Source organism: Nicotiana tabacum, chromosome 9 (genome assembly GCF_000715075.1).
Source record: "Nicotiana tabacum cultivar K326 chromosome 9, ASM71507v2, whole genome shotgun sequence".
Classification (NCBI taxonomy): domain Eukaryota; kingdom Viridiplantae; phylum Streptophyta; class Magnoliopsida; order Solanales; family Solanaceae; genus Nicotiana; species Nicotiana tabacum.
The window spans coordinates 5,512,646-5,584,734 of record NC_134088.1 but is presented as its reverse complement, the minus strand read 5'-3'; the positions used below and the strand labels follow the sequence as shown (position 1 = coordinate 5,584,734).

Here is a 72,089-nt window from a genome sequence, read left to right as displayed (position 1 = left end):
CGTTATGATTGTAAATATTATATGTAGATCGGATTGCACGCCGCAATAATATTATATGTGGATCGGATTGCACGCCGCAACAATATTATATGTGGATCGGATTGCACGCCGCAACAATATTATATGTGGATCGGTTTGCACGCCGCAACAATATTATATGTGGATCGGGTTGCACACCGCAACAATATTATATGTGGATCGGGTTGCACGCCGCAACAATGATATGATCGGGTTGCACGCCGCAACAATAATATATGTGGATCGGGTTGCACGCCGCAACAATGATAAATGATATGGATCGGGTTGCACGCCGCAACAGTGTTGTTATATATTGGAATCGGGTTGCGTGCCGCAACAATTATTGATACAAATGTGTTTAGCTTGGATATTAGTTTCCTTTGTTTTGCTGTGAATTCTAAGCTGCCCTTAGACTGTTACTCTTGATTTACTGTTAATACTGGTATACCCCCGTAGCATGTATCCTCTCCCATCCTTACTTGTTTATTTCTGTTTTATTTTCCGTTGTACATTATATACTGCACAGGTTTATTTGATAGTCTGGTCCTAGCCTCGTCACTACTTCGCCGAGGTTAGGCTAGACACTTACCAGCACATGGGGACGGTTGTGCTGATACTACACTTTGCACTCTTTTGTGCAAACCCCAGTGTTGTAGACTTCGGACCGCGGTGGGATTGCTGATTCTTGTTCATGAGGCGACCCGAGGTAGTCCTGCAGATGTCCGCAGGCCTTGGCGTCTCATTCCATCTACTATTCCTGTTTCTTTCATGCATTTCCAGAGACAGTGTTGTATTTATTTCTTTCAGACCTTTATTTGTAGTGTTCTTAGACCGTCTGTGAAACTGTGACACCAGTTCTGGGTAGTCGAGATTCAAACAGTTGTATTGGATTCATGTTCAGATAGCTTATTGCTTTAGCTTCCGCTTATGTTAAATTCTACTGTTTAAATGTTATTACTTCGCAATTGTTAATGAATATTTTAAAAAAATGGGTAAAAAGGTAAATTGTGCAAATAATTGGCTTGCCTAGCTCGTATTAGTAGGCGTTATCACGACCCCGAGGGTGGGAAATCCGGATCGTGACACTTTTACTTTCTAAAATAACAATACAATAACCAATTAACTATAACAATCAAAAAGGACAGGAAGGAGTACTATTTAAAACTAGAAAATAAGGCTATGATTCCCAATATTTTGTTTGTTAGATATACTCGAAAGTGTTTCATTAAAATCAATAATTTAACCACAAATGCTACTATTATGACACCAATAAAGTAACGATTACAATCATATATTTGAATGCTTCAATTTGCATTTTTTCTTTGAGGTTACAACTTGCAATTGATAAATAAAGGCACCAAATTCGTACCAAAGTTGAAGGCCAAAATAATTGCCCCTATGTTGTTATATTGATGCAACAAGCTAACTACCTAGGCTTCTTACTCCATCCTCCCTATGATTTAAGGTATTATTTTATTTTTGGTGTTCGAGCCAGCTTACACACATTTTAATTAATTTCACGGAATATTTAAAACCATTTTAACCTTTCTTTACTTGAGTATTCTCTTTCTTATCGTTCTTGAGTATTCCAACTGGTCATAAATCATATTTTGTATTTGTAAATGTTGAAGCAATTAGTTAAATATTGGTCATTAATATTTACAAAATATAAAAGAGAGAGATTTCTCGATTAAATTCTCTTGGAACCTCAAAAAAGAGAAATTCAATAAAACTAGAATCTTTATTCAAACAAAGACTTACAAAGATAATGAAATTCTACTTCTTTTAAAGATTTTTTTAATGACTATTACATTCACATTATTAGATTATTTTTAGTTTTTCATACCGTATCCGATACATATTAGAGCACGATTAAATTCACTGAAAAGTCTCACATAAATAATAAAGCGTTTTCTAATGAATGCAATTTCATACTCAAACTTTAACCTGAGAAATTTGATTAAGGATGAATACATATTCAGCGCTTCACCATAATTCTTACTGGTACATTGAATAATTTTCCAATTCTAAATGTGAAATAAATAGAATATACCCATAAAAAATTACTAATTTTATTGGCTAAGAGGTAAAGTAACCTAAATGCTATAGGCCACAACAAAAGTTAAAAGTTTGGGGGGGACTAAATTTTGATACAAATCTTGAGCTCCCCGTGATATGGACTCATCATGATCAATTATATCAATTTCATGGACGTAAATTAAAGCAAGTGGTCCTTTATTGATTTATTTATCAAGTTAAAATGATGTAAAATCATCAACATGACTAATCATATTTTATCTTCCACGTACCTCGTTCCCTTTCCCCACCAAATTAAAAATGTAAAACCGAAAAAAGAATGAAAAGCATTGAAATTAAGCCAAGCCAGAAACACGCCTCAATATATACATATATGGCGAAACCAGATATACAATAAGGGTATTTAAATTTTAAACACCCTTTTCTGGTGGGAATATTTTACTCTATATATAATATAATTTTTCGATAATGAATATTCATTAGACCATCCTTGATCATACATAACTTCGCCCTCCTGTATATAAAGCTATCGACCTTGATTAAAAAGATATCTATCTCTTCCAACAACAACGAAAATGGGGAAGGGGGGGGGGTGAATATATATTATTCTTGATGAAAAATTAGTTGACGCATGGTTAAGTGATAATAGGCTATAATTACGTATTTTAATAGCTTATTACACTCTAATTTACTGCACTTTAATTAAGTTTGAGCTTTAATTGCTAGTATTTTGCACTAATTCTGTATTTTATGCCTTGTAGGAGTGATTCCGATCTATGTAGATGTTATAGAATGAATCAAGTTATTATGGAGCTTTGAAGTCTGAGTAAATGCCCAAAGATTAAGTTTCGTGTTCGGGGATCAACGGATGATAGGGCAAAGAAACGAAGAATCAAGCAGGCATATTGTGTATTGTCTAGTAAAATATACATAACTTTTCGCTCAGAACTCTGTTTAGGCATCACAATATATTTTTGAAAAGTTAATTCAAAGTGTTACAACTTTCATGTTTTATGTTTTTTCAAATTCCCAACATAACGGGGTGAAAAATGCGCGGCAAGTGCACAGCTGCGCACTAACCGCACATATGAGGCAGAAAGTGTGAAAAGTGCGCGACCAAGTGCGCGAGCACACTTCCAGGTGCACGGCGCACACGTTCTGCCCGGGAAAAGTGCCCTTTTTTGCGTATGAGAATGTATAATTGTTTGGGCCCGACCCTACTTGGTATATATACATAGAAAAATGGTATTTTGAGGACCTTTTGACACATTTTATGTAACGACCCGACTGGTCGTTTTGCTTTTTAGAACCTCGTTCCCTTAAATAAAACTTCATGCGCTTGCTTTAATTAAACTATGACCTGCAAGGATGGTTGGTTCGGGATTTAGAAGAGTTTGGGTTGAAATATGCTCATTTGATTCCTTAAGATTTTCTTAAAAGGCTAAGTTTGACTTTGCTCGACATTTTTAGCAAACGGACCCGGATTCGTATTTTGACGGTTCCGAAGGGTCCGAAAGAAAATATGGGATCTGGGCGTATATCCAGAATTGAATTCCGAGGTCCCTAGCCCGAGTAATGAATTTTTATTAAAAATTATTAAACTGAAATTCTAAGGATTTAAAACTAATTAATGATTTATCACATTGGTATTGGGCTCGTATGTTGTTTCCGAAGCCCAGTACAAGTCCAATATAACATTTAAGACTCGCCCGCCAAATTTGGTATCAATCCGAGTAGTATAAGTACGTTTCGGCACGTTATAAGTGAATTTAAGAACTTGAAGTTCATAAGTTTGATTCAATTGGTTTTAGGGGTGATTCGTAGATTTAGCGTTGTTTCGGATGTTCCGAAGGTTCGAGTGGGTCCGTTTCATGATTTCAGACTTGTCGGTATGTTTGAGCAGGGAGCCCCGAGCTTCAATCGAACGAGGCTCGAGTGAAGTTGGAAAAGTTAAAAAGGGCTGAAGCATCTGGTATATGTCATGCGGTTGGTCAGCCGCAGGTGCGAGACCGCAGAAGCGATCGCCCTCTCGCAGATGCGGCCAAGGCAGTATTGGCTAGAAACCACAGAAGCGGCTCCGTAGCAGCGGTCCTAGCCCACTTGGCCAAGTACACAGATGCGGTCTCTTTCTCGCGAAGCGGGACCGCAGATGCGGAAATCGCTGAAGTAGTGGGCTTCATTTAATACGGGTTCTAAGTCATTTTTGCCACTTTTCACTCCTCCATTGGTGATTTTGGGAGCTTTTGAGAGAAGACTTCCACCTAGCATCTTGAGGTAAGCTTATCTTACCTATTCCTAGTTTAATACTTATATCTTAGGTAGATTAAATACTAGGATTAGGGTAAAATCATGGGGTTAGAGCAAAACCTAGGGTTTTGACAAAAGTTAGAGTTAACCACAAAATTTGTTATGAAATGAATTAGAAATCATATATTATTGATCCTTAGGTTATAGAGAACAACTTCCTTCGAAAAATTTCGGAATCCGGGCATGTGGGCCCGGGGTCGGATTTTAGGAAACTTGTGGTAAGGGTTAAGAAATTGTTTAAATAGCTAGAATACGATCTTGTGAGCTTATATTGACTAGTTCCTACCTCATTTAACTAGTTTTGGATCGTTCGACTCCGAATTGAGGGTTTGGGCTCGTTCTTGGTATTGGAAGTACACTTTGGAGCGAGGTAAGTATTCTTTCTAATCTTGTAAGAGGGAATTGTCCCCATAGGTGTAATAATTGAATAATTTGCTACTAAATGCGGGGGCTACGTACGCACTAGGTGATGAGAGTCCGTGTGTAGCTACTATTATGTTAATTGTTTGAGTAGTCTAGGAACCGTATCATGCTATATTTGTGAATTGTCTATACTATCTTGCTAATGTGATCACGGAGGATATGCTAGGAACTTGGAAAGGAATATAAGCGAATATATATACTTGTTGGACACTTGTATGAATTTGTTTGAAAATAAATGCGCCTTCATGTGTTTTCTTGATATTAATTGATATTTATGGATCGGGCGATCGCCTCGGTAGAAATAGATGCATCTATGGTTCGCGCCATTCGACCCTCTGGTAGTGCATAGTTTATTTTCTGTTGGATCGGGCTGCCGATCTCGGCATAATGTGCGCATGATATCTATGTGAAATCTTATCCATGACTTGTTCTGCTAAATACTTGAAATGTAAATGGTTAACTATAAAATTGTTAAGAACATGACTTATTACCTCTTGCTACAAACTATTGATTATTTGTGACTCCCATACTTAGCATAACACATTATTATATTATTTGACCCTAGTAAGTATCAAGTCGACCTCTCGTCTACTTCTTCGAGATTAGACGAGATACTTACTGGGTACATATTGTTTATGTACCCATACTACACTTCTGTACTTTATTGTACAGGATCTGAGGCAGGTACATCTGGCTATCAATCTGGTGCGCGATCCTGATTCATAGTCCAAGACTTCCACGGTGAGCTGCTCCCTTCCTGTGCCGTTCAGCAGCTTGATGGAGTCTTTCTTTACTTTTGTTGTCTATTCTATCTCAGACAGTATGATAGTTTTATTCTTTTGTACCCTCTACTAGTTGTCCACTACTTGTGACACCAAGTCTTGGAACACACATTAGTAGACTATTATTTTGGGGTTGTATAACTATTTTTGGCACATTACTGATCATTTCTAGTTTTAACTTTAACTTAAGAAAATGCTGCACTTATTTTTGGTGAAATTAAAATGAGAACTTAACTATATTTTCGAGTTGGATTGCCTGACAATGGTGTTGGGCGCCGTCCCTATCTATTATGGAAATGGGTCTTGACACTTTAGACCTAAGGAGAGCATGGGGCCGCCGTGGAGACCGGGGATTCGACCTAAGGAGGCAAGAACACACGAGGAGCAAGGCGGAGAATTCTTCTACGAGTTTTTCACTTCCTTCTTCCTATTTTCATTATTGGTTATGAATTATAGTATTGTAGTTATGCATACTATTATGAGTTTGTTATTTAGGGTTTTGATGGAAACTATTGGAGGATGATTTTCCTGTTACGTTAATATAGCTTTTCTGTAGATTTTTCTCTAATTGTTCAACTATACGTTTATATTGTGGTTAGTTGAAGAGCTCTCAATCGACTGTGCCTATTTAGTGTGTATTACTCGGGAGAGAGTGCATAGTTAGGTAGTTGTTGAACAACACCCCTAACGTATATAAGGGATCAATATGTAGGGTTTAAAGGTGGGTTTAGGGATAACAAAACCTTGGTGTGATCTGAGTGAGTCGTACTTAATGCCAGCTAGCGTAATTCGAGAAAATATGTCTAGTAAATTGTGATAGTAACTTGGAAAAGAATTACGACACTCAGAGCTCTCATGATTGATACAGAAAACTTAGGCAAATTTATAGAAAACGTAGCGGAAAGGATTCCGACAATAGGGGAAATCATAACTCTAGACCTCCTTAATCTTGTCTATAATCCTTATCCTTGTTAATTGATATTTTTACTGCTTTCTAGTATTTGTTAGTAATTAGATAAAAATAAGCATTATAATCTTCATAATTAGATAATTGTTTGGACTTGTGTTTCTTAGCGATATTGAACAATTGTAGCTAAGTCTTAGTTCTCTGTGGGATTCGACTCCGGACTTGTATATCGAATTATATTTGCAACGACCGCTTGGTCTTTTTTAGAAGGCATAATTGGGCATGATCAAATTTTCATGTCATTGTTGGGGAAATAACGGTGCAGCTGTAGGTGTACATATTTCTAGGTTGCAAGTTTGAATTGTTATTTTTATTTTCTTGTATTTGATTTTTTTTTTAAAAAAATTGATTTGAGAGGCATCTTGGAATTATGAGAGTTTTGATATTGTGATGACCCACTTGTGTTGCAAGTGCATTCAACATTTCGAGGCCTAAAAACCTCCCTTTTTACCCCACCTTGATTTACGTGCATGATCCGGACTTATATTCGGAAAGCCTTCTATGTGAAAATATGAGAAATAGAAATTTTAGAATTAAAACTTTGATTATGGTTGACCTTTGTCAACATTTTTAGCAAACGGACCCGGATCCGTATTCCGACAATCCCCAGAGGTCCGTAGTAAAATATGGGACTTGGGCATTTTCCCGGAAATGAATTCTGAGGTCCCAAGCCTTAGAAATCAATTTTTGAAAGAAATTATTTTATTGAATTATCTAAGGAATAAAGAAAAGAATTAATGTTTGAAACCATTGTTATCGGGACCGTATTTTGGTTCCGGAGCCCGGTACAAACTTGTTATAGTATTTGAAAGATAACTCTGAAATTTGGTGAAAAACGGAGTTTATTTGACGTGAGTTGGACTTCCGGTTGAAGAGTTATTAACTTTGAGAGTTCTTGAGTAAAATATTGAGTTTTGAGGTTTAATTCATAATTTTACATATTATTTTGATGATGTAATCGTACGAGTAGGTCCATATGATATTTTTGAGTTAGTATGCACACTTGGTTTGGAGTTCCGAGGGCTCGGGTGAGTTTTGGGTAGGTTCCGGGATGTCTTAGGCTTAAAAACATAGGTGTTGCAGGTTCAGAGAGGTGGAAGGCCTCTGAACCGACCAGTGGCGTCCACACAAAAAGGAATGCTGCCGCAGAGGGGCTTGTGAAGCTGCACTGAATTTTGTGTGGACCGCGGTAAGGGCCTGTGCGGCCCCACTAGATTCTGTGCGGTCCGCGGTGAAGAACGTTTCACTGTTCCGACTTCGGAATCACATATCTTTTGATTTACAAGGAGTTGTGAGATGATTCAAAAACGAAAGTTGTAGTTCTTTGTCTCTAGCTTCCAGAAATGTAAAGAAATCATAATTTGGACATCTGTAGAGAAAGTTATGGCCAAAATACTAAAATATGTCCCTGCAGTCAACCAGGTGAGTTGTGCGGCCGCACTCCATTTTGTGCGGTCCGCACAGGGGGTCTGAGAGGAGTATATTTAGACGATATTTTCAATTATTTTCATTTTTCAAAACCCAAAAAACATAAGAGACAATTTTTCAAACAACATTTCTTCTCTAAAACGTTGGTAAGTGATTTCTAACTCATTTTCTTCACTCCTTAACATCTTTTAACATGATTTCAACTCAAAATCAATGATTTTCACGGGGGAAATTGGGTGTTTTGGGTAGAACCTAGGTTTTTTTCAAAAATTGGGGATTTGGACCTCGATTTGAGGTCCGATTTCAAAATAAATTATATATTTGAATTCGTGGGGGAATGAGTAATCGGGTTTTGGTTCAAACCTCGGGTTTTGACCATGTGGGCCTGGGGACGATTTTTGACTTTTTGGATAAAACTTTGAAAACTCATTTTCATGCATTGGGGTTAATTCATTTAGCGTTTATTGATGTAATTAAGTAATTTGTGACTAGATACGAGCGAACTGGCGGTGGAATCAAGGGGTAAAGCTATAATTGAACCTTGAGTTGTGTTCGTGGCATCGAGGTAAGTGTTTGGTCTAACCTTAGCTTAAGGGATTAAGAGTTGAGTCATATTTGCTAATGTGGTAATTGTTGAGTACGACATATAGACATGGTGACGAGTATCTATATGTTGGTGTCTAACATAACCGTGAGTCTTTAAATTGTGAATATCTTGATTTCGTTGTATCTTTCATGCCTTGGTGATGATTTCTATTTGTTGTGAAAAGCTTGTGGAAGGAAATTGTGACCTTTGAACATCGAGGAGCATTGGCTCAGGTTATATTACAAATTGTGAAAGTATATGAGATGATTGAACCCTTTGGAGCATTGGCTCAAGTGGTAAAGTGAGTTATAAAATAAAAGTAAAAGAAAGAGAAAGCCGGGATTTAATTGTTTAATTGTGTTCCCTTGCCGGATTTTCTATTATTATTTTGTTTATTCCCTTGCCCCTTTGTTTGTGATTGTTGTTTGGGTGAGGAAGAGTGTTAAAGCACGAAGGGTGATGTCGTGCATTGTTTGTTATTGTGAGGAAAGAGTGTAAAGCACGAAGGGTGATGTCGTGCCGCACGACGTACCATTCTGTGCCGATTCTATTGATTATATGGTGAGGAAAGAGAGTAAAAGCACGAAGGGTGATGCCGTGCACATTTTGATTATATGATTGTTTTGGTGAGGAGGAGAGTAAAAGCACGAAGGGTGATACCGTGCACATTTTGATTATATAACTGCTTTGGTGAGGTTGAGAGTAAAAGCACGGAGGGTGATGCCGTGCAATTGTTGATTTCTGCTTCCTTGTTGATATTCTAGTTATGCCATTTCTTTCTTTACTTGATGCCTTTCTATTCAGAACTATTATCTCTCCCACAGCATGGTTCCCCCTCCCACATTGATTGGTTATTTCTATATTTCTTTTTCGCTGTATATATATATGAACTGCACATGTTTATTTGGTAGTTTGGTCCTAGCCTTGTCACTACTTCGCCGAGGTTAGGCTAGACACTTACCAGCACATGAGGTCAGTTGTGCTGATACTACACTCTGCACTGTGTGCAGATCCAGGAGCAGCTTTCGGACAGTAGTTGGAGGGCTTCCTTCAGTCCACTCGGAGACCCAAGGTAGACCTGCAGGCGTCCGCAGGCCCTGTCGTCTCCCTCTATCTCTATTTCCTATTTCATTTTCCTTCTATTCAGAAATAGTGTATTATTATTTCTTCAGACTTTGTATCTAGTAAATCTTAGACCGTCTGTGACACCAAGTTTTGGGTGGTTGAGACTTAAGTAATCATAATAGACGTAGATTTAAGATATTTAATTGTTATCTTCCGCTTAATTATTTAAAGTTCCGCTGCTTTCCTGTTATCGCCTTACATTTGTTAAAAAGGAGTAGTTGATTAATGAAGTAAGAGGTTAAGGGTTTGGCTTGCCTAGCTCACACTAGTAGGCGCCATCACGACTCCCGAGGTGGAAAATCCAGGTCGTGACAGATGTTGGTAATTCTAATTTTGATCCTCCTTATGCATATTGTGGAGGAAACCACCCATTACAAAGTTGTCAAAATATTCTTGAGAATGAGTTATGTGCACCAACTCAATCTTTTGTGTGGAATGTGTGTGATATCTGTGGTGGTCAAGATGGTCACTTTAATGATTGTGCTTATGTTTCTTATCTTCCCCCAACCCCTTACTATGATGATTCTACTTTTTCTGGTGAAGTTAATCGGAACAAAGAACCCTGGGAAGCTTACATGAAGGAGATCAAAGATATGTTAAAGTGTTTCTTGGAACTATATGATAAGAAACCACTGTAGATACAAATTCAAGAGGCAACTATTCACCACTTGGAGGCTCAAGCAAATAACCTAATTGAACTTTGTAAAGCGCAACAAGCTTACATTGTGGATAATAACCAAGAAGAGCATGAATTGGCTGCAGAAATTGCCATTATACTGGAGGATTTAAAAAAATATGAGGAGGTGCTCCTAGAAAGCAAAGTCATTGGAAGAAAGCAAAAACAAGTGAGATGGTTAGAATTAAGTGTAGGATGCCCGCACAAAGAACCTGGGAGAATTTTCTTTATCCCATGAGCTGCTAATGCTTCGGCCTATGGCCTACCAGGGAGTTTCTTTTATCCTCTTGTATTTATGAGTGTGCATTGTGAACAATATACGTTTAAGTGTGGGGTGAAGAGACTATTTGGGTAATTTTCTATGCTATTTTAGTTGTGTTATTTTATGCGTGTTGGAAAGAAGTATGGAGTTAATATATATCGATGTGAAGGTAGAGTTATGGTTTGACATAAGTGTGGGATTTTAAATGTTAAAATGTATGTATTAAAGTGCTTAGGGAGGTGTAATCACTCTTATATCTACATGTATCTTACCTGACCTGCAACCTACATTACAACCAATTAAAGTCATACTTGATCCTATATTTAATGAGATCGATTACTAGAGTAGTACATTACGGGCAAGCCTATGGTGCATCTTTTGTGCCATATGATGTTATTTCTAAGAGTGAGTGAATTCTTTCTATCTTGAGTGCCTAAGTGTTCTTAAATTTTATTGTGTGGAACTACTCTCTTTTTTTGTGTGAGGGCGCTTGATTCATGAAGGAAAGGTGATACTTGACCTCTATGTCAGAGTAAGTGGGTGAGTTTTGAATAATGCGTGGTACTTGTGAGTCAAATCTTGAGGTGAAGATGTTACGCTTTTGTGCTTAGTCTATTTTAAATATTCTTGGTATGATAAGTTAGGAGAATTGTTTAAAAAGATCGTGTCTATATAAAGTGTAGTTTGATTGCTCGAGGACGAGCAATGTTTTATTCAGCTCCTGATTCGGAGACGAAGTCAGGATTTAAAGTTTATAGGTTATGAATTTACTATTAAGTTCAGAGTTTGTCTTAGTTGTTGGGTTCATAATTGATATTTGTACATATTTTATGAATTTTTCAATACAAATACAGAATCTAAACAACTGTTATTGAGTTCGTCTGAACTCATAGTACTCTAGTTCCTCCCGTCTCGTATACGTACATTCACGGTATATGAAATAGGGTTATCACTAACTCGAGATTATATATATTTGACTTGAAAAGTTGGCTCATTAAGGAAAAAACTAAGTAGGAGTTTGGACATAAAAGTTATAATTTTTAAAGAAAAAAATAGTATTTGGAGTTAAGTTGAAAAATAGTATTTGGACGTGCATTTCACTTGAAAAAATATTTGTGGTTTTATGAGTGGGAAAAAAAATTGAAAATTTTGAAAAAGTGGTCAAAATCACTTTTTGGTTTTTGAAAAACTCTTTTTTGAAATTTTTATTTGCAATTTTTAGCATCATCATATATTCTAGTCAATAATGTGCGAATTGTTATAAAACAAAGACTATAAAGTAAAGACAAGTATAGAGAGAAACTGATATATTATTCGAATTCAAACTGATGTACATAATGAACTGAAATCTCTTCTATTTATAGAAGAAAGGAAGCTGCTACTACAAGCTGCTGTGTAAGCTGCTACTACAAGTTGCAGTGTAAGCTACTATAAGCTGCTGTGTAAGCTGCTACTACAAGCTGCTGTGTAAGCTGCTACAAGCTGCTGTGTAAGCTGCTGCTGTACCATATATGGATAATCTTCTACTGAGAGCAATATTTATCCATAACGGAGTACTGAATGGATAAGCTGCTGCTGTACCAGATATGGATAATCTTCTACTGAGAGCAATATTTATCCATAACGGAGTACTGAATGGATAAGCTTATTATACCCGGTATGGATAATCTTCTACCGGGGGTAATGTTTATCCATAACTGGGTACTGAAAAGATAAGCTTATTATACCCGATATGGATAAACTTCTACTGGGGGTAATGTTTATCCATAACCGGGTACCGAAGTGATAAGCTTCTTCAGGAAGCTTATTTCCAATATAGTACTAAATAGATAAACATATTTACGGTGGAGTCTCATATGGATAAGCTTCTTCAGGAATCTTATTTACAACGGAGTACTAAATGAACATCCATAATATAATATATTTATAATACTCCCCCTTGGATGTTCATTAAAAGATAATGTGCCTCATTAAAACCTTACTAGGAAAAACCACGTTGGAAAAAAAATCCCAGTGAAGGAAAAAGAGTACACATATTTAGTAAGACGCATTGCTAGGCGCCTCATTAAAAACCTTATAAGGAAAACCCCATGGGAAAAACCTTAGTAAGGGAAAAAGAGTGCATCGCGTATTTTACTCCCCCTGATGAAAACCTTATTTCAAATATTTGAGTCTCCGCATTCCAATCTTGTATACCATCTTCTCAAAAGTTGAAGTTGGCAAAGATTTAGTGAATAAATCTGCTGGATTATTACTTGAACGGATTTGTTGCACATCAATGTCACCACTTTTCTGAAGATCGTGTGTGTAGAACAATTTTGGTGAAATGTGCTTCGTTCTATCTCCTTTTATAAATCCTCCCTTTAATAGTGCTATGCATGAAACATTGTCTCTGTATAATATTGTGGGTCTTTTATCACATTCCAACCCACATGTTTTTCGAATGAATCACTGATCTCAATCATATGCATTCCCTACTTGCCGGTTTGAAATCTAACTTTATGAGTATCAGATAAATAACCTGCATTACCAATATGATCTGCACCACTTTTGTTAGCATTAGCAAGATAAATAAGTGCACCATCTACACCGAGATAGAGTATTTCAGGACCAAGGAGTTCCTCGTCCTCTTCTGGAGGTCGGAACAAATCCTTATTTACTTCAAGTGATCGAACAACCATTGGTGTACTCAATGGGTGCGCTTTGTCCATGTAAAAGCATTTTAAGACCCTTTCTGTATAGGCAGATTGATGGATAAAGATCCTATCTGCTAAATATTCAATTTGCAGACCAAGACAAAGTTTTGTCTTTCCAAGATCTTTCATCTCAAATTCTTTCTTAAGATATTCAATTGCCTTTTGAAGCTCTTCTGGAGTTCCAACAAGATTTATGTCATCAACATAAACAACAAGTATAACAAATTCTGATGCCATTTTCTTTATAAAAATACATGGACAAATAACATCATTTATGTAACCTTCTTTCAGCAAATATTCACTAAGGCGATTATACCACATGCGCCCAGATTGCTTTAAACCGTACAAAGATCTTTATAATTTGATTGAGTATATTTCTCAAGACTTTGAATTATATGCTTCGGGCATTTTCAATCCTTCAAGGATCTTCATATAGATTTAGCCAAATAAGTCATATAGGTTAAGACTTGTATCTAAATGGTACGACATCTTCAAATGTCTAGACTGCTAGTCCGATCCTCACAATCGTTTACAATATTGTGCACTATATTGTGTTAAATGTATCGTCGACGATCATTTTGTGTCAGTTCCGAAGCGACATAACTTGTGGAGATCTCATCACTTTCTTTATTTTCAGGTACCTGAACTTTTCCGGGAGTTTCATGAAATGTTATGTCGTGGGCTCTTCTAGAGCATATTTCCTCCTCATTATGATCATTTTGATCATTAGCTCCTACTATTTTTCAAGGATTGTTACCTTTGGAACCGATTGGTCTACCACGCTTCATGCGTACAGTAAACTCTATCCTTCAGGGACTTTAATTTTAATAGGAGCATTTGCAGCTGAAATATGATATTTAATTTTAGATCAGCAAATGCTTCTGACATTCGACTTGAATTATCTTCTAAGTGAGGATCATGATAATTCGATTCATATAGCATATTTTTCAACTGCTTATTCCATCCCCCAAATGTTAGAAAAACTAACATATATCCCCAATCATCTTTGGGAAACATATCTTTGTGTATTATGGTAGAGAAATTAATCATATACCACGCAACAAAAGATGGTAAAAATATTTGGTTTCTGATCCTAAACCAATTGTGAAGGGAGGACTTATCATATATTGTTGATCTGATGCATACAAGTGCTGTTATATGCAATTTAGAAAATCTTAGACCAACACATGAAGTTTTGTTCTCATAAGCAATGGTTTAGACATTAATAGGAGGTATTCAATGCTAAACCAGCTTGGATATAAACCAACATTATCAAGATGAACTGTCTTGATTTCATAATCTGAAAATTATGCTCTTAATCGAGAAAAGCAATTCCAAATGCCAAACTGCAGGTTGACAATAATTACACATGTAACCATCTCATATATGCACCTATAAGCGGTTCACATGATAGGTGAACGGGCCCATATTCACCTTTTATATATTTCAGAATCAGGGGTCTTAGTCCCAACTTTAGCTGGTATAATCAATTCATTATGAGAACAAGCAACACATGAGAATTCCTGAAGAATCTTCTAGTTCTTTAGTATATGCTTATCTGAATTCTCAAATAGCTCATTTAAAAATGGCAAATGAAAACTTCAAGTTTATCATGTCATGTGTTATCTCTTAGTAAACTTCTGGTTTACTATGGCATAAACTTTTGCTTTAGTAAACTTCTGGTTTACTGTGATACATGATATAGTACAAATTAAAGAATAAGGCAGGTAACTTCTCACGGCAAATGAAAACTTCAAGTTTATCATGTCATGTGCTATCTCTTAGTAAACTTCTGGTTTACTATGGCATAAACTTTTGCTTTAGTAAACTTCTGGTTTACTGTGATACATGATATAGTACAAATTAAAGAATAAGGCAGGTAACTTCTCACATACATATTATTTTACCCCCTATGATTGTGGAAACATGAAGATTATCAATCTTCCAATCATTTGTAGTCTCAATATGATAGCCATTTGTATTAGTAAACTTCAGGTTTACTACAACATATGTTTTGACCATAATCATATAATATGAATGACATATTTGTATATAAGCTCTTCGAGAGCCTTAATTTATTATCCACAATCTAATATTTATCTGGCACTACCGGTGTCATGTATTCTTTAGGCAAACATTTAGCTCTTCAGGAGTTATTGATACATTTTGTACTATTAAATATTGCTCAGACACTGCTAGTGTCATGAGAGAAAATCACAATCAAATAAACAATGTAAAACAATTGTTTAAGCACACGAAAACTCTTCTTCAAAATATTTTTCCACTTCAGGAGGCAATTTCAACTGTGTTACTTCTTCAGGAGCAAATTTAAAATACGAAATATTGAGTATATATTCTCTCAATTATATTAACTCTTCTGGAGGTGAATTGTAATGTATTCACATCAAGAGCGCGTTCATATTTACCCGACTCATTAGTATTGTCACATTCACTTCAGGGAATGGATTAATATTATCAAAAGTTCTCATCCTTCAGGAAATCGAACATAATTATCTGAATGCGCATTAATCACATCAAATTATGATGCCTCAACCTCTTTTAAAATATTTACTACTTCAGGAGCAAATCGAGGCGTGCATTTAATATAGAGAATATTTATGTAGCTTATCTTCAATTGTAACTATAGAAAGCCTAAATTATCACTTCCGGTGATCATAGACATATACCACTTCTCGTGGTTAACAAAATATAATTACAAAGAGATATATGAAATATAACTACTTCTGGTGGTTGTATATTTCTTGCAAACTCTGCTAGAGTTTAAGTTGATCTAATAATATTATTCATATTCTTTAAAATGACATAAATAAGATATATTATAGTAAACATCATTATCAAATCATAATTTTTCTTTATGTACAACAATTACATAACCATGAGCTGTAGGATGCCCGCACAAAGAACCTGGGAGAATTTTCTTTATCCCATGAGCTGCTAATGCTTCGGCCTATGGCCTACCAGGGAGTTTCTTTTATCCTCTTGTATTTATGAGTGTGCATTGTGAACAATATACGTTTAAGTGTGGGGTGAAGAGACTATTTGGGTAATTTTCTATGCTATTTTAGTTGTGTTATTTTATGCGTGTTGGAAAGAAGTATGGAGTTAATATATATCGATGTGAAGGTAGAGTTATGGTTTGACATAAGTGTGGGATTTTAAATGTTAAAATGTATGTATTAAAGTGCTTAGGGAGGTGTAATCACTCTTATATCTACATGTATCTTACCTGACCTGCAACCTACATTACAACCAATTAAAGTCATACTTGATCCTATATTTAATGAGATCGATTACTAGAGTAGTACATTACGGGCAAGCCTATGGTGCATCTTTTGTGCCATATGATGTTATTTCTAAGAGTGAGTGAATTCTTTCTATCTTGAGTGCCTAAGTGTTCTTAAATTTTATTGTGTGGAACTACTCTCTTTTTTTGTGTGAGGGCGCTTGATTCATGAAGGAAAGGTGATACTTGACCTCTATGTCAGAGTAAGTGGGTGAGTTTTGAATAATGCGTGGTACTTGTGAGTCAAATCTTGAGGTGAAGATGTTACGCTTTTGTGCTTAGTCTATTTTAAATATTCTTGGTATGATAAGTTAGGAGAATTGTTTAAAAAGATCGTGTCTATATAAAGTGTAGTTTGATTGCTCGAGGACGAGCAATGTTTTATTCAGCTCCTGATTCGGAGACGAAGTCAGGATTTAAAGTTTATAGGTTATGAATTTACTATTAAGTTCAGAGTTTGTCTTAGTTGTTGGGTTCATAATTGATATTTGTACATATTTTATGAATTTTTCAATACAAATACAGAATCTAAACAACTGTTATTGAGTTCGTCTGAACTCATAGTACTCTAGTTCCTCCCGTCTCGTATACGTACATTCACGGTATATGAAATAGGGTTATCACTAACTCGAGATTATATATATTTGACTTGAAAAGTTGGCTCATTAAGGAAAAAACTAAGTAGGAGTTTGGACATAAAAGTTATAATTTTTAAAGAAAAAAATAGTATTTGGAGTTAAGTTGAAAAATAGTATTTGGACGTGCATTTCACTTGAAAAAATATTTGTGGTTTTATGAGTGGGAAAAAAAATTGAAAATTTTGAAAAAGTGGTCAAAATCACTTTTTGGTTTTTGAAAAACTCTTTTTTGAAATTTTTATTTGCAATTTTTAGCATCATCATATATTCTAGTCAATAATGTGCGAATTGTTATAAAACAAAGACTATAAAGTAAAGACAAGTATAGAGAGAAACTGATATATTATTCGAATTCAAACTGATGTACATAATGAACTGAAATCTCTTCTATTTATAGAAGAAAGGAAGCTGCTACTACAAGCTGCTGTGTAAGCTGCTACTACAAGTTGCAGTGTAAGCTACTATAAGCTGCTGTGTAAGCTGCTACTACAAGCTGCTGTGTAAGCTGCTACAAGCTGCTGTGTAAGCTGCTGCTGTACCATATATGGATAATCTTCTACTGAGAGCAATATTTATCCATAACGGAGTACTGAATGGATAAGCTGCTGCTGTACCAGATATGGATAATCTTCTACTGAGAGCAATATTTATCCATAACGGAGTACTGAATGGATAAGCTTATTATACCCGGTATGGATAATCTTCTACCGGGGGTAATGTTTATCCATAACTGGGTACTGAAAAGATAAGCTTATTATACCCGATATGGATAAACTTCTACTGGGGGTAATGTTTATCCATAACCGGGTACCGAAGTGATAAGCTTCTTCAGGAAGCTTATTTCCAATATAGTACTAAATAGATAAACATATTTACGGTGGAGTCTCATATGGATAAGCTTCTTCAGGAATCTTATTTACAACGGAGTACTAAATGAACATCCATAATATAATATATTTATAATACTCCCCCTTGGATGTTCATTAAAAGATAATGTGCCTCATTAAAACCTTACTAGGAAAAACCACGTTGGAAAAAAAATCCCAGTGAAGGAAAAAGAGTACACATATTTAGTAAGACGCATTGCTAGGCGCCTCATTAAAAACCTTATAAGGAAAACCCCATGGGAAAAACCTTAGTAAGGGAAAAAGAGTGCATCGCGTATTTTACTCCCCCTGATGAAAACCTTATTTCAAATATTTGAGTCTCCGCATTCCAATCTTGTATACCATCTTCTCAAAAGTTGAAGTTGGCAAAGATTTAGTGAATAAATCTGCTGGATTATTACTTGAACGGATTTGTTGCACATCAATGTCACCACTTTTCTGAAGATCGTGTGTGTAGAACAATTTTGGTGAAATGTGCTTCGTTCTATCTCCTTTTATAAATCCTCCCTTTAATAGTGCTATGCATGAAACATTGTCTCTGTATAATATTGTGGGTCTTTTATCACATTCCAACCCACATGTTTTTCGAATGAATCACTGATCTCAATCATATGCATTCCCTACTTGCCGGTTTGAAATCTAACTTTATGAGTATCAGATAAATAACCTGCATTACCAATATGATCTGCACCACTTTTGTTAGCATTAGCAAGATAAATAAGTGCACCATCTACACCGAGATAGAGTATTTCAGGACCAAGGAGTTCCTCGTCCTCTTCTGGAGGTCGGAACAAATCCTTATTTACTTCAAGTGATCGAACAACCATTGGTGTACTCAATGGGTGCGCTTTGTCCATGTAAAAGCATTTTAAGACCCTTTCTGTATAGGCAGATTGATGGATAAAGATCCTATCTGCTAAATATTCAATTTGCAGACCAAGACAAAGTTTTGTCTTTCCAAGATCTTTCATCTCAAATTCTTTCTTAAGATATTCAATTGCCTTTTGAAGCTCTTCTGGAGTTCCAACAAGATTTATGTCATCAACATAAACAACAAGTATAACAAATTCTGATGCCATTTTCTTTATAAAAATACATGGACAAATAACATCATTTATGTAACCTTCTTTCAGCAAATATTCACTAAGGCGATTATACCACATGCGCCCAGATTGCTTTAAACCGTACAAAGATCTTTATAATTTGATTGAGTATATTTCTCAAGACTTTGAATTATATGCTTCGGGCATTTTCAATCCTTCAAGGATCTTCATATAGATTTAGTCAAATAAGTCATATAGGTTAAGACTTGTATCTAAATGGTACGACATCTTCAAATGTCTAGACTGCTAGTCCGATCCTCACAATCGTTTACAATATTGTGCACTATATTGTGTTAAATGTATCGTCGACGATCATTTTGTGTCAGTTCCGAAGCGACATAACTTGTGGAGATCTCATCACTTTCTTTATTTTCAGGTACCTGAACTTTTCCGGGAGTTTCATGAAATGTTATGTCGTGGGCTCTTCTAGAGCATATTTCCTCCTCATTATGATCATTTTGATCATTAGCTCCTACTATTTTTCAAGGATTGTTACCTTTGGAACCGATTGGTCTACCACGCTTCATGCGTACAGTAAACTCTATCCTTCAGGGACTTTAATTTTAATAGGAGCATTTGCAGCTGAAATATGATATTTAATTTTAGATCAGCAAATGCTTCTGACATTCGACTTGAATTATCTTCTAAGTGAGGATCATGATAATTCGATTCATATAGCATATTTTTCAACTGCTTATTCCATCCCCCAAATGTTAGAAAAACTAACATATATCCCCAATCATCTTTGGGAAACATATCTTTGTGTATTATGGTAGAGAAATTAATCATATACCACGCAACAAAAGATGGTAAAAATATTTGGTTTCTGATCCTAAACCAATTGTGAAGGGAGGACTTATCATATATTGTTGATCTGATGCATACAAGTGCTGTTATATGCAATTTAGAAAATCTTAGACCAACACATGAAGTTTTGTTCTCATAAGCAATGGTTTAGACATTAATAGGAGGTATTCAATGCTAAACCAGCTTGGATATAAACCAACATTATCAAGATGAACTGTCTTGATTTCATAATCTGAAAATTATGCTCTTAATCGAGAAAAGCAATTCCAAATGCCAAACTGCAGGTTGACAATAATTACACATGTAACCATCTCATATATGCACCTATAAGCGGTTCACATGATAGGTGAACGGGCCCATATTCACCTTTTATATATTTCAGAATCAGGGGTCTTAGTCCCAACTTTAGCTGGTATAATCAATTCATTATGAGAACAAGCAACACATGAGAATTCCTGAAGAATCTTCTAGTTCTTTAGTATATGCTTATCTGAATTCTCAAATAGCTCATTTAAAAATGGCAAATGAAAACTTCAAGTTTATCATGTCATGTGTTATCTCTTAGTAAACTTCTGGTTTACTATGGCATAAACTTTTGCTTTAGTAAACTTCTGGTTTACTGTGATACATGATATAGTACAAATTAAAGAATAAGGCAGGTAACTTCTCACGGCAAATGAAAACTTCAAGTTTATCATGTCATGTGCTATCTCTTAGTAAACTTCTGGTTTACTATGGCATAAACTTTTGCTTTAGTAAACTTCTGGTTTACTGTGATACATGATATAGTACAAATTAAAGAATAAGGCAGGTAACTTCTCACATACATATTATTTTACCCCCTATGATTGTGGAAACATGAAGATTATCAATCTTCCAATCATTTGTAGTCTCAATATGATAGCCATTTGTATTAGTAAACTTCAGGTTTACTACAACATATGTTTTGACCATAATCATATAATATGAATGACATATTTGTATATAAGCTCTTCGAGAGCCTTAATTTATTATCCACAATCTAATATTTATCTGGCACTACCGGTGTCATGTATTCTTTAGGCAAACATTTAGCTCTTCAGGAGTTATTGATACATTTTGTACTATTAAATATTGCTCAGACACTGCTAGTGTCATGAGAGAAAATCACAATCAAATAAACAATGTAAAACAATTGTTTAAGCACACGAAAACTCTTCTTCATAATATTTTTCCACTTCAGGAGGCAATTTCAACTGTGTTACTTCTTCAGGAGCAAATTTAAAATACGAAATATTGAGTATATATTCTCTCAATTATATTAACTCTTCTGGAGGTGAATTGTAATGTATTCACATCAAGAGCGCGTTCATATTTACCCGACTTATTAGTATTGTCACATTCACTTCAGGGAATGGATTAATATTATCAAAAGTTCTCATCCTTCAGGAAATCGAACATAATTATCTGAATGCGCATTAATCACATCAAATTATGATGCCTCAACCTCTTTTAAAATATTTACTACTTCAGGAGCAAATCGAGGCGTGCATTTAATATAGAGAATATTTATGTAGCTTATCTTCAATTGTAACTATAGAAAGCCAAAATTATCACTTCCGGTGATCATAGACATATACCACTTCTCGTGGTTAACAAAATATAATTACAAAGAGATATATGAAATATAACTACTTCTGGTGGTTGTATATTTCTTGCAAACTCTGCTAGAGTTTAAGTTGATCTAATAATATTATCCATATTCTTTAAAATGACATAAATAAGATATATTATAGTAAACATCATTATCAAATCATAATTTTTCTTTATGTACAACAATTACATAACCATACTATCTATTACAAATAACAAAAATTAAAATATTTACATTTCTACAGATTCACCACCGATTACATGACTTGTTTCTCCTTCTGGGAGTGCAAAGTAATCAGCTACATCCAAATGCATGAAGTCTAAATTATCTTCAGAAATAAAATTTGCTTCAGCATTTTTCTCTGTCTTCTTCAGGGAGGCTTGATAAAGCTCAACCAGGTGCTTTGGCGTACGACAAGTACGTGACCAGTGCCCTTTTTCCTCCACATCTATAGCATGCATTTTCTACATTTGGCGCTTGCACCGCTTCATGCTTTTGTTCCTTCCTTTTCCACTGCTGGTGGTGAAGAGGCTTCTTTGGTGCATTATTATTACTATGATTGGGGTTCCTTCCCCGACCACGGCCATGACCACGACTGGGGCCACGACCTCTTCCACTTTTAGCTTGGTGGAAGTTCGTCTTATTAACTTCAGGGAATGGACAAGAACCAGTAGGTCGGCTTTCATGATTTTTCATTAATAGCCCATTATGTTGCTCTGCTATAAAAAGATGTGAGATAAGTTCAGAATACTTTTTAAATCCCATCTCTCGATATTGCTGCTGCAGGAGCATATTCGAGGCATGAAAAGTGGTGAAAGTTTTCTCCAACATATCATGATGAGCAATATTATCACCACATAACTTCAATTGGGAAATAATTCTGAACATAGCAGAATTATACTCACTGATAGATTTAAAATCTTGTAGCCTTAGATGAGTCCAATCATATCGTGCTTGTGGAAAAACGACCATCTTCAGATGGTCATATCTATATTTCAAATTATTCCACAGTATGACTGGATCTTTAACAGTAAGATATTTCATTTTCAGGCTCTCATCAAGGTGATGGCGTAGGAATATCATTGCTTTGGCACGGTCTTGGTTTGATGCCTGATTTTTGTCTTTGATTGTGTCTGCCAGACCCATCGCATCAAGATGAATTTCAGCATCAAGCACCCAAGACATGTAGCTTTTGCCCGATATATCCAGGGCTACAAATTCAAGTTTAGAAAGATTTGACATTATTTAGGAAAAGAAAGTTATTACCTCAGATACTTTCAAAATATTTGCTCGAGATGGTAGAGCTTCGTGCTGATAACGTGTTATAAAATAAAGACTATAAAGTAAAGACAAGTATAGAGAGAAACTGATATATTATTCGAATTCAAACTGATGTACATAATGAACTGAAATCTCTTCTATTTATAGAAGAAAGGAAGCTGCTCTGTAAGCTGCTACTACAAGCTGCTGTGTAAGCTGCTACTACAAGCTGCAGTGTAAGCTACTATAAGCTGCTGTGTAAGCTGCTACTACAAGCTGCTACAAGCTGCTGTGTAAGTTGCTGCTGTACCAGATATGGATAATCTTCTACTGAGAGCAATATTTATCCATAACGGAGTACTGAATGGATAAGCTTATTATACCCGGTATGAATAATCTTCTACCGGGGGTAATGTTTATCCATAACTGGTTACTGAAAAGATAAGCTTATTATACCCGATATGGATAAACTTCTACTGGGGGTAATGTTTATCCATAACTGGGTACTGAAAAGATAAGCTTATTATATCCGATATGGATAAACTTTTATTGGGGGTAATGTTTATCCATAACCGGGTACCGAAGTGATAAGCTTCTTCAGGAAGCTTATTTCCAATATAGTATTAAATAGATAAACATATTTACGGTGGAGTCCCATATGGATAAGCTTCTTCAGGAAGCTTATTTACAACGGAGTACTAAATGAACATCCATAATATAATATATTTATAACACGAATCATGCTTTCCAAGTTGAAAGACCCTTTCATTTCATAAGTTAATGTTCTTCTCCCTGTTTGACAAACACCACTTAAATAATAAATTATAGTTGGTATTGTCAAACTCATCTCAATTACTTTAGGTTTTAAAAAGTATTAACTCCACATTATGCACCGCTAATGAAACTTTGATAAATCACTACAATAATAATAATATATTTAGTGTATTTTTACAGTGTAACGTTTGAAAAAGTTAAAATATACACAAATTTTACTTATATCTTATCAAAGGAGATAAGTTATTTTCGATAGACAAATCGATTAAACTTTGATGAACTAATAAGGAAAAGGAATTGGTCACTTCCTTTGAGCCAACCTACTATGATTTGACAAAAATAAAATCCTTAGTTCAAGTAATAGGAATACTAGCTATTTGAGTTGTACCCTTTAATGATGTGATGTGATGATAACGACTTTTTCTTATATAAATAAAAGATTCAAGTTCGAATGTTAAATATAAAAACTTCAAAAGAAAATACTTTACTTTTCTTAATGACCTTTATGGCAAAAATCCAAATTAATTAAACACGTAGTGTTTGGATTCAAATACTTGAACCAAAAAAAAAAAAAAACCTTAATTTGTTAATGGTAACTAAATTACAATAATTACGATGACGTTTGTTTGACTCAAAAGATATTGAAATTTTTATAAACAAATCAATCAAAAAGAATGAAGGGGTAAATCTTAGTTAAACATAATAAACTCCAAATCGATAAACTAATTGAAAAAATAATGCATAAGTGAGATTGAGGTAACCAATATTATTAAAACTTTCCCATTGTCGCCCTCATTAATCAATGGAGGAGACCATTTTACATATTTTCTTGGATATTGCTTCGTTCTTCTTTTCACTATGAAGGTTATAGAGAAGAGAACAAGGGAGAGAGAAAGAAGTGAAAAAGCCGTGCCCCCTTTACCGAAGGTTTTACCCCACTATATATAGTCATGGAACCTTTGCTATGTATTTGGTCTGACGCTCTTTCACACTGTGACTGCCTTGGTCGTCCCTTAAACGCTGTTTCTTCTGGTTCGACGGGTATCATTAGTGCGGGATATGGAATAGACCATGTCATCTTTCGCCGCCTCGCTGCTTGGACGGGGTGTTGGTCAGCTTGATCGAATCGATCAGATTTTGACCAATACAACGTTAATTATTTTATTTTTCATTTTGAATCCTTCTTTTAAAATTGTGTCCACCCTCGAGAAACACAACTCATGCATATCAATTCAAACTTTTTAATATTCTTATTACCGATAGAAGTTTCAATTGAACTGATAGAAGCAGAGGCGGAATTTGAAGTTTTTATGTTTTGAATTTGCCAAATCCATAGCTCATCTTAGTTACAAGGTTCGCAGTTAAATATTTATACATATATAATGAATTTTCTAGTACAAATACTATATTTAAACAAAAGTGATTAGGTATACGACCGAACCTGCACCTAATAGGTTAGTTCCGCCTCTGAATTGACATATATACATATGCTTAATATATTTTCGGCCGATTTTTATGTAAAAGCTAAGAATTAGTTCATCTTCCTCCTATAAAGAAAGCGATTTGTATAAAATTTATATATTTTTTGTATATATATATATATATATATATATATATATATATATATACAAAAATATTTTCTATACAAAAATTATATAACTTTTACATACTTTTTCGGCTATCAAATATAAATAATTTCTGGTACGAGCTAGAAGTGATAATACTATTTGATATGTAATATTATTTTTGTTATTAAAAAGAAAATTTTTGTTTTAAAGTCGAAAACAAAGAAAAAGAAAAGTAGAAGACGTCAAATCGCGGAATTCCCGAAGATGATATTATTATTATTATTATATTATTATTATTATTAATAAAGAGAAAAATACACAAAATAGTTTTGAGTTTGTTGGCCTATTTTACTAATCAAAATTGGGTGGCGCCAAAAAAAAAAAACCGACTGCTTCTTCTTCTTTTTCTTCTCCTCCTCTCTCCCCAACCATATTATACGGTTAATTAACGTATCTTCGCCGGAAAATTAACGGCGGCTATCGTCCGGCGGCGACTCTGATGATCACTGCTAACGTGTCAGTTTGATTATTTAATTATTACTGGTTAGTTTTGATTTTTCGCATTTGAATTTTTTCTGCGAATATTATATACACGTGATATATATGTATTTGAAATTCGTACGCGATTACGTGTTTTCGCCGGCAAATTAACAGCGGCTTTCGTCCGGTGACTTCGATTAACAGTGCTTACGTGTCGGTTTGATTAATTAATTACTTGTTAAGGTTTGAATTTGCTCTGCGAATAATACATTTTTGCGTCTATTTGTTCATCGTTGATTATGTAAACCAGTATTTTTTGAACTTATTTTTCTTTTGTTTTAGAAATTAGAATATATTTTTTTACAAAAAAAATGAAAATTTTAAATTAAATTTCGGATTTTTTCTGGATTTTAGATATTTTTTCTGTCTTATATTGCTAGGGTTATGATCATGTATTAAAAAACGAAACTTTCAGTTGGATTAGAACATTTTTATCTTTGTTTGCCGTGTTTTTCGAATTTCATGCTGTGTGACTTCATATTCTAAAAAGGAATCTTCTTTGTCATATTTTGACAATTTTATTAAGATTTTTAATTTTATAGGGAAAATTAGACATTTTTGTTTAAATTTGGGATTTTTTTTCCTGTTTAGCTTCCTTTTTGTCTCTATTTTGCTAGGGTTCTGATCAAGATTTCTGTTTAGCTTCCTTTTGTTCAATATTTTTGAACTTTCAAATCATATTTTATGTTTTCCTCGAATCTAATGTAGTGGTACTTCATATATCTAAAGAAATAAAAAGAATCTTATTTTATCATTATATGTTTGAAATATTTACTGAGTTTTGTGTTAAATTCTATTTCATCACTCTGTTTCTATTTGTAGGCAAAAATACTACTACTACTTTGGACTAATTTGTTTCTAGTTTCTGAACAATCTTTATGATGACTGTACATGAATAATGCAAATGTTCACAGAATCAGGAACAAAATCTGCCATAGCACATTATTAGATCTATTTTCCTTATGATTTCAATATATTCTCAATATTTCATTGGTTTTTGTTCCTGAAATCCACTAAACAAGGGAAATAGTCAACATAAGAAATATATATATTTTTGGATTTCTTCTTTTATCGATGTAGGCTTGTTAGTGTAAAGAAATGTATATAGATTTTTTACATAGATATGAATAATTTTTTAAGTGCATTTATGATACTGAGAGTTCATGGGGATGGACAATGATCTTACTTGCACGTGGTCCTCCATTTCCGCCCCCATAACCCTATATATTTATCTATCATTTGCTTGCTTAATTATTTCCTTATTCCTTTTAGCAGGATTGTGATTGGGAAACAAACAAAAGTTTTATTATAATTTTAAATCATTGACCTAATTATTATTTAGTTAAAGCACCGAAATGGAGTTAATCTTGAAAAAGATGATTGAAGGCTTATTTGCTTGTTGATTCAAGTATGACCTCGTAATTAAAGTGGAGTTCAAATCCCAGGTAGTCAAAAAATAATATTAGAAGTTGATTTCTTCGCATATGCTCCAATGAGTTATTTGATACTTGTACTTGTGAGAGATAATAGGTACGGTGAAATTAATTAGGTACCTACAAGTAACTTGAACGCTACCGTTACTATATATAAAAAATAAATCCAATTTATTTATTTTTGAGAAACTACCTTAGGTGTAAGTTTAAGTGTAACTGAATTCCCTTTCATGAAAAGGAGTTGGGTGTGGGAGAGAAGGAACAGGACAGAAGGGCTGTGACTATCTGTGTAACGTATCCAGCTTGGCTGACCATGGCACTCCCGTGAGAGGGATAAAAGGTTGTTGTTGGGGCCACAGGGAAAGAGGAGGGTCAAAAAGAAGGAAAAAGCAAAATTAGGAATGGGAAGGAAAGAGATACAAAAAGAAAAAAAGAAAAACTAAAAGTTATGGTCCACATAAATATATTTTCATTCTTAACTAGAAATCTCGTATTTTTATTTTTAACTAGAAATCTCGAGTTTAAGCCAATGGAGTCGTCCGTGATAAGATCAACTATACCTCCAAAATGGAATTTTTTGGTATGAATTTGAATTGATCCGGTCTCCAGTATTGGACATCGGGTGAAAAAGTAAAAAAAAAAAATTAAGAGAAAGGGGGAAAAAATGTAAATGAGAGAAGCTTTTCTTGTCCTGTGCATCATTTTCTAGTCCTATTTCTTATCCTACACCCACCCCATCTCCCACTATACTTCCCCATTTCGAGGGAAGAGGTTAATATAACCTCTTTCTCTTTCTTTAACAAGCATACAATTGTTAAATTTTTTTCTCTGCCTGCCAATGTACATTCTTGTCTTGATAATAATACTGATTTGGCAAATATTAGCATAGGGGTTCCTCTTTTAATTGAGTTCTTGACATTTGCTTGATCTACCTGGTTTTGAGTATTGATCATTGTGATTATAAAACAAGAATTTGCAATTTATTGGCTGGGACTCTAATATTGATTCTTCTTCAGATCTGGGTGCCTGTAAAGATGTATTCTTTTGATCATCCTTTTTCTTTTCAAATGGTATATTAATTATTCCTTCTTTAATTTCATCTTTAGTATATCTTACTTTTAGCCTCGAATTTTTGTGGCAGATTTACAGCTGAGAAAAGGATCTTACTTTATTGGCATTGGTGTGTAATTCATTAGATTAATGTTGGGTTCTTGAGAGCTGGGCTTTTCAAGAATGGCTTAAGTTGTTATTAATATAAGAAAGGGGATATCATTATATCAATGCTGTCTAATCTTGGACAGTTTGGATGGATGTGTATGAATCAAAGGTAGCATTACAGAAGCAGAATTCAACATTGGAAAAGAACAATGGAAACATCCGTAGGCCAAGAACCAGAGAAGTTAGTTCTAGGTACAGGTCACCTACTCCATCAGCAGCATCCTCTGGCGTTAGACGTTGCTCTTCTCCAAATGTCACAAGAACTGGAACTACTACATCAACAATGTTCTTGCCTAAACGAGCCATATCGGCTGAAAGGAAACGCCCCACCACGCCTTCATCACCTACCAGTACTACATCACGACCGTCAACACCTGTACAGGATACATCTGCGGAAGAATTGTTGTCCAGAAAGTTGGGAGGTAATCGATTGCCAGAATCGTTGTGGCCCTCAACAATGAGGAGTCTCAGTGTTTCGTTTCAGTCGGATACCTTTTCTTTACCTGTAAGTAAGAGAGAAAAACCTGTTTCTCATGCTCTATGTGATCGTACTTTGAGGCCCTCATCAAATGTAGTGCAGAAACAGGGCGAAACACCTCCTGCTTCTCGAAAGGCGACACCTGAGAGGAGGAGGAGTCCATTGAAGGGAAAGAATTCTGCTGATCAAGCAGAGAATTCTAGACCAGTTGATAGTTTAAATGCTCGATTAGTTGATCAGCATCGATGGCCAAGTAGAATGGGTGGGAAGGTATCATCTGGTACTATGAACAGAAGTGTTGATCTGAGTGATAAGAATAGTAAAATTGAGCCAATTAGTCACTGAGAGTCACGCCTTCCTTGAGGAGATTATCTTTGGATGGTTATACCACACCATTGCAAAAATCTTCCAGCGACTTGCTGTCACTAGTATCATCTGATGATAGAGTAAAAGGTAGAGTTCTGTCAGTAGATGATAGTTCACTTTCAATGCAGAAGTCCACATCTTCGAGTTCATTGGAAAGAACAGTACAAGGGAATCCAGTAGCTAGATCTCAGACTGTTTCAGCTCCTGGATCACGACTTCCGTCACCGAATAAGGCATCTGTTATATCATCCGCTGCATCTCGAGGAGTCAGTCCATCTCGAACAAGATCAGTCCCAAGTACACCATCTAGAGGGCCAAGTCCTTCTCGGATAAGACCATCTAGTCCATCTAGACAACCCAAAACCTCTACTTCTGTCCTCAGCTTTATTGCAGATATTAAAAAGGGGAAGAAGGCAGCTAACCACATAGAAGATGTTCATCAGCTGAGGCTATTGTATAATAGACATCTCCAATGGCGGTATGCTAATGCCAGGTCAGATGCAGCATTGCACGCGCAGAAACTTCAAGCAGAGGTTTGGTTATTTACCTTGCAAAGCTTCATTGTGTGCCTTTAGACTTATTTCTTTAGTTACCTTATAATCATTCAAAAAAATTCCATGTACCTCTCGGAGTTCTCTTCTTCTAAATTGGTTAATGGTGATCTTATGCATGGAAATGTTCATTTGGTTCCTGAGAAGTACTGCATGACAGAAAAATCCAATAAAAACAACTGCGGTATGGACATTATTTGGAATTGTAATACAGAAGGGAAAGATTATAATTAATGAATTTTTTATCACAAGCAGAAGATTAAAACCCTTTTTTTATAATAGTATAGAAAAACTGGCATTCGTTTATCTTACTAATATTGGCTTCTTACTTTCTAATTTATTATTTAATTATGTCTTGTGGGGTTGGAATCATGGACTGATATCTTTGTGGCTTGATGTTCTCTGGGAGCTTTCTGATATTTCCCCATCATATAAGCGACTTGGTTGCGTTTTTGATGATTTAACTGACAGTTTTAATTTCCGCCTGTGCAGAAAACATTGTACAATGTCTGGAGGAATACGTCGGATTTATGGGCTTCTGTTATTAAAAAGAGAACTGCACTCCAACAGCTGAAGCTGAAGTTGAAGCTTTTTGCAGTCTTAAATGAACAGGTAATGTATCTTTATAACATATGATTCGAATATCATCCCTGATGTTTTAATCTTTATGTTTTTAGTGTTTTCCAGAAAAATCTGTGGATTGTAGATTTCTAGAACTTCCTTATCATAGGATGATCCCGTTCAAAATGAAGATTTGAGTTTAGACCACATCTTTTGTCTTTTCTCATTTGTGTAAGGGATTTGATATAGGCAATCATTGGCTTGTGGTTGAAGTTTGTAGCGACGGAAAGCAGGAATTTCATGTGGAATTCCATGAATTTTCCTCTGGCTTAGTTCAAATCATTGAACACCATATGAATGTAGTCTCCTTTTTCTGATGAGTTTCTTCTCATAATTGAACTATTAGGTATGAGTAGGACGCATTCACTTGTTAGCCAGAAGAATGCACCATTTTTAGGTACTATATGATATCGTCCTGTTATCTGGAACCTGACACCCATAAAATGCTTGAGGTTTGATATGAATATGTGAATTTAGATATCTTCTGTTCATAATAGTGAAAGCTTTTAAACCTAGAATTTTGAGCTTGATTTTTTCTTACAGAAACAGTCTGTAGTCAGGTCTTACCTTTAACTGTTCCAGATTTCTTCGTAGTTCCTTTCCTTATGCTGATTTGACTTCTCTGTATCTGGATATAGTTTGAAAATCAGGGTTCAGAAGAATGGTATGTTACTATATCATTTTTTCTTTTAAGGAGGGGGGTTGAAGGAGAGGGGAGTATGAGGTTTTTGTAGCATAACTGATGTTAAAACTCAAATTCATTTGTTCAGTAGACAATATGATTTCTATTTAGATCCTTACTGTAGATGTGGCGTTATTGTTTAAACTGATTTTTTTTCTGGAAATGATTGCTTCAGCTCACCTACCTTGATGAGTGGGCTTCAATTGAAAGGGATCATACCAGTTCAGTATCCCATGCTATACAAGATCTACAGGCATGCACTCTCCGTCTTCCAATAATTGGACAAGCAAAGGTATGCAACTTGATACTTAGTGTTTTGAGATCAATGATTCCTAAGACATAGAGTCTTATTCGAGTTGGCTCTTTTACAGGGTGATATTGAAAGTGTTAAGGAAGCTGTTTGCTCAGCTGTTGATGTAATGCAGGCAATGGGATCCTCCATGCGTTTTATATTGCCTAGGGTAAGTTCTTATATTATTTTAAGTTCTATTTTTTCTTGTTCTTTCTTACCATTAATTTACTTTCCGTTTCTTTAGTGTTTAAGTAACATAAAATGCAATAGCAAATTGGACCAAATGGTGTTGTCTTTTACTATCAGGCTTTGTACAATCCTCAATTGTTGTTTGAGATAAGGAAGTGAGAGAGCTGATATTAGAGAGATAGAAAAGTCATTAGCACATAGTTTTCTGTAACAGAGCCGGTAGCTACGTTCTGCTAGAATCATTTTAGTTTGTTGATCAGCAGAAGTTGCAACTTTGACTGTTTGACAAATGTAGAGATTCTCTTTGCACATTTTCTGCTAGTGTTATACTGAGCGTCGATTTTTGAAAATAATATTGATTTGACAGAATGAATGATATGCATCTTGGAAAAATTTAAAGATTCTCTCGCTATTTTTTTTCTTTTTAACTTTCTTGCTATTCAAGATATGTTGCAGATGGAAAAGTAAACTATAGATGAGCACTACAATGCTCTAGAATTAGGCTTAAAATTCTTTCGCTTAGGCTTCTAGATTGCCTTTGGCCTTTACTGACAGTTAGAAACTCTTAATTGCCAAAATCCACCTAAAAAGTAGATTTTATTTCTTGTGTAAGATAGCCTCAATTGAAGTACTAAAAGGAGAATGTCAAACAATCTATAGGCTCAACTTGGTATCTTGATTGCTTAGAACTTCATAATTTTGTCTGCACTGTGTGTTTTTTTTCCTTTTGTGGTAAAATTGTTTCAGACAATTTAACAATTTTCCTAATTTTTGCACTCCGCACTTTTGCAGGTGGAAGGGATGAACTGCCTGGTTTCTGAACTTGCTGACGTGGCAGCTCAAGAGCGAGCCATGCTGGACGAATGTGAAGCCTTGTTGGCCTCAACAGCAGCTATGCAGGTGAGGCTGAAAATTTGTGGCCCCATAAAGTTATTGCCTTCATTACAGAATCTCAACTACTCCTTAGTCTTCTCTCTTCTCCCTGTCCTATTCCCTTCTCCATTTAACGCCTTTATCATAGTTCAACTCAGTTGATGTATCACTTTTATCATCTCCCATATCCATATAGTGATCTTCTTCTTTTGTCATTTGGACTGAGATTGCTTTTTTACTTTAGTTCAGATTCATTCTTCATTCCTTGCATGTTAAGATGACAACTTATGGTCATTATGGATCTGCATTGATCAGCATTAGTTTTTACCCAACAATGAAAATTCATGGTTCTAGTAACCAACAAAATGTGCAGTATCTATTATAGAAACTCAAAAAGTAAAGTCCCACCATGTCTAGCTTAAACATCTTAGGAGGTTAGCTCAGTTTTTAGGGCAGCCAGGTGCACTAAGTTCCCGCTATGCGCAGGGTCCGGGGAAGGACCGGACCACAAGGGTCTATTGTACGCAGTCTTACCCTGGATTTTTGCAAGAGGCTGTTTCCACGATTTGAACTTGTGACCTCCTGGTCACATGACAACAACTTTACCGGTTACGCCAAGGTTATCTAAGTGTTTGATAGTACATATAGTTCATGTAAGGAGTGTTTGTCATCTTAATTCTAAGCGTGCGCTAATTCATTTTCCATCTCTGTTCCAAATACATTACACGATGGACGGAATAGCGTGTAGATTTTGCTGTTCCATGTCCGATGAACTTGATTATCTAATGCGATTACTTGACAATAATGCAGGTAGAAGAATATAGCATTAGGTCTCATCTTATACAATTGAAACAAGCTTGGAGAAGTGATGAGCAGCTGATACTTGGGAATTAGATAGCTTTTACCAAATGCTTCTCAAAATTCAATTCTAACCAACTCTTCCTCGTCAAATGAAGAATATGCCACATCTCCAGCCTTAGCTAGTGTGTATAGTAATAGGTTTTTTCTTCTCATTCTTTTTTTTTTCCTTCTAATTTATCATGGGAAATCTTGAATTATTCCATTCTTTTTTCTTTTTCTCTCTTTTTTTCTTCTCCACATATCTTGCAAAAAGCCGTCGTCCTTATCCTAATGTAACTTTTTGTATCATCAACAAAAAAAGAAATGCAAAGGAAGAACAAGATTCAAATTTAGTTATAGAAAAGAAGCAAACTTACCAAAGATCATCTTACGTTCTTAAAGTTTTCCTTAAACTCAAAGTTTTCTATTTATTCATTTACATACAAACAAATTTGACAATCATTTTTTCTATTGATCACTTAAGATTGGGATTGGAAATCATAAATAGAGAGCAAGTGACCATTGCTAAAGAAGATGACTCACTTTGACATAATATGATTTGAGTCCATTTCTGTTCATTTATTGAAGCATTGCCAGCTCTATGCATATTTTGCTTTAAAATTTTTGGAAAAGCATTCAAATTTGTCCTTGTGTTATTCGAAATTGCTCAAATTTGCCGTTTATTGGTCTTTAAGTTCATTGATACCGTTGCTTTTAGTAAATGTTTAGTATTTACGCCATTCAGAGACTTTTACTCCCTCCGTCTCATATTATTTGTCATGATTCTCTGGTACACGCTCCTCAAAAAATAGTTAATTAAAATAAGATTTTGATTACTTTACCCTTATTCATGTCTTAATATTTAATCTTTCTTCATTAGTATTTGGATAAAATTATCCATAATTGAGGTACTTGTAGTCTTCAAGGATAATTATTACTAAGGGAAAAAAGGAAAAAGTTGTCAATTTTGTCTTGAACTTCTGAAGGACAAATAATTTGAGACAACTATTTTTAGTAATCACGATTGATAATATGAGACAGAGGGAGTATGTTTGTGTTTACCAAACATATATACTAAATTGGGAAAATTTAAGTAGATTGTTCAAATGTGTGCAATTAGGAGCATCAAATAACAATAACATAACAAAGGGCATTTTAATTTGTTTAAAGAATTAGAAAATCTCCAATTCATAGGTCAGTAAAACAAATCCTTCGGGGATCAATGCGCGCGCAGACCCTGATGCTCAAGACAAAATTGTTGCCAACGGACTTGTTTCTACCTTGTAGAAGACTAAGTCCTTTTCATTGTAAATATAGATTAGTGTTACTTCATTTATGTTCAGTGTGCTCCTACAACTTTTATAGGTCAAGTTATGTAACTTTGGTTTATTTTTTTTAAGCATTATTAGGGGGGATCGAGCAAGCAAACAATTCTCTGTACTGGTGTCTCTCCCCCTCGACCCGCGTTGCCTTTCTGTAATAGCTTTCATCAATGCAATCAAGCTTTCTTTCAATTCTCATTTTTGTTCTCTCAATTGTTCTTGACATTAGTTTTCCGTACGACACTGACAATCTCGTCTAGCGTACGGAGGGGACCTCAGTTGGCGGACAACAATTGCTGACATAAGTTGCTTAGTCTTACGTCGCCCTTCCAAGAAATCTCCGAAAGACGCCGCGTAACAGTACTCATGATACCATTATTATACAAGTATTATTACATATACTTGCTAATAAATTACATAATATACCATATCTGAAGCATCAGGATACAATTATTATACCAATATTATACATATATAAGACCTCCAAATAATATACACAAAAGTACATGAAATATCAAAACACTACCATTTTAGACAAGTAATACCTTTTTCTGTATTCAAATTATTGAATACAAGTATCTTGAATATAACGGATTGAGACCTGGGGAGTATTTCTATTTCAGTTACAGAATTTAATATTTTAGAACAAAAGTATAGGAAGTTAATCATTTGCGGTTGTACTTGTGTAATTCTCGGCTGGATTACTTTTATTTAGTAGAAGCTTTTATGATATGTTAATATTTAGTTGCCAAAAATGTTAATTAATGAATCCTGCTAAGATTTTGTAAAAAATTCGTAAATATTGCACTGTTATGTTTTTTTGACATTCCGGCCGTCCTATCCAATTTTTACGGTACGATGGTTGGTTGTTCACGGCCTAGCTGTACCTATCGTCTTTTTTCTTTGGGAGCAATATCAGCAATGTAGTTCATCCAACGATAAATTTAATCCGAATTATAGAGCTACGACACAATCAAACCCGAACGAACAAAATGTTGAATTAAATTGTACCAGTCTCTACTGGGGGTTATTACTCATTTTTGTACTTGCTGTTTTATTTTCCAATTATTTCTTCAATTAAGAAAACGAAAGAGAAAAAATAAGATTCTCTTAGCTCATTCGGAAGGATCTCATAATTTAATTGATTGGATAGTTTGAATTTTTGGTTTTCGGATTAAACAAAATGACAATCCAAATACATTCCAAATAAGTATGGATTTTTTAAATTCGGTTTCGGATTAATCGGTTTGGATATTTTCGATTTTGAGCTTATAAGTTGATGAATATCCAAATGTATATAAGGTTTGAATAGATTATATCGCTTACTATCGTTTTATGATGTCATGCACTAACAATACGAAGAATAAACTTGCAACATTACTAAGAAAATATAAGATACGAAGTAGAATTATTATATAAACAAATAGAATAAAGGATAAAATATGATTATTTAATAATAAAGAAGGGCAAAATGAGAAAAAAAAAACAAGAAAACAACACCACCGTACTAAATCCATTGTTCCATAAATTAACACTTTTTACTGTCATGTAAAATGAGATTAACTATACGATACAATAAATTTTAATTAAATATAAAAACAAATATTATATTTAAACAATCAGAAAATTGGCATTCCCGCCAAACCTATATATACTGCCCGCACCATTCCACGCTGAAGCAAATTCTCAAATGATTTACAGAACCATAGCATCCATAGCTCAAAGAGACAGAAGCTTCTTCGTGAGCCTAATAAACCAAGCCACCACACTCTCACAACTCAATCAAACTCACGCCCATTTAATCCGCCATAGCCTAAGCACTGATCTCATTACAATCACAAAACTCACTCACAAACTTTTTGACTTTAAAGCCATTTCTAAAGCCAAGAATTTATTCACCACCTTTAATAAAACTAACCCACCTGATCTTTTTCTTTATAATGTCCTCATTAGAGGCTACTCAAAAAACAATTTGCCTTTTGAATCTTTGTCCCTTTATTTACAACTTATCAAGAATACAACACTTAAACCTGATAATTTTACCTTTGCTTTCATCGTTTCGGCTTTTTGTTCAAATGAGTATGAAAAAGTTGGGATTTTGATTCATGGGCATGTGTTAGTTAGTGGATTTAGTAAAGATGTGTTTGTTGGGTCGGCATTGGTGGGTATGTACATGAATTTTTCAAGAATTAGTTATGCGTATAAGATGTTCGATGAAATTACTGAACGAGATGGTGTTTTGTGGAATACAATGGTTTCTGGGTTGGTGAAGAATTGCTGTTTTGAGGAGAGTATTCGGGTTTTTGGCGATATGGTTGCAAGGGGGATGAGGTTTGATTCTACTATGCTGGCTGTGGTACTTACGGCTGTTGCTGAGTTGCAGGAGTTGAGGAATGGAATGTCGATACATTGTTTGGTTGTTAAAATGGGTTATCATAGTCATGAGTATGTTCTTACTGGTTTAATTTCTTTGTATTCGAAATGTGGTGATGTTTCCGCGGCTAAATTGTTGTTTAGGATGATAAGAGAGCCGGATTTGATCTCGTGTAATGCGATGATTGCTGGTTTCTGTTTTAATAATGAGAATGAATCTTCGGTGAGGTTATTTAGAGAATTGCTTGTTCAGGGGGAGAAAGTTAATTCAAGTACCATTGTTGGTTTGATTCCTGTTTCTTGTCCTTTTGGACATCTGAACCTCATAAGTTCTATCCATGGGTTTTGTGTGAAATCTGGGATGGTCTCAAATCCTTCAGTTTCTACTGCTTTGACTACAGTTTACAGCCGGCTCAATGAAATGGAATTGGCTCGGAGGCTCTTTGATGAATCCCCACAAAAAAGCTTAGCTTCATGGAATGCCATGATATCTGGTTATGCCCAAAATGGGTTGACAGAAATGGCTATATCTCTCTTTCGCGAAATGCAGAAGTTGGACATACATCCAAATCCTGTCACAATCACGAGTATACTTTCTGCATGTGCTCAACTTGGAACATTAAGTATGGGAAAATGGGTCCATGACTTAATAAAGAAAGAGAAATTTGAGTCAAACATTTATGTATTAACGGCTTTAGTTGACATGTATGCAAAGTGTGGGAACATTGAGGAGGCGCGGCAAGTATTTGACAGCATCGGGGAGAAAAATGTGGTTACTTGGAATGCCATGATTTCAGCTTATGGTCTCCATGGACGTGGTCGAGAAGCACTGGTGTTGTTTGATGAAATGCTTGATTCTGGAGTTTCCCCAACCGGCGTCACTTTCCTTTGTGTATTGTATGCTTGTAGCCATGCCGGCTTAGTAGAAGAAGGTGAGAAATTATTCCACTCTATGATTCATGATCATGGCATTGAGCCTTTATCTGAACATTATGCCTGCATGGTGGACCTTTTGGGCCGAGCTGGAAAACTAGAAAATGCGTTGGAATTTATTTATAGGATGCCTCTTGAGCCAGGTGCAGCCGAGTGGGGTGCATTACTCGGTGCATGCATGGTCCACAAAAATATGGATTTGGCTCGCTTGTCTTCGGATAAGTTATTTGCGTTGGACATGGGAAGTGTTGGATACTATGTTTTACTTTCAAACATCTACTCAGCAGACCGTAATTATTTTCAAGCTGCTTCAGTTAGGAAAGTTCTTAAGAATAAGAATCTAGCAAAGACCCCTGGGTGCACTTTAATTGAGGTTAATGGACACCAGCATGTCTTTACATCCAGCGACCAGTCACATCCTCAAGCAGCGCCTATTTATGCAAAGCTGGAGGAGCTGATGGAAAAGATGAGGGAAGCTGGATTTCACGCCGAGACCAGCACAGCGTTGCATGATGTTGAAGAAGAAGAGAAGGAGTTGATGGTCAAAGTTCATAGTGAGAAGTTAGCTATTGCTTTTGGGCTTTTAACATCTGAACCTGGAACTGAAATCAGAATCATCAAGAACCTAAGGGTTTGTGTGGATTGCCATAATTTCACCAAGTTTGTCTCCAAGGTTACGGACAGAGTTATTGTTGTAAGGGATGCCAACAGGTTTCATCATTTCAAAGATGGAGAGTGTTCCTGTGGGGATTATTGGTAAATTGACTTTTTACTGCCAAGGATGTTTAGTCAGCGTTTTAGGAGCAATATGGAGGTTAATGGAGCCAGTTTGTGTTTACCTTGTGCATAGATCCACTTCTTATAGGAACAAGGGCAAGAGGATAGCTCAATCCATTTATCGCACGTGCAATTTCAAAGGTTTAAATTTTTCTGTGTCATTATTTGCTGTTTATTTCAAGTAGGCAACACGGTTTGGCTCATAAGGAAGGTTGAACCGAGAGGAATCTTTTGCTTGTAAAATACTGTTTTGAGTACAATGCAGTTTACAGAAGAGTGTAATCTCTTCTTTGGTCATGAAAACTGGTTGTATTCAGTGGTTTACATGATTTTAGTTTGTCTGGGCAAAATCAATAAATATCATCATACGTCGCAGATTTTATCCTTACATTAAGACAGCACTTGATATTGCAGGAACAGCAGTCTTTCATTTCTTTTTCCTTCCACCCCTTTGTTAGCTTTCGTGTTATGTTGACGAAATATAATCCATACAAATGTATAGAAGAGCAGGATATCAACTGAAAGTTACTTTGGATCAAATAGGCATAACTAGGTTGAGCTCTTACACACATTTTTCCTTACTCATATGATATCTCATTTCTCTTAATCTTATTTTTCCAAGTTGTCCTAAACCTGTGGTGCACAGGAAGTTGCTGAGGAGTCTATCTGCTTGAATTCGCAGAGGATTTGGCGAGAAAGGTTGCTTAAATTTGTCAGAGAACAGGCTCTTTAGGTACTAAATCCTCTCAAAACCTAAAGAAGTATCACTCATCTACTGTTATTTCATTCGCTGATATGCATCTTCAAGTGCCAAGTGTTATCTTCTTGGAAATTATGTTCTCTTAACTCTTTTAAGATAGGACGAGGGTATTTGGCACACTCAAATTCTTCATTCATTTTGACTTCCCTAAGATATTGCACCTGCAGATTTGTTCATTAAGCTCAAAACTTTTATAGCTAAAAGTTCTATCAAAACTCATAGCTGGTCACCAAAGTGGGAAAAAACTTAGCAGATTGTTCAAATACTTTCATTTAGCCATATGCAAAATCGAGTACAATTTCTACACTAAACAAAACTTCTCACACTAGGTTTATTCTTTTGTTTTCGTACTCCACTTTGAGGGATGTGCTCCAAAGAGAAGTATGAGCCAGCACGTCAGCAGTTGAGTCCACATTGCTTGACATCTGGTCCCTTGGTTTTGAGCACAAATGGATCAATTCGAACCCACAACAAGGAAAAGATGGAGGCTAAAAGTATTGACCATATGACAACAATGGTTGGGGTCCTGTTCTGCCTACCCATAAGACCCTTGAGGAATGGATATAAATGAACAATGACCCAAAAAGCAAAGAAAAGCTTTCCGAACAGGGGACCCCACGATTGGTATCCGTTGTTGATGGCATCAGAGATTCCGGCTACAACCCCAACCAAGTTGATTATGAGAATCGTCGTTGGAGGAATAAGGAGAGTAGTCCACTTGAAGGCATATAGCTCTCCAAAGTCGTCATCATCTGTTGCCTTAGATGTCACAGTAAAGTTGGTATCTATTCCCGCCAAAATCTTGAGAAGACCTTGCACTACAGCAAAAAGGTGGGCAGATATCCCTCCAATCACCCAAAATTGCTCATTTCTCCACCATTCCTCAATGCTTACTCCACTCCACCTTAGCTCGAGAATTCCCGTTGCAAAGATTGAGAGGAAAAGAGCGATGAAAAAGAGACTTGCAAAGGTGCTTATCTGCATCAATAAATTTAAGTTCAAATCAACTGAATAACTCAGAGAGCAAATAAGCTTGTGACATAAGTAGCTACTTAGTTGCAACTGGTGCTAGAAGCGTTCCTAATTTTCACTTATGGCCTTTAAGAAAAAAAATCGCATTCTTACCTCTGGCATTATGAACTTTCCAGTGAGCAAGCAGACAGCAGGGAGAGTACAGTAGGCAAGAAGAGGTAAGGAAGTGAAGGGGTATACGGTTGTGTTAACATATGATAATCGTTCAAGCCACTTAAGCTTTCCCCCCTTGTGACCATACCAAATTGGGCTGTGACGACTGAAAAAGATCTCAACGGAACCAAGAGCCCATCGAAGCACCTGGTTGAGACGATCTGACAGGTTGATGGGAGCGGACCCCTTAAACGCAGCTACTTTAGGCATACAGTAAACTGATCTCCAACCACGGCAGTGCATCTTGAAACCTGTTAAGATATCCTCTGTGATAGAGCCATAAATCCAACCCAGCTGCAAGTTGAAAAGCAGTTTCAACCAATCAAATGAGATATTCAGAAAGGTTATTACATTAGAGGTGGATTATGATTATTTATATATCTCAAGCTAGCTGCATATGTTACTGGTACAGAAAATATTAAGCATTTATATCCTCTTTAATTCACAAACTGAAATGTGCTTGTATCCATGCAATAGCATATTTTCTCTAACCACCGTTTCTTTTCGTTAGTTTTAGTTTGCTAAAGAGTTTCTCGAAGGTAATAGTCGAGCTATCAGAAGTACATCACACCACTTATTGATAATATTACCTCCAAACCCCATTCCGTTTTGTCTTCATAGCCACAGCTGATCACATGGATAGCTTCCTTTAGCAAGGCTGCTGGGCTCGATGAAGGAGGGACCCCGCCTTCAATCATTAAAGTTGAAGTCACAAAAATAGCTGACTGGCCAAATTTCTTTTCAAAGTTCATCTGGGACATTAGTAGCTCTTTGTCATCGTCAAATCCTGAGGAGAAAGAAGAAAAAGAAAATAAGGGGAAAAAATAATATCAAGGGGATCTTATTCAACATGCTGCTTGGGTTATCGTGAAAGTTGAAACTTAAATTTTTTAGAATATGATAATATATAAACCTTGACTATTTGCTGCATCTCCATTGACTTCACATTTATAACTATCAAGCTTCTTTTTGCGTCCGAAACATGGGCAACAGTCACAGCTGACCATTCTTGGACGCTTTGCACGTTTAGGAGGATTGTAGCCATATAAAGCTTGCCTTCTGAATACACATCCTGTCCCAACATATACTGGACCTTGTATTCCATCTAGGCCTTTCATGTTAATCTGCCCAAGTAATAGAATAAAGTTCACGATTAGCTAATCTCAAATGAGTTAAAGCAATTGACCATCACTTTATCCGTTTGCTATTAATTTTTTGTAAAAAACCTTGTCAGTTTTAATGTATGTATTTTGGCAGTGGCTTTATGTAGCATATTTTGCTGGATCTTACATCAAAGAAGACTGTGTTTCTGTTGGCATATCTATCGTGCCTGTCTATTCCATCGAATCTTTGAGGAAACTGGACGAAGCAAACTTTTTTGCCCATTTGTGGATCCATTAAAAAGCACATGGCTTCTCTGGAAGCCTTGCTGTTGTTAAGGTAGTGATCACAGTCCAAGTTAAGCATAAATGGTGCATTGGTAAGAACTCCTGAAACACGAACCTGCAAAGTTGACATCGAGAAAATATTTTGTCATTCTGCAAAAATTCTTGTCAAGATATCTGATATAGTGCGCATAATGTTTCCAAGTAAATGTGTAACAATTTTGACATGTCAGTATGTTTACCAGGGCATTCATGGCGCCGGCCTTTTTGTGATGCTGGAAACCAGGCCTTTTTTCACGAGAAACATAAACAAGACGAGGGAGTTCATTTCCTTCAACATCAGTTCCTCCACTTTGGCCTAAAAAGACTTGAATCATACCGGGATGGTCCCTTGTATTATTTCCTGGCCACGGTGTTCCATCTTGCATGATCCATCCTCCCGGAGGCATTTTAGTTGCTTTGGCAACTAGTGCATTGATTCTAATTTTGAATTCTTCATACTCTCTCTGTCAAGTACAATAACGTTTGTGAATTCGTGACTTGGAAAAAGTTTTATATAGCACTAAGCTGCTGATGAAATCGAGAGTTCAAGCTATACCTTCATTGCTCGTCTCTCCTTAACAAATGTTGGCTGGACTTTGTCCTTGAGATAATCGATTTTTTGAGAGAAGTAAAACTCTGGTGCTCGAGGCTCTATAGCAAACTTCTTGCAGAAGGGTACCCATTTTCTAGCAAATTCTGCAGTTTCTGATAGTGCTTCGAAGGTGCACATTGAAGCTCCATCATCAGATAGGTAGCATGAAGTTTTGTCAACAGGGTAATCCATTGCTAATATTGAGAGGATAGTATTCGCCGTAACAAGAGGAGGTTCCTTCATAGGATCCACTGTACTGACAAAGATATCGACGGGGGCTAACATGTTTGGTTCTCCTTCTCTCTCATACCTACATAAAAAAATTGGTGAAATATGTATTTCTCTAGTGGTAAAGTTTTTATCTTGAAAAGTTTGTTCCAACTTTTAAGAAGCAACTCGGACAGTGATTTGACTTGTAGTTGTAAAAATTTGTAAATATGATTTGTCATAGTTTCTCTTCTAGTATATTTTGCCTGAATGTAAGCTCTTCCGTGTAACTTTGATGTGGTTCTATTAGTATCTAAACTTGTACATAGAGTATGACATATTTTTACGAAAACAAGGGTCATACATTGGTAATACTCAATTGGTTGTATGTCCATGCTTAAGCAGGACAATATACTTGCAAAGTATTGTCACCTGAGAGAGAGACGATCGAGGTAAGTCTCACGGTCGATTGGGAACCATTTGGGGAACTGATCAAGGATCCAAGAGAAGGCAAACCAGATCTCACAGATGATAGAAGTTAGCCAGAGACCAATCGCGTCATGCACTGGATTCAGAATTCTGTAACGTAGGAAGATGGCCAGAATAAACAGCCTAGCCACAATCACCATCCGGTAAGGATTGATCTTGCTTGATGCTATTGGCACTTTTCTTGACAAAGGCTGTCTTGCTTCATCCACCCTGCATTTTCTCACATCGATTAGCTGAGAGCATGTTGCAGTTTGTATTACAACTATTTTTAAGCATTGAATTGATGGGTTATAAAAGAAATCACTGCAATCTAGTGAATCTAATATGCATTATTAACTATTAAGCTACAAGAGTAGATATACTACAAAATTCTTACTGACTATAGGTTTCTATACATGAATAAACGCCTTTTCATTTCAACTAATTCATTCTTACTGCTACTGGCATGAACTTGTTATATGTACTCCTTTCACTTCCATTTATGTGGATGTGAATGAGAAAAGAGGGTGAAATTTAACTAGTCAAGTGCTAGTATTTGTATCTCCAACCTCAGGAAATAACCAAGCTAGACCGAGTAGGGGTTTGAATCTATCTCTTCAAAAGGGCTGAACACCGTGCAGTCCCTCCTTTTAGCCTAGAGGAATTTTTTAAAGAACTTTATGATGAATTAACGGATGGCTGGACAATGAGTGATGAACCTGTAGAAGTGGTAACTATGGGTGAGAAAAGTCTTCATCCCGATCTAGATGTGAGCATTTTTGTTCATTTGCAATTCCCATGCCTCAGTATTATGATTCAAGCTATGTACTTGCATAATGTTTTCATGTTAAAGTTCAATGTTAACTACTTACATGGCCATATCAGGGTCAGCATAGTCATCATAATCTTGCCCCAGATTTCCTTGCTGCAATTTCCAATCATCCATTCTTTCTTTCCACCCTCCCTCTTTCTTATCATCCCATCTTGCACTTCCAGGTTCGGAAGCTGGATACGGATGTATCCTTTTGTGAAGGGAAGATCCCAACATCTGCTCTCCGTTTGCATGACTTGATATCGGGAATTCACCACTAACCTGTATCCATGAAATGCATTCATATCCAAGGTATTCAAAAAAATTTCTTATCTTAGAAATTCTTGGACTGAGATTTTACTATTCATACCGGATGTGAGCGGATTCCAGCGATGACAGGAGGGTACTGAGCAGAATCTTCATCTTCTGGTCCTCGTCCATAGGTCATCTTACCATGTAGAATGGTCTCAACAATGTTTCTATTCCTGTTTTGCTCATCATCAATTTTGAATTCGTGTTCAATATCGTCAATATCTTCCTCATCTTCATCTCCCGCCACCCTTGGACTCCCTTCAAGCCATCAAATACAATTAAAAACGACACGAACAACCAGAACAAGTGTGCGTGGAAGTGAATGTTAATTCATCAAGGTGTATGTGTATATACCTTTGAGGCGTTTGTATCTGGTCTTGCACTGTGGACACTGTTGAGTTCCTTCCCTTCTCTCATACTCGTAGCACGGCCTGCACACAGGGAAACCACACTCATTGCAGGCCACAAAGAGATCACCATCCACTGTTAGTCCTATTTCATCCCCACATATCTCACAAACTTGTCCACTCAAATCCTTCAATGGCTTATGCTGCACCAAATATAGGACAAGAAAGAAAGTTAGATTCGGACGAAAAAGAAAAGCAAAGGCATCTTTTCCTTCTCTATATTTCATATTGAACATAAAGATATAATTAAATGTAACATTGTGAGGGGTCGTTTGGTACAATGGTGGGATATCTTTGGATATCCCATGAGATTAGTTATCCCACCTTTTGTATGAGAAAATTAATCCCACCATTTTCGTGTAAAAGTTGTCCCGGGATTAGCTAATACCCCAAACCAAACATGGGACAAAATTAATCCCAATTCTATCCCGAGATTATTATCCTTATCCCATGTACCAAACGACCCCTAAGATTACTTCTATGCATGCACTTCAATGTTAACTTTGGACATTCCAAAAGAATGTTCCAGACATAACTACCTCTTCATGGCCATGAATGACGACGAGCTCGTTCCGGTTATGCGAACCAGCGACAAGACCGGCACTGGCTTCCATGTCAGAGGGAGGTGGTGGATATGATTCTAGTGAGAAATGGAGGGTGATGACAATGGTATATATGGTTTAAGGTTTACTTTTTAAATGAAAGAAAGAATGATGGAAGGTAAACATTAGTAGTGCTAGTGTCATTTTCTATGTATCTTTCTTGTACCTAATATATGTCCATTCTATGGAAGATGTGTTGGTTGCAGAGTCTTCATTGCCTTTAAGCTAAGCTTCCTCAGTTTTTCAACAACCATGCATATTCTTTTTCTCTGTCTCCAACAGAATTTGCTAGTATGGCCAGCTTCTTTGCTTAAGCTTTTCCTTTGGTTGGTTAATTTTGTCAAATTAGCTCCACTATTTTCTTATATTGTGTAATGGTCCTTTACTTTGAGAATTACTATTATGGATCATTAATTTCAGATATGGCTTTTATTCAAATCATGATTAGTATAAAAGAGTTTTCTACTCTCTCTCTCTCTCTCTCTCTCTCTCACACACACACACACACACAGATTTGCTAGTATGTCAGCTCTTTGCTTAAGCTTTTCCTTTGGTTGCAAATTAGCCCCTAGGTTTTTCTAATATTGCTTGAATGGTCCTTTTACTTTTGAGATTAACTGTTTTGAATCATTAATTTCAGATATGGATTTTATTCAACTCATGATTAGGATAAAAGTTTTTTACTTATTAGTAAGTCAAATTTCTTTCAACCGGAAAGCACACATTAATTTGTAATTTTGGAAGTATTTTATTGATTGGAATCTAGGCTTTTTTTTCTTCTTCTTGTCGTTAAAAGAAGCTTTTTTATGACAATATTTATAGAAGTGGAATATATAAGAAAATTGCATAAGTTGGGGGTATTATCACTTTTAGTCCGCGCCAGAAACTATTTACATCTAGTAGCCGAAAACGTGTATAAAATTTGTATATTTTTTTATCATATAACATACAAAATGTGTGTGTACTAGTTTTACAGTACGCACGTTGCACGTGTACCTTATCTCAATGAGTAGAAAATTAAAATAAATTACATAAATATTAGTATTAAAAAGGTATCAACAGAAGATTAGAAGTTGTGTTTGATTGAATGTAAAAGAGTCGTTCAACTTTACATGAGCACTTAGGTACATATCATGCATGTATATTTAATGTTAGTTATTAATATTTGTGTATGATGATTTACAACAATCAAAAATCCTTTTCCCTCATTCTACTCAGGTTATGAGAGTGCTAAAACTTGTTCGGAACTTTTACATTTTTTTAGTAGAAAAAAGGCTCTGTAACCTAAAAGAAGTAACTGTTTAAAACTTTTCTAATATAAATTTGCAGAATTAATTTGTAAAAAATTTATTAACAACAAAAAGGGACTTCTAAACCTAAAAGGAGTACAAGATGATTGGCGGTGTTAATTTTTAGAATACAAAAGCTTAAATTTCTTAACATTAAAGCTAATTTCAAATTCTAACGAACGATATTTCGCTAAGCGCCTTCGTGCTTTTAATATAGTATAGATATATATAGATTAAATATCTTCTAAAAAGTTATGTCAGATTATAACAAAAAAGAAGAAGAAAAAAAGCCACTTACCTTATTGCAAATAAATAACTATTATTTTTAAACCTAATAGTAGATACTATTTGTTGGAAAGTAGAAACAATTTTATTGAATCAAATTTTCTAGCTAAAAATATAAATATCAATGAGGTTCTAACTTTGTAAATATTTATGAATTAAATATTATAAATAACAAAATTAATGTCTAAACCTAGTAGATGCTGTTTGTAGAATATATATATATATATATATATATATATATATATATTATCCAATAGGTAAAGGGATAAAGACTATCAATCAAACTTTTAAAGACACACTTAAGAATTAATTTTCTTGAATTGTTCTTATGTGATTAAAATACAATAGCAGAGGTTGATCTAGTAAATCAAAAAAATAAAGAATCAATAAGTGTTGGAGTTTCCATGTCTGAAACAACTTTCTGTAATCTTTTTTCTCTGTCTTTTATTTTCCTGATATCTTGCGTCGCTATTGGGGAAGATTAAATACCAATAAGATTAGACTTTTAAATTATATAATACACATAAGAGTTATAAGATATAAAACAATAGATACTTTATCGACGAATATTGGCAAGAGCGCTCCCATTTGAATATCACATATTATATTATATTCATGTTATCTTGTTTAAATAAGAAAAAGGATTTTTATATGGTAAGACTTAATTAATTTTAAAGTCCTATATATTAGGAATCCTTACAAAGTAATACAAATAATGAAAATGTCAATACCTAAAATTTAGTTGATTTTGATGCCAATGACTTTTTTATCCGATGCGAACTCTAACTTTAAAGGGTAAAAAAAGCGAACGACATTTCGCTAAGGACCTTCGTGCTTTTAATATAGTATATATATATATATATTATACATTTTTCCGGCTGTTATTTTTGCAGCATTGTTATTTTTCCGGTTTTTTAAGGTAAAAGTCACGATATAAATATCAGTGTGAAAGAAATCGAAAAACTGAAGTTTTTATACTAGTATTTTTATACTGTACTAAATAACTTTATAACTCAAATCGTATCCAACAATACCTTAGAGCTTATCTTTAAAAAAATAATCACATTCAGTGATGTGATAGTAACAGTTTAAAATCATATTTAACTTGTAAAAAAATGCTAACCCATTTATTTAGTAATTGTTAAACAAAATAAATTGCAAATGAAAAACTACCGGGAAGAAATAATTGTATATCAGCCTATTATGGATGAGATAATCAATATTTTGAATACTTTGGACCCTGACTTTGTCTTTTTTCTTCTTTTTTTCCTTAAAAGCATTACTGGCTACTATTCATATTATTAGAGGAAATGTTATAGTATACAAAATTAATACTCCTTCGTTTCATTTTATATGATGAATGATCGTGTTTGACGGACTCATAATTAGATATTAATTAGTAATGATGGAAGAATATTCTAAAATAGTGGTCGAAAAAGAGAAACATATTCCATTAATGTTAAGATATGAATACTTCGATAATTTAATTTCTTGAAAGTTGCAAAAGTCGTATAGATTAGAATAATGTTAGATATTTTGAGAGTTAATAAAACGAAAAAAAATATCATATAATTTAGAAGCGAAATGGACATTTCAAACTTAGCGAACCGAAAAATCTTAGCAGTTAAAAGGAAGAAAATAACCGCGATTAAATATCTTTGAAATCGATCCTATATTTTAGGTGCCAACAAGAAATATCGTTAGAGGATGCTTAGGCTGCAAGTACTTCTATATAAAGTTTCCCACAAAATAAGCTATTGAAAGTGTGGCTAGAAAACTAATTGATGGCTCATCATTCTGATAGGGAAGTCCCTCCTTTGGTATAAAACTCTAACCATACAAAAATGAAAAGGAGAAAAAGAGAGTACCCAAATTCTCTCTTTTTTTGGTAAAGGTCGTATTGTGTCCGAGCCAGCTTGCGCATTTCTGACTGGATATTTGTTACTTCCCACCAGTATAGGTACCGGATAATTTCATTCATCACAACCAACACAAGAATTGAATAACTCCATTCAGTATAACTTAGAACCATTCTCCTCTTCATCACTTTGGCCTGGAGCTAGTCTAGGGTGTAGGTGCATAGGCTCGGATCGGTGGCAAGCGATCCCTCTCCTTATTTGTAGTAGGGCGATTGGATGGGAAGGGAACACAAGTCTCATTCTACTTGGGATTCTGTATTTGGAGATACAGAGCGGGGTCCTAAATAGCATGATGTCTTCGTCTGGAGCTTCCGGCCTATGGTCCATTCTACCTTTAATTGACCGATAGGCCACACCCTTAGAGAATATTCAAATTCCTCAGGTCACCGCGTGAAATATAACAAGTGAAGTAAAGCTCAACTTACTTCAACTTTACCTATTAGATGTTACTACAAAAACTTGAATGTTTCTTGCTACTGTTACAGAGACTACACAAGTGTATATCCTATTACAGGCTTGTATTTGACTAATTCTATACAAGACATATATCAGGGTGGCATCTCACATTTCACTTTAGAAACATATGCATATGATTATCTGCTAATAAATTCATCTGATGCTCAAACACTGGCTGAGACTTCAGTTGCTGATTTTTCCTTTTTCTTCGGTTGCTCTTGACCTTTCTGTACAATAGCCTTATTCGGTACCAAAACTATGAACATGTTCCTATCCCTGAAACTTTTGTTCTCCTCGGTTGCAAGCTGCGAATGGCACACCATAATATAAGACGTTAACTAGCCGGAGAGGGAAAAAGAGTTAGATTACTACTTCACGCGAACTAATTGAAATCCTGCATGCACCAACTTACCTCGCCAATGTCATTCTGGAAACGCTTTATTAGCTCAATAGCATTATTTCTGAACTCATTTTCACGACCTTTTAAGTTTACTATGATTTTTACCTGCAGTAGTTACCATTAAATAATGTTTAAATATTAAATCATCAAATTCGCTAAAGCACTTGCATGCTGAAATACAAGATTCTGAGCTACCTTGTCGCCATCTTTCAAAAACTTCTGGGCAGCTCTCAAACGCACTGAATAATCATGAGAATCAATATTGTAACTGCAATAATATTCAAGAAAACTTTTCAGATAACAGGAAAGGAGGCCAAAATAAACAAGAGAGGGAAAATAGGATAAGAGATGTCACGTATTACTCCCTTCGTCCCAATTTATGAGGCACCCTATGACTTGAAACGGAGATTAAGAAAGAAATAAAGACTTTTAAACCTTGTGGTCTAAACCAGGCCTTTGACATTTGTGTGGTTATACATCATCTCATTAAGGAAAAAGGAAGTTATAGTGTTTCTAAATACAAAAAGGTGGCATTCTTCCCAAAAGGATGGGCGAGTTTGGTTTGAATGTTCATCGATCGGGTGGATCTATATGCTTCGGGGTGGTGAGACAAGGTGTAGCACAGTCTGGTCAGCGCATCTGTTTTGGGTACAGAGGGCCCCTTTAGTAGGTGATTCACTACTGAAGCGAAGAAAAGGCTGGATCAATCAAAGGGGTACTACGAGCCCTCTGCCCCATTTGGAACAGATTAAAAGGGAAAGAGCGTGTGTCACATAAATGTGACGACTCGGCCGGTCGTCTTAAGAATTAACGCCCCGATCCCCTATTAACTGCTTCCCCCGAGTTTATTTCTGCTATTTTGATTTGCCGGGATGTTCGGTTTTAAGTTTTGGGACACTTAGTCCCTAAATGAGAGCTTAAGTGTGGGATGGTTGACCGTAGTCGGAACAGTGCGAAGACGGCCTCAGAATGGAAATCTGATGGTTCCGTTAGCTACGTTAGGTGATTTTGGTCTTACGGGCGTGTTCGGATTGTGTTTTGGAAGCCCGTAGCTAACTTAACCTTGAAATGCCGAAAGTTGAATTTTTTAAGTTTCCGGTTCGATAGTGAGATTTTGATCCGAGGGTCAGAATGGAATTCCGAGAGTTGCAATAGTTCCGTCATGTCATTTGGGATGTGTGTGCAAAATTTCAGGTCATTCGGAGGTGGTTTGGTTGGGTTTTTGATCAACAGCGGAATTCGGAAGATTTTAGAAACTTAGGCTTGAATCCGATGTGTTTTGGGGAATTTGATGTTGTTTGAAGTGTTTTGAAGATTGGTACAAGTTTGAATAAGGTTTTAGGATATGTTGATGCCTTTGGTTGAGGTCCCGGGGGTCTCGGGTGTGTTTCGGATGCTCAATGGATCATTTTAAGTTGTTAAAAAGTTGCAGATTATGTTCAGCTGTTGCAGCGTTCACGAAGGGCTGGATACTTGTGAACCGCATTCGCGATTAGGCTTCGTGTTAGCGTAGGACGAAAATTGGCCCAGTAGAATTTACTCATCGCGTTCGCGATGAGAGGAACGCGTTCGCGAAGGTTTGTCTGGGTAAAGCATCGCGTTCGCGAGGGCCTTGTAGCGTTCGCGTAAGAGGTTTTTGGTCAAAGTCATTTTTGTGCTTTGCGAACGCGAGGCTTTGACCGCGTTCGCGAAGAATGATTTAAATGTCTGGGCAGAATGTTTTAAAAGGTTTATTTCGCGAATTTTAGCCTAGTTTCCTCCATTGTTAAGTGATTTTGAAGCTTTTTGAAGAGGGTTAAAGAGGGATTCAAGGGGAATCACTTGGAGGTAACATTTTTGACTTCATAACTCGTTTTTATGTGATTAAATACCTGATTAGTGGTGGAAAATTTGGGAGAAATGGGTAATTAGGGCTTGAGTTTAAGAGACCCAAAAAGGGGTATTTGAGGGGTCAATTGAACTCCGATTTTAGTGTTCTTGTTATGCATAGACTCATGAGAGTATGAGGATTCCGAAAATATAAATTTTACCCGATTCCGAGACGTGGGCTTGAGGGGCGTTTTGGTCATTTTACCTAATTTCGCGTATTAGCTTAGAATTTAATATGCAATTGAATTGAATAGATTTGGGCCATTTGGAGTCGGATACTCGTGGCAAAAGCGTGGTTTCGGGTTGACTTGCGCTTGTTCGAGGTAAGTGGCTTGTCTAACCTTGCGTGGGGGACTTTTCCCTTAGGATTTGGTATATTTGTTAATTGAAATGCCTTGTACGTAAGGTGACGAGTGCGTACTTGTGCTAATTGTTGGAAATCCGGTTTTTATTAAGTACTACTAGTATGTTTACTTCCCTGTTTAGTTCTTGTACTATTTAAAGCATGTGTTAGCTTAGTAAAAGCATGCCTAAATAATTAAATTGCCTTAATTGTTTAACTGCTTTACCTGAAGTCTGTGCAGCATGCTAGGCTAGACTAATTGTTTGCCTTAATATGAAGTTTGATAGTTTTCTGAGCATTTCTCCAGTTGTTGTTGTGTGATTACATTGGGACTACGGATGTGGGATTCCGGTAGCTCCCCCCTTGTCTGTTTATATTTGAGACTACGGATGTGGGATTCCGGTAGATCCCCCTGCACAGTTATATGGAACTACTGGAATACACCCGATAGATTCCCCCAGTACTGGGTATTTATGTTTGGGACTACGGAACGGGATTCCAGTAGATCCCCATGTACTATGAGCTGGACTATGGGGCGGTATCCCGAGAGACTTATTGGATATGTATAATTGGGACTTCAGGACGGTATCCTGGATGATCCCCGGTTGATATTGTTGTAGTTGAGCTGTATTTTCCTTCGGGGTTTACATTGTTACTGTGTAGTTGTTGTTGTCCTTTATATCTGTGTTACTTTCACTGTTGCTCATACTTATACTGTTTTCTGTTCTATACAGTCGAATTATATCTTTTATTTAACCTCAGTAGGGCCCTGACCTTCCTCGTCGCTACTCAACCGAGGTTAAGCTTGGCACTTACTGAGTACCGCTGTGGTGCACTCATGCCCTTTCTGCGCATGTTTTTCATGTGCAGATCCAGGTACCTCTACTCAGGCTTATCATTCTTGAGGCGAGGCGATTCTACGGGACTTCAAGGTATATATGCCGCGTCCGCAGACCGAGAAGTCTCTTTCTATTCCTGCATTTAGTATTTAGCCCTTCTGTACTTTCTGTTCTTGTTAGACATTCCAGATATTAGAGCTATGTAGTATTTTCTTAGCTTGTGGATCCGTGAGTTTCCGGGTTTTGGGATAGTGTATCAGATTTTGAGAAGTTATGTGTATATGCCGAGCGACATTTAAATATTGTTTCCTTCAGTTATTTTCGGCTTTTGATTATTTATTCTGCAAGTGTAGTTTAATTCCCGCATTTGTTAGGCTTACCTAGTTACCAGGAAAGGAGGCCAAAACAAATGAGGGAAAATAGGGTAAAAAATGTACCATGCCGCAACATATTAGTAAAGATTAGCGCTACAACCGTAAAAGATGTGACCTACTAGGTTTACTGGTCTTTTTTACTTCAGAGAACATTGATATTGAAGCGCTTACCGTGTGTTAAAACCTAACAATATAACTAACTTTTCTTGCTGGTAAATATGTCAAGCAATTTAACTAAAGCAAAGAGAAATACAAATATTCGAAATTCCCTTTTTACCATTGAGAAATCCTATTAACACCAGAGAAATGGCAAGAAAATTTCAAGCACTTTTTCATAGAGGCCAAATATTAACAGAGCAGCAATCCCTTCAGAGACAGAGGAAAGGGTTACATACTACAATTGTTGACATAAAAGAGTAGCGAGCAGATGAGAAGAACCGTTTCTGAAGACTTACGACTCTGAAAGAATAAAAAATGCAAGACTTATGGTGTGTGAACAAAATCCTATGTTCTCTCTATCTTCTCCAAAACTCTGAAATTTCAGGACTTCACTCTCTTACCTATCAAGGAAAAGGTTTTCATGGTCCATTTCTTTAGTCAAGCCAAAGCAGATGTGACTTATATCTCTCTGTTAACTTTTCAGTCTGATTGTTATTTTAGCAATTTACTCGTCAGTCTCATTTTATATTGATCGAAATGTCAACCTAATTATTAATACTAAATAACAACACAGAAAAATTAGTTTACATTCAGAAGGTACGATCAACAAAAAAGTACAAAAAGACTTCTATTGTTAAAGAATGCTCCCATTTTTAACTTACCCCATTTTGAGCTCCTTCAAATCCATGCGGCTGGCTGTAATTGAAAAAAAATCGTCGGTAAAAGGAAGTTAGTACGGAGTCTCTACTTCAAAAGAAAAGCAAACCTCTAAAAGGCAAGACATTTACCAGCATTTTTCTTTTGCTGCTCCTTTTTCTTCTTTTGCAGTTCATACTTATACTTACTGACAAAAGATAAAGCATAATATCAATACATTGATCTTTAAGCAACTCAAAATAGTAAGATAACCATGAACAAGATATTCCTTCAGCATACAAACTATCTAAATTTGATATGGAGATAATAACTTGCACTATAATGTAATCATCAAGCAAAAATAGCACAGCATATACCTACGATCACAGCTTCTAACCCGCCTTATTCAAGTCAAATAGTATGCTTTTGAAACTTGCATGGTTCTATATGATTTTCACAGTATCATACAAGCTCGGCTTCCGGTTTAAGAAATATTCTTAACCCAGTTTGGTAAAAAAGAGTCAAAAGTCAAGCTCAAGCAGAATGTATTTGATGATTTTACTCTTTCAATTCTACTTCTCTATTCTATTCCCTGAACACAAGAAAATATTATACAACCCTACGAAATAGTAAACACTCTTAAATCTTATACTAGTAACTATTTCATGTAAAACTGGGACTAGCGAAACAGAACAAAGGGCTTGACAATTACTCCTATTAGATGTGTCAAGCTACAAATTACAACCTTAATGACTCATAAAACTTATACCCAAATTCCACACACGTGTAATTAGATCGTTCCAGGAATCAAGAAAAATCTGTCATAATTGAAGTTTAGAGACCAAAAAATTCTGATGGATATATCTTACTTGTAATCCATCATTTTGACAACCGGCGGATCTGCTTCTGGAGATAGAATCACCTACAAATATCCACCAAAGAAAGAATAATATAATCAAACCAATATTAACTTTATCCTAATCAGTATTCTGGATAAGCTATTCTTCCTCTAGCTCAACCTAGGATAGAACTTCTGTTGACCACTAAATAAGCATCAGTTTGCATTTCAATTTTTTTCCTGCAAGTACTGTATTCCCTTCTAAACAGGGGGGGATCCACCGCTATGGTACAGAGTTCCTCTGAACTCAATATTGTCGACGTGGAGCATAAATTTATGTGTAAAAATTTACTAAAATTACAATAAATAATAGATATGAACACATTACTTTAAAAATATAGTGGTTCATGTGAAGAACTCTAAACGTTGGACCCATAGAGTTTAAATCTTAGATCCGTCTTTGCTTCTAACTACACCTAATAACCCGAAGCAATATTATTCTTATCTTCCTGTAACCCCCCACCCCAAAAAAAATACCAGTACAGAGTATATTATCTTTCTTCTTGGAGCTTCGTAACTGCAGTCAACTTTGCCTAGTTTAACACTTATAACTGTATATTTTTTACCATCTTTTGAATAAAATTCTTTTCTTGACTCCACATTCTTTTTTACCATACAACACAAGATTACTAGCACAAACGCCGCGCAATAGAGGAATACATTATCACAGTTGAGGGATACTTTATTATCCCCATAAGCCCAAAACTTGAAGAAAAAAGTTACATACAATCAATTCAGTCTTTCAAGGACATACCAAGTCAAGGCTTGCATCCTCAGCTTTCTGAAGAGCTTCCATTTTTGACACTATCCCCAACTACATAACAAAAACCAATGAGAAAAAAATAATCAATAATCAATAAAATTTTCTTAAACCAACACAAAAAAGCAAATATGAAATTAGACTAACCATGTTCTGCTTTTCATCAATGAGCCTAACCTTGTCTGACCTATTTCAAAGCACCACAAAAAAACTAAAAAAGTTAACATCTCTAACACAAGCCCAATACATTTTAACATTAAAAAAAAAAGAACATTTAATATCACTATAACTAAGAAAACCAAAAAAAAAAGGACATGAATTTCCTCTAAACATTACAACAAGCTGAGCGCACAACAGAAGAAACTAAAATAAAGTTAACATATTTAACAAGAACCTAATACATTTTAAAATTAAACAAAAACATTTACTATCAAAATAACCAAAAAACTCTATTAAAAAGCAAAATAGATATAAGAATTTCACATAATGTTACTCAAGCTGAGTGCATAACAAAAGAACATGTGGAATACCTGATAGAGGAAATATCAAGGGCTTCATCATCATCAGAACGTGGGGGCGGCCGGAAGTTACCACGGCCGCCTCCGCCGCCGTAGCGGGCGGAGACAGTGGCAGTATAATAGATAAGAGAGGAGCAAGAACGGAACTGAGGAAGGTGAAAACGGAGGCCAAAAAGAGAAGAATTAAGGGAAGGGAGGAAAAGGGGTTTAGTATTTGGTTTAGAGGAAATGGTGGGTGTGAGAGTGAAGGTGGCAAGACCCGCCATGGATGATGGTGGGTGGGTGAGTGGGTGGTTTTACAGAGAGAGTTAACACACAGTGTGGTGGATCTTATCCATAGGTGCTTTTGCTCCTGAGGCTTGGCTACAAGTCTTTTTCTTTGGTGACATTGAGGGGGTGGCCCAAAGCATCTAACCCGCTCAATCCAGACACTAATGGGTCCAAATTAACCCATTATATTTTATGTAAAAATAGCATGGTATAGTCAGTTTTTGGACTGGTAATTTAAAAATAGTCACCGTTTACGAAGTTAATAAAAAATAGGCACTATTTTGCTGCAACAGAGACCGGTCCCGCATAATATACGGGAGTTCGTGCATCTGTGTACGAACTCCAGCATATTATGCTGGACCGTTATACTTTGCTGACTCTTGTATAATATACGGGACACTGGAGCGTCGGTGCTCCAAACTCCAGTATATTATACTGGACATTTATACTTGCTGCTGGAGTTCTAGTGTACTTATGCTGGAACTCCAACATATTATGGTGGAGTTCCAGCATAGTTATCCTGGAACTCCCGTATAATATGCTGGAGTTCCAGCATAAGTTATGCTGGAACTCCAGTATAATATACGGGCGTACTTTCCGGGTTTTGAACAGTGTTTTTGCTCAGATTTATCTTTACATGAAAAGTGGCTAAATTTCGATTACTTTTGAAACTGGCTATTTTTGAATGACCAGTTGTAAATCTGGCTATTTTTAAATTTCTCCCATATTTTATAGCCTATTCTGACCCTTAAGCAGCCCAAATACAACCCATTAAACTCACCCAAAACAAAAGATATCTCAACCCAACTTATATAGAAATTTATTTAGTTGTCCCAATTTTACTTTTTTTTTTGTATTTTCAATTTTATGTTCTTTTGTTTTTCTACACCATCCATACCCCACCCCCGCAAAACCCTTCCCCTCAAAAAAAATTTATCTTTTTTTTTTGTATTTTCAATTTTCTGTTTTTTTTCCTGCACCAACCATCCCCGCTCCCCCCGTAAAAACCCCCTCCCCTAAAAAAATTTACTTTTTTGTATTTTTAATTTTCTATTTTTTTTTCTGCAAACCCCTCAAAAAATAATTTACCTTTTTTTATTTTTAGTTTTTTATTTTCTATTTTTTTTCGTTTTTTTGCACTACTCACCCTCCCACTCCACCCCTACCCCAACCCTCCAAAAAAAAATTCAACTTACACATTTTTAGACTTTTTTTTATTAAGATGAGCATGGTTCTAAAACATGGGTCAAGTTGGGCGGGTTGGGTTATGACCCATTGTTTAACCCATCTTGACCCAGATACACTTTGAGCTGGGTTGGGCAATGACCCATTTATTAACCTAACCCATTTTGACCCGCCCAAATTCAGCCCAACCCGCCCATTTGACACCCCTAAGTACATATAGGTAAAGATCACTTCAGGCTATTTGTGACCTAAAGACAGTGGACTTGGGCCTGATGATAAAGTCGGATTGTTGACACAGCAGAGTAGAAAGCCCAATATTTACCGGGCTGAGCTATCACATTAGCATTTGCCCAACTTCCCCGAAACCCTACTATAAACTTTCTAGTGTTTTAACGCAGCAGACAGCAGCAAAGACTCTTCTCCGCCGAAGGTGAACTACTCTCTCCTTATTCTCTCTATCATTATTTACAAACACAAAAATCATGCGAAATGTATTGTTTTAAATATTAAATTCAGTGCAGCAGGTGAATAATCGGGGCAGAAGAAGAAATGATGCAGGTGTAGTAGTTGCCCCAGTGGATGTGCCCCAGTGGATGCAAGCGCAAAGAATAAGGTTCACAACGATGTTATGATTTTCAATCGCTGGACCTACGACGATGTTCAGGTACCTTCCATTTCTCTTAATTCCTTTTAAGTAACTCATTTTTTCATAATGACATATTTATTGCTGCTAAAAACTCCTTCCTTTTCCTAAAATCAAGCTGAATGTACTTCCTTTAAATTATACTATGTTGCTCCACTTAGCACTAGAAGTTCTTTACAATTTATTTGTTGCTATATAGATATCTCTACAAGACTGAGAGGTTTCTAGCAATAATTTGTGTCACTTACCTATGTAGATCCTTTGCCATATTATTCGTTCATCTGCACTGAATCCAAGATATTTACGTCTTTTTGGACTGCGCATGTCCATGTGATTTTAGGTTTATCCGTCTCTATTTAGATGATGTTCACTCAGCATGGTTGTGTCATGACCCTGGTTCGCCCTCCGTGAACCATCGTGACGGCACCTAGTCTCTACGACTAAGTAAGCCTAACTTTGCGGAAGATAACCAAACTTGCGAAAGTAAAACAATTTAAAAACAAAAATAAAGTAATAACAGTGTATAAATGTGTCGCTCGGCATACACCATGTTTAACTCTCAACACCAATCATAAATCCAAGACCCGAAAATCCATGAATCACAAGCTAAGAAAGAAATACTACATAGCTCTAACTCCGGAATTTCTAATAAAGAACAAAGAAGTACAGAAGGGTTAAATACTACAAGCAGGAATAGAAAGGGACTCCTTGGTCTACGGACGCGGTAGATGTACCTCGGAGTCTCTAAGCAATCGCCTCCCTCAACGATAGTAGGCCTGATCAGCGGCATCTGGATCTGCACATGAAAAACATGCGCAGAAGGGGCATGAGTACACCACAACGGTACTCAGTAAGTGTCAAGCCTAACCTTGGTTGGGTAGTGAAGAGGAAGGTCAGGGCCCTACTGAGATTAAATAAAATATAAAGGTTAACAGTATAGAACAGAACAGTATAAATGAATACAACGGTAAAACAACACAGGGTGAACAGAACAGCAACAACTATACAGAACCTGGTAAACATGGAAAGGGAACACACTCAGCACCGATAGTAAAAATCGGGGATCTCCCAGGATACCGTCCTGTAGTCCCATCTTTACATCTCCAGTGGATCTCCCGGGATACCATCCCATAGTCCATATATATATATATATATATATCCGAAGGATCTCCCGGGATACCTTCCCGTAGTCCAACTCATAGTGCGCGGGGATCTATCGGAATCCCGTTCCGTAGTCCCAAATGTAAATACCCAATACTGGGGGAATTTATCGGGTGCATTCCCGTAGTTCCATATAACTGTGCAGGTGGATCTACCGGGAATCTAATCCGTAGTCCCAAAGTAAATATGCAGGGGGATCTACCGGGAATCTAACCCGTAGTCCCAAAGTAAACAGACAAGGAGGGAGCTACTGGAATTCCATATCCGTAGTCCCAATATAAATACGCAGCAACAACAAGAAGATATTCAGAAATGAAATTTCATATCAAGGAAACAAGTAATTCTAGCCTAACATGTTTCACGTAGTGCAATCAAGACAATTTAAGCAACTAGGCAATTCAAGTCAACTAAACATGCTTTCTAACTAACAACATGCTAAATTTTGCAAGTATAATAAAGCAGGAAAGGAATCATGCTAATAAATACTTTAAGAAAAATCGGATTTCCAATAATTTGCACAAGTACGCGCCCGTTACCTCACGCACAAGGCAATTCAATTACCAAACATATCAATCCTAAGGGGAAGGTCCCCCACACAAGGTTAGACAAGCCACTTACCTCGAACCGGCTCAAAATCAACTTGAAACCACACTTTTGCCCCGAGTATCCAGCTCTAAATGGCCCAAATCTATTCAATTCAATTGTATATTATAAATAACACTTCAAGTAACTAATTCTACAACTAAATTCTAAACTAATACGCGAAATCATGTAAAATGACCAAAATGCCCCTCAGGCCAATGTCTCGAAATCGGGTGAAATTTACATTTTTAGAAGCCTCGTACTCTCACGAGTCTATACATAATAAGAACACTAAAATCAGAGTCCAAATGGCCACTCAAATCCTCATTTAAAGGCCTCTTAAACTCAAGTTCTAATTACCCATTTTCCTCAATTTCTCACCACTAATTAGGTCTATAATCATATATAAACGAGTTATGAAGTCAAGGACATTACCTCCAATCGATTTCCCTTTATTTTTCTCAAGAATCCCCCTCAAAAGCTCCAAACCCGGATAAAAGTGGTGGAAGAATAGCCAATTTTCGCAAAGGCAACTATTTATATGTTCTGCCCCGCGATTTCTGCATTTGCGGCTCTGGGACCGCATATGTGGTCCCGCTTATGCGGACCACATGTCACATCTGCAACTTTCATTAAACAACCTAGGAGCCGCATCTGCGATACTTATTTCGCATATGCGAAATCTGAAGGAGAATCGAGAATCCGCTTCCGCGGCTCCGCACCTGCGGAATCCAAACCGCAGGTGCGGTTATGACAGACACCAACAAATTTTCTAAATCTCTAACTTCAAAATCTTTCCGTCAATCATCCAAAATCATCCCGAGGCCCCCGAGACCTCAACCAAAAACACCAACATCACCTAATACCTTATTCAAACTTGTATCAATCCTTAAAACACCTAAAACAACATCGAAACCTCGGATTAATCAAGGATTTAAGCCTAAGAACTCCAAATTTCCTCAAAATACGCTTTCGATCAAAAACCTAACCAAACCACGTCCGAATGACCTGAAATTTTGCACACACATTCCAAATGACATGACAGAACTATTGCAACTTCCAAAATTCCATTCCGACCCTCGGATCAAAATCTCACTATTGGACCGGAAACTTCAAAAATTTGACTTTCGGCATTTCAAGCCTAAATTAGCTACGAACCTCCAAAACACATTCCGATCACGCTACTAACCCCGAAATCACCTTAACGGGGCTAACGGAACCATCTGATTTCCATTCCAAGTCCGTCTTCACACTGCTCCGACTACGGTCAACTTCCCAACACTTAAGCTCTCATTTAGGGACTAAGTGTCACAAAACTCTCCGAAACTCTGAACCGAATGTCTCGACAAACCAAAATAGCAGAAATAAATACGAGGAAAACAGTTAATAGGGGATCAGGGCGTTAATTCTTAAGACGACCGGCCGGGTCGTCACAGGTTGCACTTCTATTGACTGGTACTAGATAGGCAAATAAGCTAATTCTGGGGAATGGGGAGATTATGAGGGTAATATTATGTGCTTTGGTGTTTAGTTTCTTATTCCACGAAAACTAGGTGCTGATATTCAGTAAAAGTGTGTAATTCTTTCTCAACAACATTCCTGAAATGGAGAACATTTTGTTAGAAATGTAAATTTAATAATTAACAGACACTGGATAGAAATAGAAAATGAAGAGTGTTAAGTAATACCTAGGTGATTGTATCTTCTGTTTCTGCCTTTTATACTTGAGTTTTATTTTTAAGTTCCTCTATTAGCAAGGCTGAAACTTATCTTGAATACAATTTAAAATTTCTCTCTAACTATGATCTCACTTTTTGGTGAAGATCAATGACATCTCTGTTGAGGATTATATTACAGCAACTACTTCCAAGCATCTAGTTTATATGCCACACACAGCTGGTAGATACCAGGCTAAGCATTCCAGGAAGGCCCAGTGCCCAATTGTTTAGAGGCTCACCAACTCTCTTATGATGCATGGACGGAACAATGGGAAGAAACTAATGGTTGTCCGCATCATCAAGCATGCAATAGAGATCATTCATTTGTTGACTGACCAGAACCCAATTCAAGTAATTGTTGATGTTGTCATCAATAGGTGCGCACTGATGATGGGCGCTTAATTAATCCATATATTCTTCTTTCTTTATTTTTGGGGTAACAATGGGCCCATCTTGGCATCAAATGTTGTTTCAGTATTTGCCGATATTGGTTTGGCCATCCATATTTGCAAATACTAACATTGAGTATCCAAAATACTGGTGGATCTTTTGAATACTAGTTTGACTAATCTCAAATAAAATAATGATTTTTGCTAATAAATATTCAACTTTCTTCAACTGTTTTTTCTAAGTGAAGTTCATGCCTACCATATATGTCTCATTAATAGCTTTGTCTTCTTCATTTGATCATCTAGTGGGCCAAGGCAAGATGCAACTCGTATTGGTTCAGCTGGTGTTGTGAGGCGTCAGATTGTTGATATTTCTTCACTTCGCCGAGTTAACCAGGCCATTTATTTGTTGACAACTGGTGCACGTGAGAGTGCTTTCAGGAACATCAAGACCATAGCTGAGTGCCTTGCAGATGAACTCATCAATGCTGCTAAGGGTTCTTCAAACAAGTAAAAGGCTTGAGATTTTGAGTGTTCACGCATCTTAGAAAATTATAAATATATTTCAAACTTACTGCTTCGTTATAAAATAGTATACTTGAATTGTGAACCTTTTTTTCCAAATCACTTTCTTTGGATGTTTGCAACTTATTTGCTTACTACTATGGATTATGTTTGTTTCTGCAGCTATGCCATTAAAAAGAAGGATGATATTGAGAGGGTTGCCAAGGCCAACCGTTGAAAAGGTCGATATTGGAGAACTATTTACAAGACAGTTTTGGGTTGTCATTTTCTCTTCTTTTTTTGTCATGTAGTATTTTAGCCTGTCATGGAAATGAAAGGATCCAATTATCAGCATCTGATATTCCTTGTTGAGTTAATTTATTAGATTATTTTACGTGTTTAAACTTGATATACTTGGAATTGGTATAGATGTTAAAATTTGAAGTTCCTTTCGTCGGGTTCTCAGTATTTTTTTAAAAAAACTTAATATGCTTGGAATTGTTATAGATGTTAAAACATGAAGTTCCTTTGTTGTTTTTATGTGTGCCTGAGTGCTATTGTTGACCCTGAAGGTGGTCGATGCTTTCAGATATTTAACATGATGTCAAGATAATTCCTTGGGCATGTCACTTCTTGATTCGAAACTTGCCGAGATTAGCTGTGCTTTATTCATGTTACTTTTGTAGTCATCTCAATCTGGTACTGTGTATGTTTATTAAGGTGAATTGAGGTTTTCTAAAATTAGGTGTTTTACGACATCCATTGGATATGGAGGTCTATTTAGGATATAAGCCTGTAAATTACATAACAATAGTTTTGTTTTGATCCTTGCTATATGCATATAAGGATTTTGATTCCGCCAAAAGGCGAGTAAACTCTGTATTCACGATTAATGACATTAAACAATTTTGTTGGTCTAATCTTATCAAGATTAGTCATACAAGGTTACCTAACACAAACAAACATGAAAAAATAGCAAAAATGAGACAGAAAGAATCCCACATTAACAATAAAACGAAGACATGTAAACGACTTTTTACATGCCATAAAGACCAAGTAAACAACCTCAAAAACTCCATTGTTTTTTTACATAATCTTCATTTCAATATTAATCAACTTCCAAATGAAGAAGCAAAAAGAAACAACCCCAGTGAAGAAAATAACCAAATTCAAGGGAGAAAAAGAAGCAATAGTAGTAGTAACAAGTTTGTTGGTGTAAGTCTTCAGGGAAATGGACAGCTAAAAATTAAAGGCACAACATAGAAAATAAGGATATGGCTTGTATTTTTTGAAACTGTTGAGGATGATGCTCGTGCTTAGGATCAAAATGCTTGTCTTCTTCGTGGATCAAACACTTGAACGAATTTTGTTACTCGTGTTTCTGTTGATTCCCCACTTGCTTTTAGAACAGAACAAATAGGGGAATTCTATTGGAGCTTTAACATGTAGTAAGAAGAACCAATCAACCGCAATAATAATCTCTTCAACCACACTCATACACCCGTCCCTATTAATGTCATCTGCCTCTTAGCTGCTGAGCTCAAATATCTAACCTCTGCCAACCCTCTTCCACGCCAACTCACAACTATCCATATTTCTTGGCAGCTACCTAAACCCGGCATCTACAAGCTTAATATAGATGGTGCATTTGATCTCAACACACATCGTGGAGGGGTTGGAGGCGTCTTTCGATATTCCATTGGTGATTGGTTAGGAGGTTACTGTAAACCCCTATACTTTACCAATGTTTTGCAAACTGAATTGCTTGCTCTTTATTATGGCCTAAGTTTTGCAATCAATCGATCACTCACCTCACTCATAGTGGAGACCGACTCTCAGATACTTATCGCTCTCTTACAATCAGGTAATCATAAATACTTACACATTTTTAATGCTTGCAGGTTGATGTTATATGAGTTGCATATGTCGGTCATTCAACACACATTCAGGGAGGGGAATGGAGTAGCGGATGCTCTGGCATGTCTTGGAAGGGATATGCAAATTACCCAGCCTTAGGATGTTATATTTTTTGAGAATCTCCCATCTTTATGTTAACGCACTTATTTTTGGACTCCACGGGGACTACAACTGCGCGTTCAGTTCCTTCCTTGTAATGTTCTACTGTATGTTTTCAATAAAATGACAAATGCATGGTTTAGCAAAAAAAAGAACCATAGTACTAGTACTAGTGGTATGACTAGTAACACCAGCAATAATAGTCCAGTCAAATTAGGGTTGACGATTCAGTTTCTAGTGAGAAAATGCAAGAAATTTATCTTCTTGAAGATATTATAGCAGCTGATTTCAAGAGTAATGAAATAGTACTTAATTCTTATGATGAGAAAATCGTACAAGAAACCAACTATTTGACAACTTATATAAGCTAAAACAATTATGCCGCAGTTTCAAACAAGTTAGAATCGGCTATATGAATCCTCACAGGCCATTTCTATTTAAGTTCAACTCCGACTGAAAATAATTTATATGAGCCTGATTTGATAAATTGCTCTAATGAATTCGATGAGAGTTCGTATTCTTTACAACATGAAATGTCATGGGGCTTTGATCAAGGCTTTGAGTTTCTGAAGAATTATAAGATTTTCCCAAGAACTTGGTTTTGGGTGAGAATAAAACTGCAATGGGATTCATAGAAATTGAGAGAATAAAATTAGAAAGACAAATATCAGCATAAGTTAATCAAGAACACATGGAGACTATATATGATCCTGCTGAATCTCTTTTCGGATCTTTACCCTTAATGTTCTTTGTTACGCTAAAATTTACCAACAGATTATGTTACCATAACTTCTTGTTTTTTTGTCAATTAAGCTGTATATTTCCTTTGTCTGCTTTCCTTGAGAATTAGGAGAGAGATGAAAGGCAATTCAGAATTGACTGCAAAATAATAGAGAAAATTTTAGTGGAAAAGTCAGGAGATATCCTTCTGTGTTTTATTGGAGTTAGTAAGTAGGCGATTGGACATATAAATTGTAATTTTTGAAAAACAATGATACTTAGAGTTAAGTTGAAAAATTGTATTTGGAATTTGAAATTATGTTTGGACATGCATTTCACGTGAAAAAATATTTGCAATTTTATGAGTGGAGAAAAAAGTTTTCGAAAAATATGAAACAATGGTCAAAACCACTTTTTAATTTTTGAAAAACTCATTTTTGAAAAATCTCCAAAAACTTACAAAATTTTATGGACAAAGGTATTTTTTGAAAAGAAGATCGAAAAAAGAATAAAATTCTATGGGAAAACGGGTCCTAAAAAATATGTAGATATGACAACATTTCACGATATTAGTATAAGCAAATCATTTTTGAGTTAGATACTATGAGACCTTTTCTTTAATTACATGACCGGTCATTTTGAGCTTTTGCACTTTGATCGCCAGTTCTCGGGTATGACTTGCCCCGTGTGATGTTTTATGACTTATGTAAATCGTTGGTTTTGGTTTTCAGGGTAATCGGAATGAATTTGGAAGAAAATAGTTCTCAATTGAAGTTTGAAATTTGAGAGGGTTGACCAAGATTTGACTTGTTCGTATATGATTTCAGATTGGATTTTTATGATTTGGTTAGCTCTGTTAGGTGATTTGGGACTTATGAGCGTGATCGGAATGCATTTTGGAAGTCCGTGAAAGGTTTAGGCTTGAATTGGCAAAATTGAGATTTCGGCATTTTTCGATTGATAGATGAGATTTTGATATAGAGGTTGGAATGAAATTACGAAAGTTGCAGTAGCTCTGTTGTGTCATTTGTAACATGTGTGCATAATTTTAGGTCATTCCAACGTGGTTTGGTTGGGTTTTTGATCAAAAACGGAATTTGAAAGTTCTTGAAATTCTTAGGCTTGAATCCGATGTGATTTTGGTGTTTTGATGTTGTTTTGAGCGTTCAGAAGGTTGGAAAGTTTGAATGATGTTATGGGACAAGTTGGCATGTTTGGTTGAGGTCCCAAAGGCCTCGGGTGGTCAATCGGACCATTTTGAAGTTGGAAAAATTGCAGATTTTGAGTTCCAACAGTTGCAGACATTTTGGTCTTCGCGTTCGCAAGAGGACCCTCGCGTTCGCGAAGAGTCTGCTGAGGGAGTGAAAGTTTAGCCTTCGCGTTCGCGAGGCAGGTGATGCATTCACAAAGGGCTGTGAGTTTGTTCATCGCGTTCGCAGGTTAGGTTCGCGTTCGCATAGAAGGTATGGTGAGGCTGAGCTTCAGAGGATTTAACTCATCGTGTTCGCGATGGGCTGAACGCGTTCGCGGAGGGTTGCCTGGGTAAAGCTTCGCGTTCGCGATCTCGATGTCGCATTCGCGTAAGGAAATTTTTGGTCAGCGGATTTTTGTGCTTCGCGAACTCGAGGCTTTGACCGCGTTCGCGAAGAAGGATTTTATGCATGGGCAGAATGTTTTAAAAGGGCCATTCCGCGTTTTTGAGGCTAAGAACTTTCATTGTTGAGCGATTTTGGAGCTTGGGAGAGATAATTGAAAAGGGAATTCAAGAAGATTTCTTGAAGGTAAGATTTTTGAACTCAAAAGCTCGATTCTTGTGTGAATTCCACCTAATTAATCATGGAATTAAGCCTAAAATTGAGGAATTAGGGCTTGAATTTGGAGAGTGTAAATTTGGGATTTGAGGTCCAATTTTGATGTTCTTGGTATGTATAGACTCGTGAGAGGACGAGGATTCCATTGATGTTGATTTTATCGGATTCTGAGACGTGGGCCTGGGGGCCGGGTTTGAGCAATTTCGGGATTTTGATGTTAAATTGGATATTTTTGAGTGGGCTTCGATCCCTTACCATATTTTAATGATTATGTACTGATTGTGGCTAGACTTGGAGCACTCGGAGGTTGATTCATGCGGGCGAGGCATCGCGGGCTAGAGTTTGGACCGGATCAAGGTGAGTAATGATTGTAAATGATGTTCTGAGGGTTTGAAACCTCGGATTGTACATCGTAGTGCTATATTGAGGTGAGACACACGCTTGGTGACGAGAGTGAGGTCGTGTACTATTGGGGATTGTGACTTGGTCTGTCCCGACTGATGACTTTACCGCGTATTTGACTGAAAACTATTTGCTATCATCATTATTTGGGCTAAATACCATATTTGGGCCTAGTTCCAACTATTTGAACCCTTCGGGGATTTTTACTATTATTTCCTCACTATTTCGACTTTATACTTGAACTCAGTCACGTTATTTTTCATTGTTTACAAAACTCAGCCAAGTTTTATTTTGTTTTCACACCTGAAATGATATTTCAAATAGTATTTTGGGCTGAGCATGATGTTTTACTATTGCCCGAGTGGCTTATGTGATTTTTGACTGAGTAAGGCCGAGGGCCTGTATTGTGAGGATACTTTTGGATCGGGCTGCACGTCGCAGCAATGAGATACTGATTTGATTATGAGGCCGAGGGCCTGAGATATGTACACTACGAGGTGGCTTGTTGATTGATATAAGGTCGAGGGCCTAGATTTGATGCCACAAGATGGTTTGATATTGCGCTTGGGCCATAAGGGGCCCCTCCCGGAGTCTGTACACCCCCAGTAAGTACGGGTACCCATTGCGATGTGAGATATAGCCTGAGGGGCTGATATTGTTCTATGTGACAGCCCGAGGGGCTGATATTGTTCTATGTGACAGCCCGAGGGGCTGGTATTGTTCTATGTGATAGCCCGAGGGGCTCGTATTGTTATATGTGATTCCCCGAGGGGCTGGTACTGTTCTATGTGATTGTCCGAGGGGTTGGTATTGTTCTAAGATATTGCCCGAGGGGCAGAGTTGTTGACATTGTGCCCGAGGGGTGAACCTTTATGTGTTTGTCTTTCATATTTACCTATCATTTACCTGTTAAACTATGGTATTTGTGCCCGAGGGGTGGATTTCTATGCTTATCTGCACTAATTGTTTTGCATTCATTTGCGTAACTGTTGAAAAAGTCATTTTCCAAGAAGTTTAAACTGAGCTGACATGTTTTAAGAGATTTTTACAGCTTCACTGTTTTCTTACTGGTTTTGAACTACTTCTGTACAACATATTGATATGCTTTTCGTGATTTCTTACCATTCAGACTTTAGTTATGATTATTACTCACTGAGCTGGAGTACTCACTTTACTCCCTGCACCTTGTGTGCAGATTCAGGTATTTCTAAAACCGGTAGCGGGTTTTGGCTGATCAGAGGCAGAGTCATTGGAGTTTAGCAAGGTAGCTGCAGGCGTTCGCAACACTGCTTTTCTCTCTCTTCTTTTCACTAGTTTGTATTTGTACACTTCAAACTTTCAGTTGTATTTATACCATAGGAGATGCTCGTGACTTGTAACACCCCGGTAAGGGCTGTGTCGGGTTGTGTTTCTACTACTTATTATCATTTAATCATGTTTAGACTTCTTTTATATTGTTTAACTGTTTAAAAAAAGTGAATTGCGTTTGATTGACTGGCCTTATCTTCACGAGAGGCGCCATCACGACCGAGTTTGGGGTTAGGGTCGTGATATGTTGGTATCAGAGCCTAGGTTACATAGGTCTCACGAGTCATGAACAGGTTTAGTAGAGTCTCGCGGATCGGTACGCAGACGTCTGTATTTATCCTCGAGTGGCTGCAGAACCTTTAGGAAAAACTTCACATTCTTGAATTTTTATCGTGCGTCCTTGATTCAGTTTGAAATGTAACTCTTGAAATTCCTTCCACGCGTTTGTATGCGCGCATGAGTGCTCAGTATCAGATATGCATCGATGGCTTGTGACCCCGATCGAGGGGCGAGATGTGATCCCTGTAAGTTGATGTTGGGCCAGTCTGGAGGACTTGAGGCCGGATCTTTGCCTATGGCTCGAGCATCGAGCTGCTGATTGTGTGAGCAAGTGTTTTTAAACTTATATGTTCGGTATTGTCCCTATTAGTGGAAGTGACAGATGGATAACTATGAGATGAGTATGTTGGTACTGCGAGATGTATCCATATGATTTGGAAGCAATGAGAATGGTCTGCGGGAGGATAGAAGAACTATTAGGTGCTTGAATTCCATCTTGATTCGAGGTATAGCCCCGAGTTATGGGCGTGTGAAGGATCTTTTCATGTTTCCCAGTTAAGGGTGAAGTAATTTCATGTTGCAGTATGAGTTCAGACTCAGGAAGACTAAGTGACTGCGTATAGTTTATGACGGTAAAAGGTATACATGAATGTTAGTTGGAGGCAAAGCGGGTGGGTTATCTCTTGCGAAGTGTTCTGAGGTTGTGCGATCCTTATGTGTCTGTTAGAAGATCTCATTGGCAAGTGAAAGATATGTGTTGCAATTTAAATTGGGTCGCTTAAGAGAGTGGGTTTAACTGTTGTGAGAGTGAGTGCGAGATATGCTGAAGATTTAAAGTACTAGATGATCGGTGTTTTCACAAGCTTACAAAGAGATTTGAGTTTAATCTCACTATGGTATTATGGAAGCAAGAGAGTATATGCGTTATGAGTTATTGGGTGTGTGATGAGCTATGGCTTCGAGCCAATTAGGGGAGTCTACTATTGATTAGTTGATTGCACAGTTATGTGCTATGTTGATTCCAGTTTGAGGCGTGCTGGTGAATCAATTATGGCTTGCGGAAATTGAGATCGAGGATGGCTCGAGTAAAGGAAATTTTTTTAACAAAGGTTACAAGATGCTTCACAGGTGTGTGAGAATCACAAAATGTCTTGAGTTGTTGTTGGTAAAGGATGCTCAGTGCATAGATGAGGAAGTTGCTTGGTTGTAATGGAATGATGTCACATTCTGCGGTGTCAGAGTGCCAACGAGGCATGGGTTGTTCAGTTCGCTTGATCAGGCTAATTGCAGTTTGAATAGAGTGAATGACTCTCGGGAATGGTTCCATTGTGTTCAAGATTCTACATGTAACAATGGGGTATTTTAAAGTTGTATATGTGGCTAGAGACTGAGTTTTCATTGGAAGATGTCAAGACTTGTGGTGTTTTCTATATTAATTATGGGATTCTATGTATCAGTATCAGGAAGGTAAAGGTAACGAATTTAGATTCGCAGGAAGTTCTTTAGAGTAAAGTATTTTAAATGTGGTGCTTTTGGGAATATTTAAGAGAGTATTCAGCAGCTTATGAGCCTTAGACGGTGTAGCTTTATGCTTGGGTTCCGTGTGGTAAGTCTGGGTTGAGGAATTGTAATGATATATCAAGAAAGGATATCAAACTGAAGGTAAATCAGAAAGAAACTCAGATAGAGGGGGTGGCTTGGTACTAGGGCGGATCGGTATGGTAAGGATATGATTAGTTCCTTGGGTGTGTACGGGGTAATGAGTTTCTACAGGTATTTTGCGACGATGCTCTTAGGTTTTGATGGTTTGCGTAGCTCGGTTGAGTTAAAAGGATTCAGTCTTGATGAGTTAGTATTGTGCAAAAGGAATTCGGGGAGTTCTAGATGGTTTCCACCACAGTTAGAGAGGTATATCTTTTCTATTGGCGTGAGGAGCATGGGATGTATAATGGTTCTCTTCTAGATGGGATCAATGGGAAGTTCTTGGCTAGTGGAATGCATACCTGCTTGTGGTTCGGAAGGGATATGAAGTTCTCATGGTTATCCTAGGATGGTATGGTATATACGGTATGTTGTGGAGGATTTAGAATTGCGTGTGTAAGGTTACGGTTCAGTTTTGAATGGAAAGTCATAAAACTCTTAGGCAGCGGGCTGTTTCAGATGACTAGAGAAATGAGCTTCAGATGATTAGGGGGATGATCTTCAGATGATTAAGGAAATGGTATTGCTAATTGGAGTGATTTGACGGGGATATATGTTTGAGGAAAGGCAATGTGATTAAGTTGATGGTACTTCGGTAGTATTGCGGCACCTTCTTGTTAGATCGATTGCTGGTATTCGAGTTTGCGTGGTGGCACCGAGGAATTTCAGAGTATCTCTCGTGGAATGATTGGGTATTTGAGGCGTGGTATGCATTCGGACGATGAAATTGGGATCAGGTGTGTTGAGTCATGTGCCATATGGATTTGGAGTTAGGGAAGTTCTCATATTTAGGCTATGTTGAAATGGTGAGTCGTGTGTATTGGCACTTTTAGTGACTATCAGGGTTTGGAGACCGAGCGGGTCTTTTGTGCTTGGTATGTTTAATCTTGGAGGTGATATTGGGTTCAGACTGGTTGTCCCCGTATTGTGTCATTCTGGACTATTGCTCTAAGGCAGCACTGTTGGCTATGCCAGAAATGCCACGGATTGAGTGGCGAGGTTCGACGGATTATGTCCTATTGAAGTGTTTTATATTTCGAAGACCCAGCGGACGACTGGGAAGGATTGTCTTTCTTAGTTGGGCTTTCGTGATAGATGTCAGTGCAGAAGCTCAT

The 72,089-nt window shown here is 36.5% G+C and overlaps 4 protein-coding genes and 1 pseudogene across 4 annotated transcripts; 3 read left to right on the top strand and 2 right to left on the bottom strand.

The window, feature by feature from the left end:
• Positions 1 to 25,638: 25,638 nt before the first annotated feature.
• LOC107769131 (AUGMIN subunit 8) lies at positions 25,639 to 33,745 on the top strand. Its single transcript, XM_016588313.2, is given in 8 exon segments — positions 25,639 to 25,824; positions 28,396 to 29,292; positions 29,295 to 29,849; positions 30,360 to 30,479; positions 31,346 to 31,462; positions 31,542 to 31,631; positions 32,444 to 32,551; positions 33,335 to 33,745. Coding segments are annotated over 7 exon segments (1,806 nt in total). The 5' UTR covers positions 25,639 to 25,824; positions 28,396 to 28,560; the 3' UTR covers positions 33,419 to 33,745.
• Positions 33,746 to 36,348: 2,603 nt separating this feature from the next.
• Positions 36,349 to 38,899, top strand: LOC107769134 (pentatricopeptide repeat-containing protein At4g30700-like). The gene has a single exon (XM_016588316.2). It carries the CDS (start codon positions 36,377 to 36,379, stop codon positions 38,750 to 38,752), a length of 2,376 nt encoding a protein of 791 aa, XP_016443802.2. The 5' UTR covers positions 36,349 to 36,376; the 3' UTR covers positions 38,753 to 38,899.
• An 865-nt stretch (positions 38,900 to 39,764) lies between these two features.
• LOC107769133 (cellulose synthase A catalytic subunit 7 [UDP-forming]) lies at positions 39,765 to 45,682 on the bottom strand. The gene is made up of 12 exons (XM_016588315.2): positions 45,478 to 45,682; positions 44,886 to 45,081; positions 44,590 to 44,789; positions 44,281 to 44,501; positions 43,373 to 43,639; positions 42,698 to 43,043; positions 42,342 to 42,605; positions 42,005 to 42,217; positions 41,628 to 41,838; positions 41,305 to 41,501; positions 40,655 to 41,008; positions 39,765 to 40,507 (listed from the first exon to the last, which is right to left on the bottom strand). The coding sequence occupies exons 1-12, from the start codon at positions 45,550 to 45,552 to the stop codon at positions 39,926 to 39,928; spliced, it is 3,126 nt and encodes a 1,041-aa protein (XP_016443801.2). The 5' UTR covers positions 45,553 to 45,682; the 3' UTR covers positions 39,765 to 39,925.
• Positions 45,683 to 49,443: 3,761 nt separating this feature from the next.
• Positions 49,444 to 56,650, bottom strand: LOC107769135 (translation initiation factor IF3-4, chloroplastic-like). The gene is made up of 9 exons (XM_016588317.2): positions 56,298 to 56,650; positions 55,915 to 55,954; positions 55,762 to 55,821; positions 54,979 to 55,031; positions 54,262 to 54,317; positions 54,136 to 54,169; positions 50,085 to 50,157; positions 49,902 to 49,994; positions 49,444 to 49,794 (listed from the first exon to the last, which is right to left on the bottom strand). The coding sequence occupies exons 1-9, from the start codon at positions 56,549 to 56,551 to the stop codon at positions 49,654 to 49,656; spliced, it is 804 nt and encodes a 267-aa protein (XP_016443803.2). The 5' UTR covers positions 56,552 to 56,650; the 3' UTR covers positions 49,444 to 49,653.
• Positions 56,550 to 62,975, top strand: LOC107769136 (small ribosomal subunit protein uS7-like; annotated as a pseudogene).
• Positions 62,976 to 72,089: the final 9,114 nt, after the last annotated feature.

Coding starts and splice junctions, on each gene's coding strand:
- LOC107769133 (XM_016588315.2), bottom strand. CDS start 45,552: ATGGAAGCCAGTGCCGGTCTTGTCGCTGGTTCGCATAACCGGAACGAG. Junction 45,082..45,477: donor TCATTCATGGCCATGAAGAG/GTAGTTATGTCT, acceptor TATTTGGTGCAG/CATAAGCCATTGAAGGATTT. Junction 43,044..43,372: donor CTCGATCGTCTCTCTCTCAG/GTGACAATACTT, acceptor TTTTTTATGTAG/GTATGAGAGAGAAGGAGAAC.
- LOC107769134 (XM_016588316.2), top strand. CDS start 36,377: ATGATTTACAGAACCATAGCATCCATAGCTCAAAGAGACAGAAGCTTC.
- LOC107769135 (XM_016588317.2), bottom strand. CDS start 56,551: ATGGCGGGTCTTGCCACCTTCACTCTCACACCCACCATTTCCTCTAAA. Junction 55,955..56,297: donor CTTGATATTTCCTCTATCAG/GTATTCCACATG, acceptor GCTTTGAAATAG/GTCAGACAAGGTTAGGCTCA. Junction 49,795..49,901: donor TCCAGAATGACATTGGCGAG/GTAAGTTGGTGC, acceptor TGCCATTCGCAG/CTTGCAACCGAGGAGAACAA.